Below are 72,089 nucleotides of genomic sequence, written 5' to 3'. Positions count from 1 at the left end.
GTTGATAATAAAATGTAATTTTAAAAACTATTATTTCATTGTAATTGCCTTATTGTACATAATTTTATTCAGTATTAAATTTTCGAGGTTAAGTGGTAGAGAGGACTTTATAGTCCTAACTTCGCCTCTAATAAAGACATTTTCATTTCATTTCATACAGCTGTTAGTAATGATTAAGCTGAATAAAATCATGTAATTTTCAGTCCTAAGTATCATATCCTGGATTTTATAAAGAAAATGTTCAAACTAGTAGGAATGTAATGGCATGAAAAACTTAGTTTTAAACAGCCGTCGACTTCAATGCTTTAGGAAGAAATATGTATAGTTGAAAATAAAACTAGTTTTATTCCACTGCACTAATTAATCACTTTATATTGGTACTGAAAGAATAGGTATTAGTAACAGTGCATTTGTTTTTGAGTGTTGTAGTACAGTTGCCTTTGGATCGCAGAGTTGCAAGCACTGCCATTTTTTGCTGTGGCCGGATTGATCTCCAGGTTAAGATGCTTTTTCTTGTGATGTGAGGGGGAGAGGAGTTCATTGTTTGAGATTCTTGAGTTTCTGGCTTGTGCTTTCCTTTTGGTATTCAGTGGGAAAAAAGTGGTATGTTTTAAGATATTGAAAACGAATTCCTGTTTTGTGCTGATTTGTTTGTCTACACACAACACAGCTACAATGGTAAGGACTGAATCAATGCTAATGTTGACTTCATCATCTAAATTCCATTTCACTTTCTGCTCTGTGATCTGACATTGTCACAGACTTGAGTCCTGGAATCTGGAGAACACATTTGTCTAAAAGGATCTAGCAAGATTGAAACAGTAAAGTACCTTGGCTATACTACGTGGTACGTGCCATGATTTCAGTATACAAAATATACTCTCAGCAACACAATGAGTTCCTAGTTGTTTTCGTGTTCCACCATACTAAACACCTAGGCTACAAAATAGCCTCCTCTGGTTTACCCAGTAGAAATCCAGTGTAATCTAGATAAAGAGGTATTTGTGTTGTCACATCAGGTTCACAGTTGAGTGATCTACTATATTTAGAAATTGCCCTAAAGTACAGTGGAGCAACCGACGTATTTACACATAAAACAGCTTTGGTGAAAAGGATGGATTCAATGAGAGTATTGAGACAGACTTGGACCCCGACTGCAGGAATCAAGTCTTTGACAGCGTCAGATCTCAGATGCTGCTGTACTATGTGGAAGGTGAAATGGAGCTAAACTCATCATTCTAATTTGTTTGTGTTGTTTGTTTTGCCCGCTTTTTGTTTTTACTGTGAGAATGCATGTTGTTAACTCTAAAAGAAAACTATTCTCCACTGTTTTAATACCTTTTTTATCTTACACAATGTCTGCACCCAGGCAAGTCAATTAGCCAGAATATTTGTCTAGAAAACAATTGATGTAGGTCTCATATTTTCGTCATAATATTCTGGCGACCATATTCGATTCCATGGGATGTATTTACCCAATGTTCTAGCACCATATATACAACTGGTATAAGTTTTATACGCTGTCCCAGACTTGACTCTTGGAATGTGGAGTCAGCATTCATATAAAGAAATCTGTAAAAAATCTGTTAGAAGTCTGTAAAGAAGCTCAAATGAACTCTTTGCATTGTTCTGATATCAGAGACACCTAGACTGCAAAATCAAGTGCAAGGTACAAATCTAGATGAATAGGTATTCTCATTGTGCAAAATTTTTGGGATCTCTTCAGACAGACGTTGACTCCAGATTCCAGGAGTCTAGTGTGTGATAGCATCAAATTTCAGAGGCTGCATCAAGTGGAAGTTGAATCGGAACTGAGCTCAACATTCGCATGGTGAAAGTTGTAGTTCTCATGAAGATGGCTGTGGTTCTCAAAGTATTAACGTTTGAAACCATTGAGTACCAGCTATAGGAATTAGACTAGAAATCATCATCATCATCAGACGTTTCCGTTATCATGGGTCGTCGTACACAGCCTCCTCCACTTTTGTCTATCATTTCAGGTCTCCTCTTCCTCCACCTGTATTTTCTGTAGTCCCCTTCTCTCTATGTCTTTCCACACTTGGTCCTCCCATCTTCCTCTCGGTCTTCCTCTTGGTCTTTTTCCTCCTTCTTCCTTCTCCAGTGCTATTCTAGGCATTCTATTATCTCCCATCCTCTTCACATGCCCCATCCACTGTATTCTTCTTCCTTCCATTGTCTCTTGCAGTGAAACTACCTTCAATCTTCTAGACTAGAAATATTCATTATTATTTTAATTCTTGTGTTAGCAATAGAGACAGTGTGGGCAGCTCGAGAGACTCAAGCTGGAAGAACAATGACGGTGATTTTCATAAGAGGAGGAGTGATGGAGACTCCCATCACAGAGGTGGTGGTGGCAGCAATGACGGTGATTTTCACAAGAGGAGGAGTGACGGAGACTTCCATCACAGAGGTGGTGGTGGCAGCAATGATGGTGACTTTCACAAGAGGAGGAGTGATGGAGACTTCCATCACAGAGGTGGTGGTGGCAGTGGTGACAACTTTGATGTGGGGAGGCCTATGCCTGACCTCGTGCCAGGTAACACTTTTTAGTTAATATTTTATTATTCATTTTAAATTTGTGTTAAAAGTGGTGGGGGCTCTTTTTAAACTTAAGACAACCTCACTCACCCGTTTTTTAGACACGATGACCATGGCAAAAGTGTGATATCAGAGATTTTGTGTCAGCTTTTGAATGCGCATTGGAACATGTTATGGTGGAATAGTTACTTTTTCAGTAAGTTACGATCTCAGTTTTTTATGTACGTTACTGTTTCATTTTTGAAAAATAAATTTCTATTTGTACCTTCTGAATCGTTTTATTGTACTAAGTAACCATGAAAATTTAAAATATCCATTGCATAAGATTAGATAATAAAGTTTTAAATAAAATTAACTTTTTTTAAATCATAAATGAAAATACTTCATGGAAAACATCTTCAGCATAGTCATATTACATAACGCCATCAAAAAGTAAACCATGGCATTGTTAGTTCATTTCCTATAAATAACTGTTTCCTTTATATCACAATTCTATATACTGCTTTAACTAAATTCTGGCTTTAACTACTCTGTCACCACATTAGGTGTGTGACAGGTTCTACTGTATTAGTTCAATGGAAATGTATATTTTTTTGCTTGAAACTTAGGGATGGGCCAATTTCGATACTTGATATATCAATTTTTAACTACGGCTGTTTTCACTCGATTCAGATGCCAATTTTTTACACTTTTTACTGATAATTAAAAGCAACAAATCGTCTAAACAGTTACTAATTAAAAAAAAATTATAAATATAATGTAAAATTGTACTAATAATTTTATACAAAAATTTTGTTTTATTACTTTTTAAAATTATTTTAGTACATGTTCCACACAAGAGAATTAATGATGCACAGACAAGAATGTAAATGTAGACTTAACACATATGTTACAGACATGCATAAAATGTTTTGTTTATTCAAATTTCACCGTGGTGTAGGGGCTGAGGGATTGATGTTGAATTCTCTGTTGCAGTTATCAAGAATGAGAACGGAAACTTGGCACCAACACACCAAGTGCTGATCGGAAACTTGCCACACAGAATGAACCAGTGCGATGTGTATGAGTTCTGCCAGCGGTGCAAAACCAGTCCGATCCACGTCGAGATGAAGACTATGAACTACCCACCTAACCCTTTGATGTGAGTAACAATTTATAAGACGTACTTAACTGAGCATCCCCTCAGGACAATATCAGATTCGTTGTGATCGTAGCGAGTGGATCCAGGATGAAACACTTGCCGTTTCTTGGTATTTTTATGCCCTTCACAAGACAATTTTGTTAATGTCTTCGACACCCTTTGTCTTGAATTTGAAACTGTATTGTTTCGACCTCTGCACACGCAGTGGTTACAGAACCAATGCAAAAAAGGTAGACAATTGAACAATGCGAATTGTGCAACTACAACAGTACATGTCCGTTGGAACAGGTCTATAACTGAACATTGAACATCGACAAGAACAGACAGATCGGTCCAACCTCTGTTCTGTCTGGTTGCAGACGAGCTTCAGTAAGTTCTGGAATTCATCATATCACAGATTAAACCTAGTGTTACCCCTGATGCAGTGTATAGGTTGGACAAAATTGTTTCTTAGCTATTGCAAACTTGTTGTTATGGCCCATGACAATAACGACTTGACACACTTTTCCTTTCCACCTCGTTATTTAATTTTTTTACAAAAAGGAATTAAATATTACATACCAAGTCTTTCCCTGGTTACTGATAGTTTATACAAAATGGGATTAGGCAGGAATTATTGGCATTCAAAATTAGTGAAATAACCATATGATTTTGCTTTAGTAAGACAATAATTAAATAATGGTTTTTTATACTCTTTCTTCAAAGTTACACATCTATGTTGTTTATGAACCATTGCATATAAATATAATAATACTTGGTGGCTCACCGCACTCGTCACAGCTGCGACTGGCAGAGAACTGATGATTTTGTAGGCTAACTAGTCATTTTGCGTCATGTGTTTGATATTGATTACCTAAGAAAGCTAAATCAAACTAAAACTTTATTACAATTTGTTGATTACGTTTTTTATAAGCCTATAAATCTTTTGTGAAATGAATATACCACCAAAACACAGTGGTATAATAATGGTGGTGGTGGTTAGTAATAATGTGTTGTATTATTATTATTTTTGTAACATAGTTATTAATCATGATATTGAGTATGATCACTTACTACTTGCATTGTTTACTTTATTCTAGTAGAACACTTTTGCTGTTTAATGTATACAAGACTGAACAGATGTCGGTTAATGCGTACTAGACTGTACTGATTGTAGAGGTTAATTAGTACAAGACTATACTGTTTATACGCTAATGAACAAACGGTACAGTCTTGTATGCATCTGAGCTGATCTCTGACTAGTGTAATGTATAATGAGGTTAATTAGTACAAGACTGTACTGTTTATACGCTAATGAACAAACAGTACAGTCTTGTATACAAGACTGAACAGATGTCAGTTAATGCGTACTAGACTGTACTGATTGTAGAGGTTAATTAGTACAAGACTATACTGTTTATACGCTAATGAACAAACAGTACAGTCTTGTATGCATCTGAGCTGATCTCCGACTAGTGTAATGTATAATGAGGTTAATTAGTACAAGACTATACTGTTTATACGCTAATGAACAAACAGTACAGTCTTGTATGCATCTGAGCTGATCTCTGACTAGTGTAATGTATAATGAGGTTAATTAGTACAAGACTATACTGTTTATACGCTAATGAACAAACAGTACAGTCTTGTATGTATCTGAGCTGATCTCTGACTAGTGTAATGTATAATGAGGTTAATTAGTACAAGACTATACTGTTTATACGCTAATGAACAAACAGTACAGTCTTGTATGCATCTGAGCTGATCTCTGACTAGTGTAATGTATAATGAGGTTAATTAGTACAAGACTATACTGTTTATACGCTAATGAACAAACAGTACAGTCTTGTATGCATCTGAGCTGATCTCTGACTAGTGTAATGTATAATGAGGTTAATTAGTACAAGACTATACTATTTATACGCTAATGAACAAACAGTACATTCTTGTATGCATCTGAGCTGATCTCTGACTAGTGTAATGTATAATGAGGTTAATTAGTACAAGACTGTACTGTTTATACGCTAATGAACAAACAGTACAGTCTTGTATGCATCTGAGCTGATCTCTGACTAGTGTAATGTATAATGAGGTTAATTAGTACAAGACTATACTGTTTATACGCTAATGAACAAACAGTACAGTCTTGTATGCATCTGAGCTGATCTCTGACTAGTGTAATGTATAATAAATTGATGCTGAATGATGATAAGGTTCATGACCTAACACTATCTTAGCAATAAGCAAAATGTGACATCGCTTAAATTTTTGGGTATGATTGTACAATTTAATCTTAGTGGGAACATCACATTGACTTTAAGCTTCCAAAATCTCAAAGGGAATTTTTATGTTAAAATCCTTAAGCAATAGTGTAGACCCTGACATTCTCCATATTATATATTATGCACATATACCTGTACACAGTCATCTAGCCTATGGAGCTGCTCTGTGGGTAAACTTTGGTTACGCTGCCAAAGAATTTATTTTACAAAAGAGATCTATTTGTTATTATGTCCTAATAAACTCGCTGTTCATTAGGTTAGGCATACTTTCTTTACCTTCATTGTATTGTTTTCTGATTTTTTTTTATACTAAGTTAAATGAATCCAAATTTGTTTTAAATACTGATGTACGTAGGTATGCAATGGTTCATAAACTACATAGATATTATATTGTACTAAAATGTCTTAAATTTAATTGATATTTAACTTCAATTTTTTTTGTCCAATGGATTGTATATTGGTCTCCAAAGGGTTAAACGTTTAATGTTAACATAATATGAAGTTATATACTTATTACAGCTTTTTACAATACCACTAAGGTACTTTTCCACTGTAGGAAATGGATTGACCCATATTCTTTGTTAATCTACCACCTCTTAGTAACTTAAATACCTTTTGTATATATTTCAAGATAAATTGTGATAAGGTAATTATAATTCCATACTATGCTGAAGATTACTTGCACTTCAAATACATTTTTAGCATGTTTATGAGGTATGTAACTTTGTAGAAAGGGTATGCATAGTACGAGGGCTGTTCAGAAAGTAACCTCCGGTCGATTGAAAAAAATACACCAAGTTAAGTAAAAATATTTTAATATATACATCTTACAACTACATCTTTGCACTATTTTTCGACATAGTCTCCATCACGATTGAGGCACTTATCGTATCTCTTCACAAGCTTTGAAATTCCTTCTGCATAAAAATCACCCGCCTGTGCCTTGAGCCAGCCTGTGACCGCATCTTTGAGCTCTTCGTCGTCATCAAAACCGCTGGGACCCGAGCCATTTCTTCATATGCATGAAGAGGTGATAGTCGCTTGGCGCCAGATCTGGGCTGTAAGGTGGATGGTTGAAAACGTCCCACTTGAAAGACTTAAGAAGGGCTGTTGTTCTGCAAGCAGAGTGAGGACGGGCGTTATCGTGCAAAAAAACGATACCGGAAGTCAGCATACCACGGCGTTTGTTCTGTATAGCCCGTCGTAATGTTTTTAGTGTTTCACAGTACACGTCTTGATTAATGGTCGTCCCACGTTCCATGAATTCAACCAACAACACCCCTTTGGCATCCCAAAACACCGTTGCCATCAGTTTTCTGGCAGAAAAATCTTGCCGGGCTTTTTTTTGGTTTGGTAGGCGAATCTGAATGTGCCCACATCTTTGATTGTTCTTTTGTCTCAGGGTTTACGTACTTAATCCAGGTTTCGTCACCGGTCACGATTCTGTTTAACAATGGTTCTCCTTCGTCCGCATAACGTGACAGAAAGTCTAATGCAGAGGCCATTCTTTGAGTTTTGTGGTGGTCGGTAAGAATTTTGGGCACCCATCGTGCACATAACTTACGGTAACCCAATCTTGCTGTCACTATCTCGTACAAAAGAGTCTTAGAAATCTGTGGAAAATCAGTAGACAACTCCGCCATTGTGAAACGTCGATTTTCACGAACTTTTGCATCAACTGTCTGAACGAGTTCGTCAGTCACCAAGGATGGTCTACCACTCCTCTCTTCATCATGAACGTTTTCTCGTCCACTTTTAAATAAACGTACCCATTCACGGACAACTCCTTCACTCATAACTTGTGGTCCGTACACGGCACAAAGCTCACGATGAATAGCTGCTGCAGAGTATCCTTTGGCTGTAAAAAACCGTATAACAGCACGCACTTCACATTTGGCGGTATTTTCTATTGCAGCACACATTTCAAACTGCCACAAAAACTAAACTAGCGCAGGTACGATGTTCACTCGACTACAGCTTGATGCCGACTGACCTGCTTAGTGCGTGAATGCACAGATGGCGCGCTACTCCCCTCCACTACCCGCACTGTGACCAACCGGAGGTTACTTTCTGAACAGCCCTCGTATAATAGAGCACAGATTGTAGGTAAATGGATAGAAGACTGCAGAGGTTAATCTGTACAAGACTGTACAGTTTGTAGGTTAATGCATAAAATCATGGTTGTTTCAGACGATATGCTGAAGTGTATGTCAAGACGGAGAGAGACGCCGATAACATAGTGGAAGCACTGAACAACTTGGGGATAAGTGATCACCAACTGGTGGTCTGGCGGCCACAGTGAAAGGGCCAAGAGAGGGAGAAGAACTCGCTGTTACGAAACGTCATTTCATCTGATTTAAGTTTTTGTTTTTGAAACAGTGTTGATTATTTCGTTAATTATATATAGGTAATTAAATTCCATAAAAATATTATCTGAGTTTTTATGAAGGAAAAATATAGAGCAGTAAATGTTTTGTAGCAGAATATTTTATTCGGCAATTTATTTGTTTTTAGAGAGTTTTACATTGATTTTTGTAAGTGTTATCAAATATATTTTAACTTGTAAATCATTATATTACTAATGATTTTGGGCACAACTATAAGTATTGTGTTACTGGATATATTGTATTTTTAGTTTTAACATTATCACAATCTTTGAGTGACGCAATCACCAATTTATTTTCAAATAATGTGACGTCAATAGGTTTTTGCGGTTGATTTTAAGTTTCTTTTTTAGGTTTAGCGTTTCAAGTTATATTGTACTGATGTTCATGTAAACGTTTTCTATATCATTCAGTGGCTTTTGGACAAAAATCTGAACCGAAAGAAAAAAACAACGAAAAAGACGATAATCCTACCCTCTGTCGTAATCGTTATTTGTACCGGTTCATATGTTATGCTTTCTCTGCCACTACTTTTTTTAAAACATAAATTGAACAAATCAATTTAAAATAGTGTGTGAAATGGTGTGTTTCATGTAATATATTGTTACTGCGGAAAGTAAACACATTCTTAGTGTAACGTAATTGAGACTATCAGCTAGCACTGGTATGTTACAACAGGGTTAAGTAATGTTGTAATGGTCCTTTCGTAATGACTTAGTGTTAAGTACTTTTTTTGTTACCTGATGTACGTAGTTAACCATGATCCTTATATCTGTTAAACTGTTGAGTATTTTTGATATCAGTGATAAGCTATTTTGTACAATTAAATACCTTATTTCACTTTGTTTTGCTGTTTCATTTGTATTTCCCTTCTTTACAGGATTTTTCAATTATTGCATTAACTGTTAAATGGAAATTGTACAAGGTGTGTTATTTAAATAAGTAGTTTTGAAATTCCACCACTGCATTGCTGCGATCGGCATCCCGTGCTTGTGCACTCTCTACCTTCATCTATTAGCAAGCCACAGATACGATTACAGCAAAATTCAAGAGTTTTTATATCTGTTAATGCATATTTCAAATTCCCCGTCAATTGAGAATGCCACTGACTATAAAGTATATGCTGTCTCTTTTTTTTATTTTTTTTGGCGCTAAATGCTTGAAAGCACTTGAAATTCACTGTCAGAGTTGTCAAGGGTAAGTAAAAAACATTATGAGTGATAGAATGGCATTCAAATAGGTAAGAGCTCTAAAATGTAAAAGATGGCCAAAAGAGTGTTCGTTATGAGAACCTATGAGATCATTGTCAAGGATCACCAACAATTAGGTGCAGAAAGTGAATGATAGTGAAAATTAACAGTGATTTCACATTTTTTTTTTGTTATCAGATGATTTTCTTTAAGTCTTAAGAAGTGTTCTCTATGACATTTTTATTGAGAAGCATGTTTAGCTATATGGAAATCTCCGTCCGCATCCGACAAAAACAAATTCAAGATCCCATTAGCATTTTGGTAGGAACAATTTGATAACCTACTAAATTACAGGACATATTGCGTTAATATTGATAGCAATTATGTAAAAATGTGAGCATTCATATAAAAATAAAATTGTTGGAAAAAGTTTACTTCATTTATGTGTGAGTGTGCACGCGCACACGCGTGCGCAAGGTACAAGGCATGTTTTAAAATCATGCCTTTTAGATCATTATGTTCATGGATGAGCACATATCTGCAAGTCCAGACTAGTGAGAGTCCAAATTATATCACTGTACATAACACGCATCGCACTCACTAGGTAAGGTGAAAGACAGAAAATCAATATGGTATTTTCTGTGATACTACTGTACGCGCCGTCTGAAATAAAGAGAACAGGAAGGCAATGTTCAGGAGAGGGAGAGGTGAAAGGCAGACTAGATACTTTGTTATAAAATTTAGACTGCAACAAGTTCATTGCCTTACTTTTTAGACTAAGTTTTTGTGTATATTTAACTTAATGTTGGAGTGTTATTTGACACCTGACAGAGAATAAGTTTCAATCCCCATTAAGTAGTACTCTTTTGTAACATATAACAATGGCAAAGGTCCAAAATCCTGTCATAAAGATCATAACAACTTTGGAGAATATGATGCCAATATTAACATTCAGAATTTTGTTGCCTGGACTTTTAATAGATTGCCGTCAATTTTAATGTTCAAGATATTTTTACTATTTGCCCTGTATAGTTACATGATTGTGAATACATTTAGTTTTTATTATGATGCATTAAAAGATTGTTAGTATTACGATGATTATTTGTGATAAACACATACATGGTTACACTTCAAAATTTTCTCTCTTTATTGGATATTGGACACATATCATTAGTGTGTAAATATTGACTGGCCTACAACTCATGGGAACCAATCCAACTATTTCTGTAAGTTATATTTGAAAGAGTAATGGTCCCAGTATGAAGCCTTGTGGAGCACTATACTTTACATTTGTAACCGAACAGTGACTTCTGTATTATAATAATCAAGATGGTTTATCTCAACACTGTTTCCTGTTATCAAGTTGAGACTAAAACCAAGATAAGCATTATATAATTTAGAAAACATTTACCAGAACCTGCAACATTGAATTGTGCAGTATACTATACACAGCCTTGGGTGTGTCCATGGAGGTTCTCTTGTCCTACCCTTATCTGTGTAATCTATAATCAGTTCATTCAATATATGCTATTATTGCTGTAACAACAGATCTATTAGCATGAAGACCTTACTCTCTGCACTTTTATTTTTGGAAGGAGGTTTCACTTAGGCAATTTGTAGCCTGCTAGAAACAGGAATATATTACAGATTCAAATTTACACAGTTCAGAAGAGTCCTCTTCTTTGTATTTACATTGAAACTAGCCTAAAATAGTTTAGAAACTAATAAGTAGACTAGTAACTACTAACTGTAGTAACAGTAGTTACTATTAACTGGTACATTAATAAATCACACTCCAAAATATTGTGTTATAAGCATTATTTAGCTACTTGTAACAGTATAGTTTAAATTATCTTTTACTTTTTTCTTCAGGATCAAATGTGGTCTCAACTTTGAGGGTTAACCCCATAAAGACTTCTGTTGTAATATTATACAATGTATTTATAGCAATGTTACAAAGTTGTGCCACTGATGTAATGCTTTTTTCATTGTATTTGTCAAGTTTTATCTATATTATCAAGTAGTTCATATTATACCTACTTTTCATATTTCCTGCTAGACTCCTAATTTGCTCGGTGAACCCCTAGTTCCATTATTCTTTACTAAATTGTCTTTCTTAACTAATAATTCACCGTCTTCTTCCCCATCACTAAGATCCACCACTAGATGTACTTACTGTGTTAATCTTTAGTTTTCGGTAGACAACTCAAAGATCCTAAGGTTCAGTACGTGTTCACTAAGGTACACACTGTGTATAAGTGTGTTTTAAAAATGTAACCATAAAAAGTCTACTTTTTTATCCACGGTAAATTTTATTCTGTTACCTTAGATGTAACAGACCATAGTTCTGTTAGACCATAGTATCAAGAGTACACATACAAGTACAAGGTAGTGGGTATCTAGAAAAGAAAACTGTTAATCTAAGCGTAATCCCAGTGTCACTTCTAGAAAATATCATTTACCATTGCAACATCCCTGCTGAGGCCAAGGAGGTTAAGGAGAAAAAAAATTGGAAAATAAATATAGCAATTGTGAGCTCTATATGTCAGTGGAAGACCTCGACGGGAGCTTCAAGTGGATGAGTAAACGTTCAGATCTCGGAGATAGCAACTCACATGAGGAAGAAACCCCTCATTGCACTTAGTCCTAAAAAGACCTTTGTGCCCCTTCTGGAGTGACAGGATATTTAGGATGGGGGTAGGCTCCTGTCAAGATCCCATGAAAGATAACAGGCACTATTTCAGTCATGTCATCTTGGAAGAAGGGGAGGCAATTTTATTCCAGTCAAAAGACGAGACATGCCCCCTCATTTTTAGCCTTTAACATTATGGGAACCCCACCCACTCCAGCAGTCCTTCTCCACAGTGAAATGGGCCAAACCTTTTGACCTCAACATCTGCTGTAAATTATGTACCACTCCTAAACGTATATTGGGATGCCCAGATGTAAGTGATATTGGATTTTGCTCTGCCTAGTACAAGTTTTACTGGCAGGTATAAACCAGCTAGAAGTGAACCCTCCTGCAACGAGCAACACTTAAGTAAAACTGATTTTGTTATTGTCACAGTCTACTTCATACATGTAGTTGACTGTTATTACTGTAGGCCTACATATGTCTACATTACACAAATGTACCATTCACTGACTACAAGTACCTGTAGGGTAAGTTGTTTTCCTCTGTAGCTACTAGTAAACTTAAAACATTGATTCCCATAAGTTTTATTTTTTTAAACATAAGTTTGTATAATTCTTTAATTGTTATACCTACAGAAAATTATACCACACATTATTTTCTAACAACTTTTTGTACATGAATATTACCCATATGTAAGTTTAACGCAAGTTTATGAAAATAAAATTGATAAAACAAATTTGTAAACAGTTTTTTGTAAAACCTTAACTTTTAAAACTATTTTAGAAACAAATGAGCATTCACAAAAAGTTACTATTGAGATATAAAATACAAAAATTGATTATTTGCCACAGCCTACTTCATACCTATAGTTGACTGTGGTTGTTGCTAACATATTTTACTGAGTTAACAGCTGTTTTAGAATAAAACTGATTTTGTTATTGTCACTACAAACTAACTTAAATTCTATCACAGTTTGGCTTAAAACTTGGAGAATTAAAGTGAATGAAACTAAATCTGTTCACGTCACATTTACGTTGAAACATGACACCTGTCCACCAGTGTTTTTAAACAACATTCAAATTCCTCAAAGAAATGAAGCTAAGTATCTGGGTGTACATCTCGATAGGAAGCTGACTTGGAAACCACACATATGGAACAAAAGGCTCCAATTAAATTCAAAATTTTCAAAAACTAAATTGGCTTTTTGGGAACAAATCCCATTTATCAATAGAAAGCAAACTGTTGTTGTACAAGACTGTTCTAAAGCCCATCTGGACGTACGGAATTCAACTGTGAGGAGTTGCTTCTACATCAAATATTGAAATTATACAGCGTTTCCAATCTAAAGTTCTCCGAAAGATATTACAGGCCCCATGGTATGTTCGTAATGAAGTCATTCACAGAGACACGAATATCCCTTTTGTTACTGAAGAAATTCCAAAGTTCTGCATCAAGTATCAAAACAAATTAAACTCTCATCCTAACTACTTGGCTATTAATCTGCTGGACAACAGTGACCATCAATTTCGACTAAAAAGACATGATTTCTTAAACTTAGCTGATCGATTTTAAAGATGAACAATCTCTTAAATGTTTATGTTAATTAAGATTAATGAACTTTGATTAACCATGTCCTTAAGATTTATCATCAAATTTACTTATTGTTTGTTGTATATAAACAGATTGTAAAAAAAAAAAAAAAAAAAAAAAAAAAAAAAAAAAAAAAAAAAACAGTCTACTAGACTTCATACATATAGTTGACTGTGGTTGTTGCTTACCTACTTTACTGAGTTAACAGCTGTTTTAGAATCATCAATTCAAATTTAATTTTTAAATCAAGGTATTTTGTTACTATATTAAGTGTTTAAATAGTTTGATGCACAAAGCACGTTTGGCCAATCGGTAATTTGCGTAATGCTATCGTTTTTGTGCACGAATAGACGATGCGTAAAAATAAATATACAAAATACTAATTGTAGCTAAAATATTATTTGTTAAATTACAGTAGTTTGTTACTTTGGTTAATCTATCTACATTTTTCATAGGGAAAGTAAAAAATGTTTTAGCAATCGGTAATTTGCGTACTGCCGATCAGTAGTCGCTCGCGAAAATAATTATTTTTGGATTCTAGATTCAGCTTCCTCATATTTGTAGTATATTTTGAAATCGTGATTTTTTCAAGCGTATTTAAGCACTCCTGTTGGTATCTGAATCGAGTGAAAAGAGCCCCGGTATCAAATATCGGAAACAATCCATCCCTAGTAAAATTCCAGAGACATTATAAAAATTCACGCATGTTTCGCGGGGTCCGAAATTCACGCACAATGCACACTTTTCCAGATTCTCATCGTTGGTGGTAGCCCTAGTTAGAGTCCATCGTAGCCCTCAATATATATCCCACTGACGGACATACATAAAGAATGCATCAGAAATTTGTCTGCTACGGAAGTGAGGTTAGTTCGCGATCTATATAATAAGTACATAGACACCAGTACAGAATAGTACCTTCTACATTTGAACCCAGAATACGGACACAATTAAGTTTATCACTTACTGGCTCCTAAATATTTTGTGTTATCCTTTAGGACAATGCAAGGACAGAATCATCCCATCACAACTACAAAGTCTATAAATGCGCGAAAAGCTGTGGTTCGTCACAATGTATTCGTTAGATTTTAGTCATGGATTGCGAAACAACAAGACTCCTTACACACGTTAGACTGTTTGATTTGGACAGTTTGAATCGTCCAACCTATCGTCACGTGTGCGGAGAAGTCGTTCAGGTAAATAGTTGATCGGAGAACTGACGAGATTTCTAGCCGACGTCCAAACAATCCCGCTCTGACGACGAAAACTTACTGACGTTCGTGGTTGATTCGGTCAGCTGGCCGTCTGTACACTGGCGACAATATAAGCTGCGTTTTGCGTTTACACTGACAAGTAAAGTTACGAGAGAATTTGCACAACTACTGTCGCATAATGTGAACAAGATAAGCAATTTTACTCACGAGAACTATCGCAAGTTCTTGGTACAGTTGTATCGCTGGTTGTTCCGGAAGTCAATACGAAGTCTGTTCACACACGGCTGTGATGTCTCGGCAATGTTTATAATTGAAATTTTAATAACCGACACTGTTCTCTAATTCTTGCAAACAACTGTCCGACACTGGTTGCGGCATTGCTCGCGAGTGCTCTTGCGCCCGTTTAGACTAGCGATTTTTACAGTCGGACACAACACTTGCGCAATTTGTTGCCAGTGTAAACGCAATTCAGTTGAAGTTTGATGTAACCATGGTATCAAAACATAACATCACTTTCTTTGTTTTAACCTATGTTATCTGATGACCAATCGGAAGCGTGTTAGGAGCAAATCGTTCATAGACTAATCGAAGCCTCGGCCGTGATACGAACGGTAAACGGTGGGCGCTGGTTCGAGCGGCGATTTTGTTTATGTTTGTGTTTAAACTCCACTACACTAGTGGAGGCAACCCTCATATGAAGCTCGCGAACATACGTTGATCTTCATTCACAATTTCACGATCCATGTCGCATAAAATACGATGTTTCGAGATTAATCAGTTCTTTGAATCAAGGAGCTGTAAAATGATATCTTGATTTTATAAGATCTTGGAAACGGAAAAATTGTTTGTTTAAATTTCCCCGGTTCTCGGAAAGATTCCCGATCGGGTGGCCACCCTGAGATATATTCCGTACTGAAACCAGTGATTTTCTTTAAAACACTTTAAATAATTATATATAATTATATTCCCTCTTAACATTTGTCCACTTCAGTATTATACAACATGTTCTATTCCCATTAAGTTTGCATATGTTAAAATGAAATACATTTACTATGAAATTCAGTATAAACTGAGCATTTTCAACACACAACTGTATGGTGTTGGAAATGCTCAGTAAAATGTTCTAAAATGTTGTAAATATCAGTAAATGTGTTGTTAAATGTTCATGCCTTACAAAGTTTTACAAGGCATGCACTTACATCTTTGTGAAATTCTCTCTCAGGATCTGTATAAAAATACACTACGATATATTTTTTCAGAATGTTATATTTATACTAAAAGTTTAATAACTTTACCGGCAAAACAGATCATTACACATATTAATACAAAAAATGTATTATTATAAAATACAATACAAACCATACAATACAATAAACTTTACAATACATATAAAGGCATAAATCAGCCTATTTACACAATCTCAAGTTTTATAAAGGCAAGGTCCGTTTCAGATTTAGACTATGTATAGTTCTCTCAACAGGACTACAATATACATACAACTTTAAAAGACATACAGTTATCTATTTGTAAAATTCACTCTCAAGACCTATTAAAAAATACAATACAATATATTTTTTCTACAAATATTTTTTTGTTTTCAAATAAAACAGTCCTAAAATAAATTTGAAAATCTTATTCTGTTGAATTTTATATTCAAACTTTTATTTATAACAAATAATGTACGAATACGTTATTTTTATACTGACAGTTGAATAACTTTACTTGAGTTTGAAGAACTAGGAATTGGACAGCTATGAACTCTAAAAAAGTGGACATTAAAAATGTCGACTGTTATAATATCCTAGAATGTACACCTACAAAACTTCCCGAAAGGACTACAACAAACATACATACAACTTTACAAAACACACAGTTATCTCTTTGTGAAATTCACTTTCAGGATTTGTATCTGTCAAGTTCTAAAGGAGACTTGAATAAATAGGCCAATTTGTACTTTTATAAGTACTGTAAGTTTTAACGTATTGTATTTAATAATAATACATTTTTTATTTTAATGTGTTTAATGACCCGTTTCGCCTGTAAAGTAACTCGTAATAGAATCAACTCAGTCAATATAAAAATAACATATTCTAAGAATATTTGTTATAAAAGTTAGAATATAAAATTCACCAAAATAAGATTTAAGAATAAATTTATTATTTTTGGACAGTTGTATTTGGAACCAAACAATTTTTGTAGAAAAAAAATTATAATGTTTTTTTATTTAAATCCTGAGAGTGAATTTCACAAAGAGATAATTGTATTGTCTTGTAAAGTTTTATGTATGTTGTAGCCCTCTCCAGAAATTTTGGGGTTGTACCTTCAATGATATCACAGTCGTCCATCTTTGATGTCTAATTTTGTAGAATTGGCAGCTGTCCAATCCTAGTTCTCCTGATTTCTGCCTATGAAGATAGAGCCAGATCACAAAACTTTGTACGAGTTGGCCAGAGTATTACTTTAGGTAGGTTACATTATTTGGAGGAGTTCCTTCAATGATATCACTATCAAAAGAATTTTCTAAATGGTCAATAGCATTTTTCATCCCATTAAAATCAAATACACTACCATTCCCATCCTTATTGCGCGCAAGTTTACTACTATCACTGGAGTTGACAAGTTTGGAATCTACCTTAGAACGAGGCAGTTTAGATCTTCCATATGTTTTCAGCCCAACTTTACGATTGCTTTTTCTAACAATATCTTCTTCGCTATTTATTGGAACTGCTAATACCGATTTTAAATTTGAAGACTCTGCATTCGTATTGAACAATCTTTTCTTTGGAGCTTCAACGGATTTGTCCGTCGCTTTTGCTAGTATCTTTTGGGAGGTTTTGGAGACAGTCTTTTTCCCAGAAACACCAACTGCATTCCCATCGTCATCGACTATGACAAAGGGAGTCCTTGAGGATCTTGTCTTATTTAACTGATGAACAGGTTGAGGCGTTTCCTTGACAAATTTAGGCAGTTGCTTCACTTTTCGTTTTGATTTGGCAACACTGACTGGTGGAGTGTTCTCGTCACCACTAGAAGGCAGCCTGAAGGGTCTGACGGGCCTTGTGAAAGGTGTTATTGGAGCTGTGTTGTCGTTCACAACGGCCAAGGGAGACTTCCCGGTAAGAAGAAAGTTCTTCGGAGTCTTCATTAATTGAGGGATTTGCGATTTTAGAGGAGTATTACTGCTCATGATTGTGGTAGAAATTTTCACACCTGAAACAAAATATCAAAATTTAAATACTTAAACACTACTATCATATCTTATCACTTGAGATGTATAAATACCAAACATCTATACAACCACAATATTTTTCTTCCTTGGTTCTTTCTAAACATATTGTTATTTTTACTATGAATTCATCAATAAATGTTCATTATAATAAATTACTATAGGCAAAACTTTTTTGAAAGAATCATAAAATTATCTACATATTGACGAAAGTCCATTAAAAAACCTGCATGTCTTCAAAATTGAATAAGATTAAACACAAATTAAATTGATTAACTGAGTGAAGAACAAACTTTAACATTTGTCACAAGAAGAAGAAAATTAATATTTAAGAACATGAATGGATGGTTTCCTTCTTTGATTTTTATGATTTAAGTACGGATGGCTTTCACTTTGGAGACAACAGCTATAATTCATTGTTAGTTCTAATCTACATGTACAAAGTGTGATAAGTTCAATTAACCAGACTGCTTTAGCTAAGCAGACCAATTCATCTACCTTCTAATAGACACAGAATATAGTTGCAGTTTTTGTAATACACACAATATTATTGATTTTTTCCAAGTTCTGTCATGTTATCAAAGATCCAACTCTGTCGTTATATTGGATTGCATAATCTTGCATTTTTTAATAGCTTTTGATTTTATAAATTGTACTATGTGTATATTTTTACTATAGTAATCAAAATGGTGAATAATTTCAACTTTTCATTTTTAGTCTTATATATAATATTTTATTCAAAAAACCGAATTTTGTAATAATATTTTTGACAGATGTTTTTATAATTTTTTAAAATTCTTATTTATTAATTAGCAGCTATTAGTAAGTTAAATATTTTTGTATTCACCTAATGAACTTCAGTAGTTTAACCAACCCAAACAGCTAAGTTGTATGATTACCGTTGCATTATATTATCATAGCCCTTTTTAAAAATAACAATGATTTAACATAAATATTTTAAATAATAGGCTGGCTGTATCCTATTTATGGCATAGCACAATCTAGCTCACTGCTTTCATAGTTATATACTGCATTTTCCATACTTAACAACTCTGAACGTAATTACCACAATCAGAACTGTTGACATCACAGAGGCATCAAATGTGTGTCCAATACTCGCTCGCATTTGTTTGCGTCAGAGAATCTTTCACTACGGTATGAAATAATGTATCTTAATGCATTGACTGTCATGGATACATGTCACTACTATCCCACCTGTACCAAATTCGATAAATGTCTCATGGCACAGTGAATGTGTTCATTGTTGTTATCAAACTCTTTTGACTTCTGACAGTGACGGAATCCCAACTCAAAGTGACTTTGATTCCCAAAATCTAGTCCAAAAGTATTGTTTTGCCTTGTTCTGAAATCAAGCTGCATGTAAGGAAATACAAAACTAATCGAGATTATCTGAAGAATTGAGACAACCGATAAGAACGATTCTCTACAATGCATAATAAATTGGGACTAATGTGCATCCATCCACTCAATACACAATTTGTGTTTTGTTTATTTCTTACACAGTATACTTTTTGTAAATCTAACAAAAAACTAATGCATCTTACCTATCGGTTGAAGCTGCAACTGCCGCTGGCAGGCCTGCACGGAAATCTTCTGTTCAATGATATGTTGGGAAATGAATGGATCTTTGATGATTGACATCAGATTCAGTGCCTTCTCGTTCGCTTCTGTTGCGCCTTCATATTTCTTTGTGGATGCCAAAACATCCGCATATCGCATCCACATGCGGGCACAGGACCTCAACACTTCTTCGTTACGAGATCTGCTGAGATCCTCCACAACACGGACTGCAACTGGAACAGTGAGGAAACAGTTCAGCATTTATCTAAACATGTTTATTTATTTCAAATTACTATTCCAAATATGTTCAGTAGGAATCCAGACAGCTATCTCATCTCCGCTGATAAAAATCACTGTAAAATAGAATTTGGAGGATTTACTGAGATGTTTGCAATTTTTAATGAACTAACTTCCACATTCAAGCACAATCCAGCCCCTAATCTTCCTACCTAGACAATTCCAGATATTTGTGTATAGAGACTCCATCCTTCAAAGCCTATTTAAAAAAATTGTTGACAGCAAAATATTTAAAAACCACCTTTGTCTATTTCTTGTGCACAATTTCATATAGACCAACATAAATGTAGTCAGTCTCATAAAATATTTTATTTTTTAATAAAGTTTTGCTTCACAGCACCCTTAATTTTTTTCATTTCCAGTTTGAAACAATTTTTCTGAACAGCACGTCCGTTACTGTACTTAAAAAAATATGAACACTCACTTTTGAAACACTGCAGGCTATCTTCAACCTGGCCGAAGTTAGCGCAGAACGTGCCTCTTAGCGTAATGGTCTCCAGTACAAGTCTTCGGTACTCCTCAGTGGTGCAGGGGAGACAGGAGCAGGCAGAGCGGTGGTCTAAGTACTCAGGGGGGGAGAGGACCGCCCGACTAGTGGCGGAGCGGGGCGACCCGGGGGCCCCTTGGTACACAACAGGGGTTCCACATAGCTCCAGCAGATCCTCCAACCCTTCCAACTTCACGGCACAGTCGTCCACATTCCCTGTAGACAGGTCAATCCAGGCCAGCAGCAGCAGCAGCTGGACTGTCCTGCATTACACATAGAACTTATCTTCGTGTCACATCTTTAGGACATCACTCAAGGCTATCATTCAGGTTGTGAGCGGTGAACTCGTCTTACAGATAATGTGTTGATGCTCTTCCTTGAATGACAGAGCTCTAGAGGCAAGGACAGACTTAGGGAGGTGTTAGGACACTAGAGATTCAACCATGGCAACCATACAAAACCCAGTTTTTCTCACTGTGAGGAAAACCGTGAATAAAAGGAGCAGAAAAATAAAGCAAGACTAGCCTAGGATCATACATGCGGGGGTGGAGTAAATTCTCAGTGTACAAGGGGGTTGTCAACAGGTAAAATGAAACAATAGACTAAATGAAACGAAATGGGAAATGATTTTATTAAAGGCAAAGTTAGGACTATAGAGCACTCTCTATATTTTATACTCTCTTTTACTCATAAAAAATCTAACTAACATTTTTACATTAATAACTATACACATATTCCATTAAAATTTGAATAATTAAAAAGCATACATAAAATAAACAGAAAATCATCTATAATTAATTTAATTATATACACATATTTCCACTATTGTTATCAGACACACTTGCTTCCATTCTAGAGTGTAATTAAAAGGTATGCCAAACTTAAGATATAAGGAAGAATTAAGAGGAACAGTAAACCACCAATGATCCTCAGTGCAAAGGATGTTGAGGGAAGAGATAAAGAGATGTTTAGGGATGTGAACAAATATAAAAGATTAACAAATATTGGCTGAATGAATTAAAAAATGTAAAAAAGCCCAGCAAATAATTCTCTGATTGCACCGAGTGGGGGTGGGAACAAGGGTGTCACCTACATCTTCTTTGCACATTACCACACCTGAAGCTGTGGTACCAAGGACAGTTACTGATTCACAATTCACAACCTAGGATCCACATGAAGGCAGCACTGGAAAGGATCGTGTTCCCCCAGATGCTGTCAAATAGATTATAGCCCTCTTAAAAAGTCGTCCAGTAAGAGCAAAGTTCGGAAAGGAATGTGCCACAATTACAACCCAGAAAGGGAGCCCCAAGGAGGGATACTATCTCATCTTTTATGAGAATTGGTGGTGAATGATCTCTTGACTAAACAGAAGGGAGGGGTATAAAACTACATGTTATGATGATCTAGTTCTTATGGTCAGGGGAAGGAAGGAATGCCTCACTCAAGATACTCTTTAGGGTCTGAGGATTAACTCATCAAAAACATTGTATAATAACCTTGAGGAGAGAAAGGATCTTTGAACTAGCTCTACCTGTTCTGGAAGGTCCTAGAATAATGTTTTCCAAAGATAAAAAGCTCACAAGGAATACTCATTTAACTATAGGATAGGGATTGGAGCACAGCCGAAAGAAAACCTCGCACTAGAGATTGATACTGGTAGTTGGCCCACTAGGTTTAAAGTTGGGAGCTTTAAAAATTGAGGAGTAATAACTTGGAATTTTTCACAAGATACTCAACAATAAAACTAACCTGAGGGGCAAAGCCAGTTTTTGAGCAAGTCCCAGAACAGTCTTGAGGTAGCAACGGGCCTCACGAGGTTGTTCCAGAGCCCAGTAGGTCTCCCCCAACAATTGTGACACCACCAGCATCTGCGAGTGTATCTGACACGCTTCAGCCAGGCTGACTAGAACATGCACAGCTGGCTTTAGACAGTTACAATTACAAGTCACTTACAAAATGGAGTTTTTGTTTAAGAAATATGTAGGTTGTAAACATTTCAAATTGAGTTTTTTAATAAGCTCCCTTCCAAATTGTTGCTAATGCAAAATGGAAGTATGTTTCGTGAATTATTCAGTTGCACCATGGCAACAATGGATACAGCACAGCAGAAGAACACATACAGCACAAGTTTTAAATACACAAATCAATTAATATAGTCATTACTATACCACCTTAGTAGTTACTATTTAACTGACCAGTTTATTCAGAGAACCAGGGCCATATTCAATTATTTACTCCGTTTTTACTGTAATTGATCATGAGTACTAACTGACCAGTTTATTCAGGGAACCAGGTCCACATTCAATTATTTACTCCGTTTTTACTGTAATTGATCATGAGTACTAACTGACCAGTTTATTCAGAGAACCAGGGCCATATTCAATTATTTACTCCGTTTTTACTGTAATTGATCATGAGTACTAACTGACCAGTTTATTCAGGGAACCAGGTCCACATTCAATTATTTACTCAGTTTTTACTGTAATTGACCATGAGTAGTAACTGACCAGTTTATTCAGGGAACCAGGTCCACATTCAATTATTTACTCAGTTTTTACTGTAATTGATCATGAGTACTAACTGACCAGTTTATTCAGGGAACCAGGTCCACATTCAATTATTTACTCATTACTAGTTTTTACTGTAATTGATCATGAGTACTAACTGACCAGTTTATTCAGGGAACCAGGTCCACATTCAATTATTTACTCAGTTTTTACTGTAATTGATCATGAGTACTAACTGACCAGTTTATTCAGGGAACCAGGTCCACATTCAATTATTTACTCAGTTTTTACTGTAATTGATCATGAGTACTAACTGACCAGTTTATTCAGGGAACCAGGTCCACATTCAATTATTTACTCAGTTTTTACTGTAATTGATCATGAGTACTAACTGACCAGTTTATTCAGGGAACCAGGTCCCACATTCAATTATTTACTCAGTTTTTACTGTAATTGATCATGAGTACTAACTGACCAGTTTATTCAGGGAACCAGGTCCACATTCAATTATTTACTCAGTTTTTACTGTAATTGATCATGAGTACTAACTGACCAGTTTATTCAGGGAACCAGGTCCACATTCAATTATTTACTCAGTTTTTACTCTACTACTACTATTATTAATTACCCTCCAACTACTACTATCACAGTAGGCACTCATTAATTTGACATTCTTTGGTCTGACACGTTGATATTTCTTGTGAGTGCTAGAAAGTACGCAATATACACAAGATGGGAGTGGTGGGGATGTCTCATCTTTCCTGTCAAAACTTGAATGCATATATACTGCATTTCTCTTGTGTATGTTTAATTTTAATTTTGATTACGCTGTGGTGCATTGATTTATTGATTTGATGATGTACCCTTTATCCTGTGCTCAGAATAGACAAGCAAATGACTGAAAACGTAAGCATGTAATTTTAACTGTAGCTGAAAACTTGGCGATCATTCATGGCAAATATATAGAAAAAGTTACTAGCAATTTTAAGTAGCATTTACAAAATTGCACGACCGAGTAAGAACTGTTATGTACATGTTTCAACCAAAAACAAAAAAGATAGTTTTTTATCCATTGTAACTATTTTAGTTCTACCTCGCTTTAGCCTTAAATAAGAGGGTTAATTTAGCAATTTTATAGTGGTAATATCTTCTTGAGAGTGTACTGTATTACTTTACTATTAGACGTGACTCTGATAACTAACTCTATTAAGACTACCATTAATCTAAATTACAAAGGAAATCCTCCAAAAGGGTCAACTAACCCCATTTCTTTGCTTCGGCCAAAAACAGTAGATGACACAAAGCTTTGTGGAAGCTGAGATGGTACGAAGGAGTACAGCGCAACTCGTGATCATATGTTTTCAGATCAAACCGCTGCTGGTACTGTCCAACACTGAGGAGGAAATGTGTGTAAAGCGTAGAGTGTATCTTCTCCTCAGACTCTGTGTCTCGCAAGAGCTTCAATCCGTCTGGCACCTTCGAAAAGAGAAGAATAGAATAAGATATGTACATTACATTGTATTGCAATAGTCAATATTAATCCATCCTCTTGACTTTCCATATAATTACATGCAGGCACACATTCGTACACATACAAACTGCTGCAGATATCAATCCCGAGTGTGCTCCATGAACTCGCCAACTGAGTAATAGGCACAAACATCAGGTAGTTTTTACTTGGGTTTAAAAGCGTTTGGATTGGTTTATAAATTTGGTGTTCCAGGGAGACTATTAATGACTTTCATCTCAGCCTGAGAAGAGAGGTGTTCAAATGCTGTTGGGCTTGAAGTGCTTCCAAGCTCTTGTCTTGTATCTGTGCATATCACTGCCCTGAGTCAGTATACACTTAAATCAACAGTAAAATGATGTCTCTAAAATATAAAAGCTGGGTAGATTTATCAAGCAGAGCTCCCTGAAGGCACTTCAATATGACTCTATATTGTTTGATTCTGGAACAATTCAAACAAACTTTTCTGCAGTCTGAATACTACTTCTAAGTTTGATATGGTACAACTGCCCACAAAGAAATTTCGTAGGACAGGTCTCAAAATGTTAACCCATTCGTGACTGAATAAATTACTATGATTTTTGGACTACAGAACTGGATATTTTCCATGCTTTCATGTAAGAACAGGTGCACTTTGCATAACACTTACTGTATAACATGCTATGAATATTATAAATTTACCTTAGTTATTCCTTGTTATTGGATGAACACAAAATGTTAGTTTTTTTTTTTTTAATATACATATATTTACAAATTTTGATTATACTTCTTTAGAAGTTGGTTTGGGTGTAAAACACCTCAAAACATGTTTCCAGATAAAGTGGAACATGACACTTTTTACATTGGTACACTGTTTCACTTCTTTTCCCCTGTGAGGCACAAACTTTACATTTTCTTGAGGGCCTGGCTTTGGTGGTTGGAGGTATATTTTCAATAAAATGCCCCCAAAACTTTCCTTGAAGGCGCAGTCTTTAGTCGTTGGGCCACTTGAAAGGAAGGACGGAAACTGCCCGTCCAATGTCTTGAATGGGTTAATCTGTAGTAAGCCATCATTGAAACATCAGAGGTACAAAAGCTTTGATAAATTTCAAAGGATAAAAATTCCAGATTCCAATTTAACACATACAGTTTTAATGTGAATTATCCAGGTTAATCCTTTGAATCTAGGTATATTCTTAGACATTTAGCAGAATCGGTTTCCTCCAGAACAATGTCATCCACCATTACTGTTCGGGTTTCATCAATATTCAACCCATGTATACAGAAGTTGATGTAATTTGCCTTTTCATGATTAGTTTTAAGGTTATTTCCCTGGAAATTTTGAATGCAGGAATTAAGATTGACGAAGGTTTGCATCTCCTTCTAGGCTGATGCATAGATGTTATTCACGTTAATCAAGAAAAGGACAGGATCCAAGATAGATCCCTGTGGGGACTCCATGATATATTCTAATACTACTTGATACTGCATTCTAGACCTAAACACAATGACTTCTACTGTTTAAGTATGAGTGGAGCTACTTGTGTGATATTCACCACACACCATAGCCTACCAGCTTGTGTAGCAGTATACCATGATTAACAGAATCAAATGCTTTTGAGGCATCAAGAAAGACACTGAGTGTTCTTTGACGAGTCTCGAAACTTTCTACAATCAATTTCTCTAACCGTTGATTTCCTGGTCCAATACCAAATTGTTTATCAGAACAAAATTTCTGTTCATCAAGAAAATTAAAAAGTTGGTTCAGGAACAATTTTTAAAATATTTTGCTAAAAAAAATATTTAGATTGGTTGATAGTTACCAGTAATATTTGGATCGCCCTTTTTTTAAAATGGGCATGACTTTTGCTAATTGGAGTACAGATGGGAAGGTGTCAGTTCCAAAACATTGATAATTTTTGTCAATGAACTTAAATGTTCTGATAACATTGTTTTATAATCCACATTGATATGCCATTTATGTCATTGGAAGTTTGAGCTGAAAAACTTCACTTCCTTCAACAAGATTATAGCATAGTACATTATTTTGAATAAATTCACAATGACTGATATATAAAATTCACTTATAAATGACAAGATTGTTTAACGTGAAGTAAAACTAATTTCAAATTAAAAGTACAATAAATATATAAGAAAATGGAAAATGCAGTCAGATTTAGAGATGAGTAACTTTTCCATCATTCACAATCCCATAAAGTTTAATCCACTCTGTTAGCTAAGCAGTGATTAAAAAGTAAGTAACTATGGAGCACTTTCTATTTGACTGTTTTGCTTTTGCCATCTTTAGCACTTTCAACAAGAACAATGAGTTTCTTCAGAAAGACCTGAACTGTTGTTTTCAGCATTTTGTGCGACTGATCAACTTCACAACAAAAAAGGACTGGAAAACATGTAAAAGAGAACTCACATCTTGATGAAGCAGAAATCTGTGGGAGGGAGATGGCACACATTTGCAACACAAAGACAAGAAGAATGTCTTCAACTCACTCTATGGCAATAAAGGATAAAATAAGCAATTATATCATTTAAAACGCCGCTCTAAGGCAGATGTTAGTTTTAACCAAGTACATCTGTCATATATCACTCTAAACTCAGAAAACTAACCAATGTGAATGTTGAGTTTAGCTCCAGTTCACTTTCCTCTTAGTGCAGCATCTGAAATCTGATCTGTCACAGACTTGACGATGTCAAAATCATATAAAGAGTTCATTTGAGTTTTTTCATCACTGACTTCTTTTGGATCTCTTCAGACGAACATGACTCCAGATGTTGTACTAAGAGGAAGGTGAACTGGAGCTAAACTCAACATTCACATTGAATCAAACCTTCCCACCATAGCTACGTTGTGTATAAAACTAACCAACCTCAAAATTAATATTAGGTTAACCTTCAATGAATAATACAGAAAGCGAAAAAGGACAACCAGAACAAGAAACACATCCATTTGAATTATCATCCAATGAGACTGACAGTAAATACTGACAAGTGATGGATAAAGTAACAGCTCGTAACTGAACAACAAACTGTATCAGCAAATAAGCATAGTAGAAACATCAACATGTGCTAAAACATAAAGAAAGGAGAAATTTTAAATCTATTTTCGCTTTTATTAGTCTAACATATCTCACCTTATCATGTGTCATGTAGTATAGCGCAAGATTCAACCGGAACGAATGAGCGACTTTGTACGACAATTCCGGTTGCTGTAGATATTTCTGTGTGTTGTCAATCATATCCCAAGCGATATCCTCTGCCACATTCAACATTTCTCCAACAGCTGCACACAAGGACACATTAAAATTGAAAAATACAAAAATATAACAATATAATCAGATAACAAAGTTTAGCTCTAGTTCACATTTGAGCTCAAACTCTTACATTTGCATTGAATCAACCCTTCTCATCATAGCTTTGTTATGTGTAGAATTCTCGGTTGCTCCACCGTACTTTGGGACTGTGTCAGTTAACATCGTAGTGCACTTAATTGTGCACCTGATGAGACAATGAGATACTTCTTCACCTAAATTGCACTACATTTTGTAGTCTAGGTGTCTCTGATGTCGAAATGATGGAAAGAGTTTGTTTGAGCTTCTTTGTCGCCAACTATTTTTTGATCTAATCAGACGAACATGACTCCAGATTTCAGGAGTCAAGTCTGCGACAACATCAGATTTCAGATGCTGCATGTGAGAGAAAGGTGAACAACACTCTTCTTACTGTTACAGAAAGCTGAACATGGAGAAGAAATAAATTTACAATAAGAAAGCTTTCATATTTTTCATTTGACATTTTTTTGTTAAAATGTTACAGCATAGAATCTAGTTTTTGCGAAATCGATAGATGAATTTTCATTAAGAAAGTAAAGTTTGGTACTGATCTAAAGAATAGATTACATATTTTCAGGAACAGCCAATGTATGTGGCATGGCATGCCACAACCAGTGCATTGTGTATTGTGTTTATCAATAAAAACTAGTATTTTCCACATAATCTTAATTATTTATAACCTAGTCCATTTGGACATATTTTTAATGTTGGACTAGACCTAACTAGGCCTATACATTAACTGAAATATAAATAATAAAAATAAGTTGCTTCCTTAAAACTTATATGTCTTGTAAAGACATTTTATAAAGCCAATAATTTATAATAAAAATGTTTCAAATAATAAATTAAACCAAGAATTGGGAATCCAATGAGATTGAGAAACAAATTGAAATAACCAATTTAACGTTACCAGACGTATATACTCAGTGTGAAAAAAAATCTGTTAAAATTACGTATTCAAAAGAAATTAATTAGCTGGCGATAGGAGAAGAAATTGAGTTTAAAGATCCAAAAGCACATTGTATACATATTAACCCTTTGATTGGAGGGATTTTTCTCTGTAAGAATGCCCTAAAAAGTGAGTTTTTTTTACGTGATTTGGATTTACTGTAGAAGAGGTGTTATGAAAAACACTCAATTTAACATGTTTGTAGTCTTTTTTTTTGTATTTATACAGATATTATAATTATTCTAATTATGCACAAAAGGTATTATATTTACAAAATATAACTAAGTGAAAGTGAGGTTACGTGTATCTAGTAGTGTACATAAACAGAAATAGAATCAGCTGTTTACTTGGTACAATTGATTGAATACCCTAATATGGCAGTAAATTAGGCCAGTAAAAGAAATTGAAAAAGAGTAACTGCGTTCTAGTGAGAACAACGAAAACTACTAGGAAGTGTTTCTTATCTATTGCACTGGATCACATACGTATTCAGGCGAGAGTTTATTCAAAACGAACCATTATTGTGAAAACTGTTTAGCGTCATAGCACTTCCCGCAAGGCTTTTGGAATTACTAGTCAAAGGGTTAATGAATCTTTCTCACCAGTGACAATCATGTTGACATCTTCCTCCAGGGTTGCCAGATCGAAAAGCAGCTTCCAGATTCTCTCCTGTTTCACTTTGTCACAGTACAGGCGCAGAAGGAGGCCCGCACCTTGCACCATGCTCAAGGTCACACTCAAGTTGTAGTCTTTATTCTCCTGCTCTTTCAACTGTCAACATTGTTCAACAATATGAATGATTGTTAACTTTGAGAAATCAGATACTTTAAATGTAATCCGTATACTATCGTTTAGGAACAAAACTCACTTGACAGAATCAATTAATTGAATTGTAGAAAATTCTAATATATTCTTTTAAGTACTTTCCTCTCTGTTGAGTTGTTGAAAACAGCTGCTAGGCTGATAACAGCAAAGATAAAAACAAAACTTAACCCTTGCAGTGAGACAGAGGCATGCATTTCTCATTAAGGGCGAAAACTCGATATATTGAGTTTATTTATGTTAAACCTTCGAGATATATATATATATATATATATATAGAGAGAGAGAGAGAGAGAGAGAGAGAGAGAGAGAGAGGTAAAATTGGCATTGAAGTAAATGGCACATTCAAGTGGACAAAACTTCCACGTATCAAGGAATGCAATATATTGAGGTAGGATATATCAAAGTTCCACTGTGTCTTAATTTATTGTTATTTATTTATAAAAAATAATATAAGAATAAATCTAACCTATTTTACCATTCAACATTACATATAGCAAAACTGAAAAATGTTTTGCTATCTTATTTTTTATTTATATTCTTTTTACTATTAAATCAGCAAATGACACTAAAATTGCAATCTTCACATCTAGCTACTTTTGTGGACAAGTAAAAATGTTAAAGAGCTATCAACAAAAAATAGACGGTTTACTTTAATTTTTATAAGATAAGATAAAATTTCTTAGTTATCTAATACAAACATCGGTATTAGTAAGTCAGACATGGTAAAGAGGTCAATTGCTTTACTACTCACAATAGAGGAAGCAAATGTCCAGTGTCTCATGGCCGTGTCTATTTTGTCTAGTAGTTTCCGCTGCTCCGCCAGACACAGGCTGCTATATTTGGTGGCGACGTCGCATATGTCATTAGGGTCTGGTCGACTCTCGGGCAGCTCAGCGACCAGGGGCTCGGCCGGACTTATCGACAGCCTCATCATCTCACTCTGTTACATCACCACAGCCACGTTACGGTTGTATCACCAGTTGGATATGTTTGTGTACATTTCACATGGAATAGTTTTTACTACATTTCAAACATTAACATTTACTTATTTGCAATTTATTTTCTACTGTTTGTTTTTACATCCACTAAAACTTAGGAGATTAGTTGATGTAATAAATGAACATGTAATAAATGTAATAAACATGTAATAAATGATTCCAGTCATAAATGAACTTTTTCACTACTAAAAATACTCTTCCACTGCTTTGGTGTATCAGAGTGACTAAAGAAATGTTCTGACATGTAAGCTACAATCAATGAGTCATCCATAAGCGCTACAGTTAAAGAATTAAAAGTTAATTTTAGTTACAGTTTATTTTTAAATTTAGTTGCTGATCGCATTGGACTAATTCCAATACTGGTGGAATCAAAGCCTTCCGATTCCTCTCTATATTTCAAAAAATTGTTTAAGGAGATTGATTTCCAGTTTAATGGTTTTAACCTAATTTCAACAGTGTTTGCCTAGGACTGCATATGTTTAGGCGATAATCATAAAAATGACAATACCATCATAGTTAACTGAGAACCAATGATACTAAACAAAAATGGATAAAAAATATGTATTCCATTTCTCTAATTTTCCTTTATTTTAAGATTATGGACTTTATTTCATTTCTTTGTTATTTTTTCAAAGCAAATCACTATCATATTTTTAAAGATCCTAATTTCTCTTATGGTTGCAGTATTAAATACAGTCCATACAAGATATTCAAAATGGTGACGGTGTTGGTTTCGATTCCACAGATATTTAGGAAAGGAACTACAACTGATAAGCTTTCTGAGAGCACTGGGCTGGCTGGATTGTTTAGCTGTTAAACGGGTTAAGTCCAACTAAACAATCACAAACAGTCCTAATTGGGTCCGATTATTGCCAATTTCACAATTATCGCGTAAACGTCTCCAATACTTAGAATAGACAGAACGTAGATTCTAGAATAATTCATCTTCATAAGTATGTCTTTAAAAAGCGTTGGAATCATACCCTACAGAACAGTTTTTCTTTAGGACAAGATGCTTATAAATTGCATCTAGTCTTAAAAGGACCTTTGCACTGCTTCGGAGTGACAAGATATTCAGGATGGGTAAGGTTGGGAGTAGGGACCGCCTCGAGATCCATGAAGAAGAATTTATGGCATTAATCTCAGTCAGGTCCCCTCTGAACCACCACTTTCCCTGAGAAGGGAAAGCCACCTCTGAACCAACCTCTCAGGCAGGGGGTGGCACACCCTTATGTCTACTCTAGCAAGAACCTTTGGATCTTAGGGAATCCCAAAAACTTCAACAGTCATCTCCCGCAGTAGACTAGACCTATCAACCTATCCTCGCACCCCAGAATCTCCACATTTGTAGTTAGTGATGTGCCGCTCCTGGACATCCATAAGGTTGCCCAGATTTAAGTGACACATTGGTTTTTGCTGTGACCAGTCATGGTTTAACTGGAAGATAAACACCAACCAGAAGTATACCCTCCTGGGTAAAGTAATAGAATAGTAAGTTAGTAGTTAATGGTAACACAAATTAGTACACTTTAAATTGTATTCAATTTAAAATATTGCAGTTAATGATTATTTTCTTTAGAGCAACATCAATAATTTTACGTAAGTAGACTAAAATCTTACTTACCTCGCATTCCTTACGCAACTGTCTTATTTCACAAAGCAACTGGACGTAAAGTAAATTGCCCATACAAAAGTTAAACTGAACAGGGTCAATCCGCTTTTTCTGGAAAACAAATCGTTTTGATTAGAATTGACTAAATCTTTAATAGGCCATGCAATGAATGAGAAATATTAGCAATGTTTTGATAACATAACACTGGTTTAATGAAAGAGCACAACAATTTACAAGAATAGCTGAAAAACAGATTTAAAAAACCAACAATAAGATAATTTTTCTTATTAAAACAGCACTTTTTCATTTCCTAAGGATTTTTATATTGTCAAACAACTGAAGCCACAAAGGCCTATCACAATACTATAGCTTACAATTTACATAATAAAACAGTAAAAAGTTTACCTCTTTGCGGAGTAAAGTCATGAAAGACTTGCTATGAGAGTAGTATTGGGAACACTGGTCTGCAAAGTTCTCAGTCGTACTGGCTACATCCATGGCAATGACAATACCCTCAACCTGAGTGATACACTTGGTACTGAGATGCAGCAGGGCATCAGCTGCTGCAACAACAGGCTCACCTCGCAGACTTCTGTGGGAATAAGATAGACCTTGGTAACTTGTCTGTACAGAGAAATCAACCGATGTCTTAATAGTCCTAACCTCGCCAATTGAGTATGTTTTTTGTTGTATTCAATAAAGACATTTTTCATTTCATTTTTAGGGATGATCTGCTCTATGAATTATATAATGAACCAGAAGAAACTGTTAAGCATTAAATTAAATTGAATGCATTGTACATGAAAATAAAATAAAATTCAAACAAATAAATACTGAAATAACTCATCATCTGAACTTACGTATTTTTAAAATAGGCTTTCAATTCTTCCACAACCAGTTCCCCAATCTCATTGCTGTTTAGTTGACACTTGAACCAATTCTGCTCAAATATAGGCTTATTGACTATCGAGTCCACGGTGACTTTCTGGAACAGAATTTACCCAAATTAAAAGCACTAAAAATAAAATATTAAAACTTGTTACAAACTTTCTTGTTATACTGTTCATACTACAAAGTATTGTAAAGGCATTAGAGTTATGGTCAATTTCCAGTTTATCCAAAATAACATATCTTTTAAATTAAATTAAATGTATAAAACTTTTTAATAACACTTTAGGGAGAATTGTGTCTTTTAAACAATGCATATGGTATAAGTAGTGAAAAAAAATAAAATTGTTTAAAATACTGGAGCACTAAAAAGTTTAATTTATTATCTATTTTAAAGAAATTAAAAACTCAAAAGCGAAAGATGGGAACTCAAAGAATGATTACTTACTCAAGTGCATTAAATACTCCAAAACACATATTTATGAAATGGGTTTCATCTTGGTATAGAAATAAAAGATCCTGATTCTAATCTCTCCCCAAGGCGCAAGATTAAGCATAAGGCAAAAATATAATGAGCTGATAAGCCAAAAAGTAGGAGAGAACTGTTATCAACAAAAATATTCCGATAGCACCATGACACCAAACAAGTACAACAAGGTAAACTCACCAAATGTTCCAACTTGCCATCACACACAGCGTTGTGCTTGATGTTGCCCCACAGCTTGAAGACTTTCTTCGAGTCTTGAGGACACCTGAGCAGCCAAGCCACCAAGGCTTCTAGGGCATCGTCCAATCTCTCTGTTCCCAAAGCGCTCACCAGAAGCGTGAACATCACCTCCACAGCACGCTGAAACAATGTTCACTGTAGAGACCGTCCCGGCCTTAATAATCAGGCAAGATTATTATTTACTCAAATAATATGGCCAAACAATTTTGTTAAAAAAGGATTCCTTTGGATGGAAATATTTCTCAAACACAAATGTTTCATTCGTCAATTAAAATTCTTACATATTTTTGACATCTCTATTTCCCAATTCTCGACAAATCGGAATTGAGAATCAATTGGTAACAGTTACATTCTCATTACTGTACCAACTCTTGTCAGTTATCTTGGTACAATGCTTAAAAAAAAAACACGATGCCAATGAAAGACACACTGAATTGCAGTGAGGAACAAAAATCAATGCAACAAAGATTCAAAGCACCTGCGTATAAACACAATTTTATGAAGCATGATATACTGAATCACAACTTACCAAAATACATCCAAATAAAGAACCTGTTTCTCAGTCGTATATAAATGTGCAATAAAGATATATTCTATCCTAATTACAGTATATTTTACAGCTATTAATTGCAATAATATAATTAAAGACACTCAGATTAAGAATATTATTTGTTGGTGCATATAATAACATTGGTACATATAATAACTTAACATTTGACATTATATACTGAAGTTGTTGATGATATGAAAAGCATTATTTGTTTAAAGTTCGTCATTGACGATGGAAGGTTTGAAAGGATAATAGAATTTCAGGCATTTGCCATCATAATACGTTACAAAACGTATAACACTTTGTTTCACACGTAAGCAGTCCATTGCCACATATTGTATCTTTTAAGTACATGTATTATCTAATTGCCTTCTCATCTGACAAAGATGATAGATTTCAGTCCTCGAAACACAGTGTACGAGGGTCGTCCACAAAGTAACCTTCGTTTTGAAATAAAAAATAAACCAGTTGAGATACAAAAAGTTTATAATATAAATGTTAAAAACTACAGCTTTTCTCTACTTTTTTACATATTCACCATACAAATTCAAGCACTTATCATATCTTTTAAAAGTTTTTGAAATTCCGTCTTTAAAAAAATCTGCCGCCTGAAAACGTAGCCAACCTGTCACAGCGTTTTGAAGCTCTTCATCACTCGCAAACCTCTGAGATGCAAGCCACCGCTTCATGTACGGGAAAGATGGAAATCACTGGGAGCCAAGTCCGGGCTGTAGGGAGGGTGGTCAGAAACGTCCCATTTGAACTTTTCCAAAAGTTCTGTTGTTCTTTGAGCTGTATGAGGGCGGGCGTTGTCATGGAAAAACACAACACCAGATGTCAGAAGACCACGACGCTTGTTTTGAATCGCTCGTCGTAGCCGTTTTAAGGTTTCACAGTAAGCTGCAACTGTAATGGTCGTACCACACTCCATAAATTCAACGAGCAAGATGCCCTTAGCATCCCAAAAAAACTGTAGCCATAAATTTTCTCGCTGAAAAAAGATTGGCGAGCTTTCTTAGGCTTGCTTGGTGAAGCGGTAGACTCCATTGCATTGACTGTTGTTTTGTTTCGGCATTCACATAGGCTACAAAAGTCTCATCTCCTGTAACAATCCTGTTCAAAAATGTTTCTCCTTCAACGTCATACCGAGTAAGAAAGTCTATGGCAGAACTCATTCTTTTCATTTTGTGATCATCGGTGAGCACTTTTGAAATCCAACGAGCACAAAACTTGTGATAGCCTAGTTTTTCTGTCACTATCTCATGCACAAGACTTCGAGAAATTTCAGGAAAATGATCTGAAAGTTCCGAGATTGTGAAGCGACGGTTCTCGCTAATTTTCTCATCCACTTTGTTCACCAAGTCATCACTGACGAGAGATGGCCTACCACTCCGGTCTTCATCATGAACGATCGTTCTTCCATTTTTAAAAAAGCGAACCCATTGACAGAATACATCTTCGCTCATAATGTTTGGGCCATACACCGCACTCAATTCACGATGAATTTCAGCTGCTGTGTAAATTTTCGACCACAGAAATCTTATTACACCACGCACTTCACACTTGGCGGGATTTTCTATCATGGCGCTCATGATTTTACGTTGTAACAAAAGAACGCGCGATCGCACGATGCTCTCCGTTGCATAGCTAGAAGCATACTGAACGGCTGCGCACGCCGATGTGAGAATGGCGGTGCTACCCCCACTACTTATCGCGCCACGCCCAAACGGCGGTTACTTTATGGACGACCCTTGTATATTCATGGTTTCACCAGGATGTTTGAATTGTACCACTCTGTTGATAGACATTTAGCTTATGGAGTTTTTAAGCAATTTTGCTGCCAGTGAATTTCAGTAGGACAAAATGTTCAAAATTAAAAATCATTAACAGAATGCACTGCACTATCTGAGGGATTATTAATCAAATGACGACGAGGAAAGCAGTATGACCATGCAACAAACACTGGCAGAGACGTGATATGTAAGTAGCAGCTGGGAATTGTTCAATACTGACTAACCAATTATGTGGTGGCCTTAGTGGAATTGATGTGCAATAGGTTCTTATTTTAAAAATTACCTTTTTGTGACAGGAAATAAGAAGAGATACAAAGTAGTTTTGTTATTACCTGATTTCCAGGGTCCTTAAGCACTTCCAAAGACAAGGTGCATATAAATCTGCAAAGCGGCTTTCCCAAAATTATGATTTCTTCAGGAAGATTTTGTGCTTTGTAAACTTGAATTAGAATTGCAAAGCAATTCACTAAAAAAAAAATCACAAAATCAATCAATTAGTTGTACTTTAGATTAATTATTACAGATAAAGTCTGGATATAGTACCTTCACACAACTGAACAAGGTCAAGTAAGTAATTTAGTCTTATAATACAAAATTGTCTAACCTGGTAGAATGAAATCTAAAGAGATCTAATTTCTAATTTATTAAAAAGGCCAAAAAGTCAACTGATTTGAAAAAAAATTATCTTCAATGTAAAACAGCGCTGTACTGTATAAATTTTACAGTTTCCTAAACCACTATGAATATGTAAAAATATAAATAAGTGCGATCAATTACTAGACTAAAATGTTGGTAGAACTGTATAAGTGACAGTAAAATTAACAAAAAAACAACAGCTGTGTGTAGCGTATTATTGGCTGCTTTACATTTTTATTATAGAGCATATATGATTATGAAGTATTTTATTCTTTATTTGCTTCATTATCTTATGGCCAATAAATAAACATTTTAGTGTAGCTCTGTTTCTAGTTCTTTGTACGCTTTACAGTGTAACATCTAAGGTTGAATTTGTTTTTAACAATCAATAAAAGTGCACATTTTCTAATTCGAGATTATTATACAGAAACTATCTAACACAAGGTACAGTGTTTTAACTATTTAAAAATATCTCAATGCAAAATAAACAAATATTAAATTTTGTATTGTTACAAAAATGCCATTAATGTTGTAGCCTTATTATTAAAACTAATTTAATGACAATTAGTGTTCCTTTTAAAACTTTTAAATTTGGAAAACTAACAATTTTATGAAGGAAACAGGATTTTTCCGGACATTTGCCATCGTTAAGTGAAACAAGAAAACAGTAACACTACGTTTCGAGATCTGCGATCTGATCTCTTCTTCAGGTAAAGAACTAACCTAATACATAATTACAAACTAGGTTAAAATAAACAAATCTTTTTTTAAGTGCATGTCTTTAGTGTTAGTGAAGTTGACATACAACATGTAGGTTGTGATTCATGACTCAGGCGTGCCACAACGCTTTAGTAAGATTTGTTTATTTTAACCTAGTTTGTAATTATGTATTAGGTTAGTTCTTTACCTGAAGAAGAGATCAGATCGCAGATCTCGAAACGTAGTGTTACTGTTTTCTTGTTTCACTTAACGATGGCAAATGTCCGGAAAAATCCTGTTTCCTTCACAATCCTTCCATCGTCAAAAATAACCTTCAAACAAAGAACAATTTTATGTGTTACTAAATAAAAAAATGTACTTAATTTCTTTGCTATCTGTGATGTATTTAATAAAATACTTACATATAGGCGGTACGATCTTTTGCTCAGCTGTCTGCTGATCTGTTGATATCATACTTTTGACAGCTGTGATCAGTTGAATTCTCGCCTGAACCAAAACGTCCACACACTGTTTCAACTCATCCCTATCACGTTGAGTCTCTTCCATGTTAATCACAAACCGGAAAATGTCCGTTAGACACTTCATGTGATCCGTTCTGCCTCCCCCTGAATCGTCGAAAACACCGTACAAGAGCAACAACATCTGCAAGAACGGTTTCAAACTGCCCTTGGACAGCACTGAGGATTCCTTTCTCGGAGATCTGTGCATGTTCATCAACATCAGCTCCATCAGCGAGCATGCAGCGTTCACACTATCATTCTTCGACAGCCCCTGGAAGGAGGTGAGTACGTCTATGTTGTCCTGAACCTTCTTCGTGAATGCGGGTTCTTCATAGTCCCACATGAAAAGTTTAGTTGCGTTGCACAAAATCATGAAACACTCCGCGTGAACCTTCTGTTGGCTGCACTTCCACTTCACCAAGTCCAAGTGTGACCTTACAGCCAAGAGAGCCGAGTGATGTCCGCTTATTTTAAACTGGAGGTTGTACAGATTAGAGTACACTTTAAATAGTTGTGGCAGACACGTCTCTAAATCTTCCACGGTCTCTATATCGTAGAGAGGTTTCAGTCCAGCTGAAATAAGACGAACAGCAGCCTTCTGGTTCTGTTTGCCCAGGACCTGAGCGCCTTGTCGGATTGTACTCAGGTACACTGTTCCATTCCTGACCGTCTTCTTTACTACCAACAATTTCCACATTATCGCCAACAGTGATAAAATTACGGCTAGGTTCTCTGCTGAACTGTCTTTACACACGAGTTTCTTTAGAGCCTTGACAAAGATGTTGATGAAATGATCGTGAAGGGGCTTCCCCTCAGTCTCGTACAGCTTCAGTTTGTCGTTTTTGAATTCCACGACAATATCAAGTAGTTTGGCCATTTGATCCATATCATTCTAAATAGAAACATATTAAGACAATTACAACAGAGTAGTAAATAAGCATGATAACAAATGGATTAAAATTGGCTACACAGCATGTTAGCTGAATATATGCCACCCTCCTTGACTGAAGAAGAGGGTGGACTTCAATCTTTGAAACGTTGTGTTATATTTTTTTGTAATTTATGTAATTAAAATTTTTGGATAGTACACTGAGCTAGTGTTTTAATCTTTAGAAAACGATTATACAAATAAATGACCAAAGTAACTAAGTACAATATTGAATATTATCAAAATACAAATTGTCAACATAATCAACGCCTTGGCACTCAAATGGTCAGATACTGTTTTTGAGCAAGCTATCTAAAAGTGCACAAAATCAACACTTTTGGTGTATACAAAACACAAATTATTTTTACTCTTTACTAAATTTTCAATATGAGGAAGACAAATTAAGAGATTAGAAACATTGAAAATATTTGTGACCAAAAACACACAACATCTCACTTTCAGGATGTCAGACATTAACCCTTTGGCTGTTCACAACAAAACTACTTTTCACAATAATGTGATTTTATTAACATACGTGATACCCAAGATATACAGTTCAAAGTGACGCTTTTGCAATGTTTAGAGTTTAAAATTTTTTTATACGTCATGATACTTGCTTGGTTTTCTTCTTCAGCTAATAATATATTTTTTATATTATTATGTTTTTTTTATATGTATTACCTGAGACCTTTACTAACAAGGAAGCTGAACAGCTCATTGATATTTCTACAGATTCATTTTTAAAAGTCAGGTTCCAGTCAAAGTCTTTATTTGAATTTTGGTGCAACAGCGAAGATGGGTATCCAGTAGTAAGCAAGAAGGCACTTCAAACATTGATACCATTTGCCAATTCTTACCTATACGAGTATGCATTTTTAGCATTTCTAGCTACAAAGTCTAAATATAGAGCTAACCTTGAGATTGAAAAAGAAATTTGTGTTGTTCTATTAAAAATAACACCAAGATTTGATGAAATAATTAAACAGTAACAAGTATTATCAGACATGTATTTATTGTTATTTATCCAATAATTAAATAATAAATCCTTCAATATTTTTCTTAAAAAAAGTGTTTAGGTTCTATACTTCTTTATGATCACCTCTTCCTTTTTCACCGTATTAATTAAAAAAAATATAATATTTACAAATAAACATTGGTAATGCATATGCAAATTGTAGTCTCATAAAATAATAAATAAAACTCGATGTAATGTTTTAGTGTATTCTAGCATATAGTGAAGGTACTGTTTTAGTTTGTATTCAGGGTGTTGCCAGTAATAAAATATAATAATATATTAAGAAACCGCAGGTCTAACAAGTTTGGGGATCCCTGCTATATGGAAACATATAAGAAAACTATAAAACAATATTTTTATTGTAAATGGAATTTAGTTCTGTAATCACTGGTGTATATATGCTAGATTAACGTAAAAATAACGCGTTTTTTCTATCTCTTCAGACGAACATGTCTCTCGATTCCAGACACTGCATTAAGAGGAAGGTGAACTGGAGCTAAACTCATATGAAATCAACCCTTTCCGTCACGGCTACATTGTATTTAGAAAACTTGGATGCTCCACTGTGCTTAGAGATCGTGTCAGTAACATCGTAGTGCACTCAACTGTGTACCTGATAAGAATGAGAATGCATATTCACTGAAATTACACTATATTTTATAATCTAGGTGTATCTGATGTGAAAATAATGTAGATTGTTTGTTTTGTACTTCACTTTTTTCTATCTCTTCAGACGAACATTGCTCGATTCCAGGAGTCAAAACCTGTAACAGCTTTCAGACTCCAGACACTGCGTTAAGAGGAAGGTGAACTGGAGTTAAAGTTAAAATTCATAATCAACAAAATATCGCAAAATAGTTTAAAAAAAAAGACGCATAAAGATATATTGTTGTAAAGCAGCCAAAGGGTTTAAACCATGTCTGATAATATTCAGCTAACCCTTGAACCAACAAAAGTACACTTAAGAATCTAATTCAATTTAACTCTGCCTGCACACAAGACTAAAATACTCCTTACCTTTTCACACAAAAAATTTATGATGTGATATAAACTTGTTAGATATCTGTATGTGTTGCTTTTGTCTGGTTCGAAGTTGGTGGAAAATCTCTTTGTCAAATATACAGCATCATTTGTTGAAGTGATTTTATTAGTGCCTTTCGTAGCATCATAATAAAATTGAGACAGAGCCACAATGCATCCAAGAGCTTGCCTTCCATCAATTTTCTTTGCCTGAGCAGAAAGAAGCATATTTAATCATTGCTTTGTAGATTTCATCTTCTTCACACAAGAAAAGGAAATCTTAAAACGCATACATAAAATTATAATTCAAATCTCTAGTTTATTTTTACTATGTAACATATAACAATTTCTGTTACAACTACTTACCAACCGAAAATAAAGTAACCCTCCCTTCAACCTCCACTAAATTACTTTAATATTTCATAAAAATAAAATGTAAGTATTACAAATATTAGTGGAACAAATTGTCTATATTTGTTATAAATTTCTTTTTAAGTTTACATTAAAGTAGTTTTTATTTTGTTTCCTTTTCCAAAACTAGGGGTAGAGGACCAATTCAAATGGGGATACAAATTTTTATTTGCATATTTCGGTTATTTTCATTAAAAATAAGTACCATATGATTGAAATTGTGTAAATTTTGAACAAACAAAAAAATTTCTCAAAGGTTTTGATTAAGTATTGTCCTTAAATTTTTTTATGTTTTTCTTTATTATAGAATTCTTATCCTTCTGCACTTTTGGAATTCATATAAATCATATACATTTACAAGGTGTATCAAAAAGTATAGAACCTTTTTTTGTCTTACTTAACCCAGGAGCACTCGTGCTATTAGATTGAATCTAACATATTTTTTGTCTTATATAACATTTTTTTAGTTGTTATCTTACAACACTGAACCAAAAAATGTATGCTTCTACGGGTATGTCTGCTGTGTATTGCATCATGTTTAGACAGTAGAAGTCGCTGGGGTGGGGCATCATGGTGGGGGGGGCGGACGCTCCTCGCGGGTTATTAGTTTCAACCTAACAGTGCGAGTGATAACGTCAGCCCAGTGTTAGGAGTGATCTAACGGCGCGAGTGATCGTGTAACTGCCAGTTTAAATCCATCAGTTTAGTGATTTTTCTTGTTTTTCAGTTTGCTTTTGAGTTATATTACGTAGATTGCACTTTTATGACTTTACAATTATTGCGATGAATGAAGACCATGAAAAAGCCGTTCTTAATTGGTTGGGGGATGTTAGATTCGATCTAACAACGAAGTTCTTGCGTAACTTCTTGTAGCGCGAGTTCTCGTGGGTTAAACTGTGAGGCTTCCTTTATTTAAATATGGAGGGGACAGTCGTCCACTGTTTCCCACCAGTAGAAAGCATCAGCTGGCAGTTTGCCTAAGAGTAAGGAAATGTTAGCCCTCATGAGATTTCAACAATATGAAAGCCAAGAAGCTTGAGTGGCACCATTGCAAACAATTTTGTACAGATCTAAAACACTATTTGAATAACCAAGAGAAAAAATTCACTACATTCAGCAGGAATTTGGGAATAATGCAATCAGCAAGCAGCTCATGGATAAAGGAGTGGTACAATCACTTTAAAGATGGCCACATATTAGTGGAGAGTGAACCATTTTCAGGCAGACCATCAAACAACTGAAATGAGCATAACATTGAGTAAGTGTGAACTTCACAGTCAAGGAGGATAGCAAAGTTACAGATAAGAAATTCAAAGATGAAATAGGGATGGAATCGGATTGGTACATAATTTTCAGTGGGTTTTCGACATGTGGAGTATCCGCAAACTTTATGCTGAAACTGTTAAAAACTGTTTGGAGATTGTATAGGAGATGCAGGATAGTGCAAACTGTGACCCCAACCTTTTGAAAATGATGATCACCACATCAAAAATCAAGATACAATCACCACTTCCATCATCCCTGAGACCAAAAAAGCATGATAAGTTTACAACCAACTCAAGGTCATGTTGACCATTGATTTAGACAGGTGTGGAGTTATGAGTACACACCTGGAAGGTTTTCGTTGCCTACGTAATGATATATGGTGCAAACAACAGATCTGTGAACATCAATCACTTAACACTCTAATGACCTTCACCTTAGCGTAGGTGTAAGGCTGCGGCTCTCTAACCAAGAGGTCATGGATTCAATTCCCGGGGAAGTTAATAAATATATTAAATTTGTTTGTGGGTTTGGACTGTTTTCCCCTTAACAACGATTAGTATTCACAATTAAAATGCCATTGGCACAGAAATAACCCCCTTCCAATAAACACACTCCACCTACTCTCTTGACAAGGTTTCCTATGATTATGATTATTTTCCAAACTGAAAATACCTCTGAAAAGAACCTGATTAAAATCAACAGAAGACATCATGTAGAACACAACAATCCATCTGTTTGAAACACAATTCCAAAAGACACATTCAAAATGGTTTACAATAATGATAGCAGCATTGGAAGAAATGTGTGCACTACGAAGGAAAATATTTTTAAGGCGATAAGGGTGTTTAAATTCTAGATCAATATTTTTTCTGACAAAAGATTTGATATTTTTCAAATAGTCCACAAAATGAGGTAATACAAATTTTAGAACTTGGAAGAAATCTAATCAAGCAAGTTCAAAATGATTTTGTATTATCATAAGTACATTATTATTCCTTGAAGATTTGTGAGAGCTATGTTATATAATGTCATATATTTGTTGAAATTACAATGATGTATGAAGGTTTTTAGATTTTAGAGGTATCAGATTGCAACATTGATACTAGTGCAGAAGTGAATGAAAACAGATTGCTTGGGTTAACGCAATAAATCTAATCCACAAAAATATTGGTATCTTTAGTGGTTATTTCCAAAATAAAGGGTCCTATCCTTTACCTTCATACGTTTTGAAAACAAGGTCATTTCACGTAACCATAGTTCACAGCAAGATCATATTGTTTTAATATATTTGCCATTGATTAATATTTGCAAATTAGGTCATGTACAATTTTCTTGATTACTGTTCATCAAGGCCATTTTGAGAGCACAAATCGTTGTTTTAAAATCAATGAATTTAGAAGAATTGTTATACATACCTCAACTTCTTTGTTCACGGTTTGGAAGTTACCCGCTCTAAGCAACTGTATCCACCTGGGATAAAAATCCGTTTCTTTTTTTGCCATTATTCTGCTTTTAAGTTTGGTAAATCTGTCCCTCCTGTTCTTCCTAGAAAAGATTAAAGTATTGAGTTACACGACTGATTAATTACAGCAACACAAATAGGAATGAATAAAATTTATTCCAGCAATTCATACACACACGCACACACAAGCGTGTGCGCACACACACACTTTTAGGTGGAATAACCATAGTTAAATATACAACAGCCTTATATCTAGAAAAAGCTTAAGGCCAATTTTTAAGAGTAATACAATAAAGCACAATATTACTAGAAAGCCTACATCAGCAATCGGTTCTTTTCCGTTAATTCACTACCATTAGTTTTATGGTCTGGAATTCCGTTAATTCCAAAAAAAAGAAACATTGCCGGAAATTTCCCCTGGTGTATATAAATAATATCTCTATTACTTTAGTAACAAAAGACCCTAGCTTGCCTATTCAAAACTCAGATCACACGATGCTTGCCCGCTGCTTGCTCTTTTAGAAAAACATTAACTCGAGCTTGCAAAGTCCAAGCCCAGATCAATAACGCCATGACTGATTACACACAAAAAACTCAGACAGAACTAACGCAGGTTTCATTACAGGCAATAGTTTTGGATTATTTGTATCCTTTTGAATTATAAATAAAACATATGACGGCGTGTAAAATGTTTTTTAGATGCTATTTAAATCACTTCATTCCAGGTATTTACTATTATTAACTAACACAATTGGCTAAAGAAAACCAAAATTTAATCTAATTTAAGTACAAACATCATTGGTAGTGAATTAACGGAATTCCAGACCATAAAACTAATGGTAGTGAATTAACGGAAAAGAACCCAGCAATCTGCCTGTACATACGCCTTGTTGCATCTTGGGCCAACATAAACTCCACAGAAAATTATGAATAAATTATGTTATAGGTATTTCAAATTACAGTATAGTTCAACTGTTTTATATCTAAACCAGTAATAATTTAAAGATGGATAAAAAACTATGTCGGCTATGTGTATTATTTATAAAATGTAACAAAAAAAAAAACAATGTAACATTAAGGTAGTTTCTTTTTACTATGTTCAGGGATAAACATGTCTGGCAGCTAGTGATACAAATAGCATATGTCATGTACATCACGATTGTACTTGCAACCATTACTCAAATACCATAAAAACAATTTTACTTTATTTGAATTAATTTTGAACAATAATGTTCTTCAATACATTAAAATAGAGCTGGTAATCATTAATTGTAAATAACTATAATTTAAATGTTTTAGTATTCGACAATTAAAGCAATTCTAATCGATAATTTGGTATCCTGATTCGATTGTAGTGGTGGGCACGTATTATACTGCAGCCCGGCAGTGCTTTGTATTGAATCAGACGTAACAAACAGTTTTGATGAAGTAGATGACCATTTTGCCTATTATAGGCAAGCTATAAGAAAACCACTTACCTAAGTAAGTTTAAGTTATTTTTTTCTTTAATTCAGAGGCTTTTTAAGTGCAACAATTTTTTGTAATTCCTAACTGTAATTAAATTGTTATTGTTGTATATAATCTTATGGAAATAAATAGGCCTAACTTTAAAAAGTGGTGATTTTTATTTTATTTAATGTGTAATTATGCAAACTTAATAACTAACAGTAGATTATTTTTAAAATGTCATTAAGATTTATAGAAAATTGCAAAGTAAAAGAAATACGTCAAGTATAGGCAACATTAAATCTTAGCTTGGTCCCTTATGTTTCATGTGTTTAGAAGTGATTTGATAGATGATGTGAAGAAGTAGATAGGAATGGGAGAGAGGTGGTGAATGACAGTTCCTAAATACAAGGACGGTCCTATCAGGTGTCCTATGACGGGAAATTCTGAAAAAATGGAGTGAAGATGTGAGCAGATAAGAAATAAAAGAGAATTTATACATAGCTGACAAAATGTAAGGACTGAAAAGTTTTGAAATAGAGTGTTAGTACAGTAACGTCCATTTTTGTGAAAAGCAAACTTTAAACAACTGTTTCTGGCATAAAAACAAAGTGTTAAGAATTATTTTATCTTCTTCACAAAATATTTCCAAATGAAAGCACACTTAATGTAAGGATAATATGCCAGCTTTATCTCGCTTGCATTGATATTATACATATCACTCAGTTGTCTAAACGCAAAAATAAATTGATGTAACTTCTTAACTAAGTAATCTATATGACATTGCTTATGTCCTGATTTGATTATGGTGATGGTCGCTTACCATACTGCAGCCAGATTGATAGTTAACGAACTTATTGCTTTCAACAGCCATTTGGGTAGGGTACGATAAGCGGACCCGGTTATTTATATCGAAGAATGTAATCATCGATACCTAATATTCGCATCACAAATCCTTGACTATCAATCGATATAGAAGTATCTGTAGTCCACAACAACAAACATTTTATGTTTTAAATTAAAATGTGAATTTAATATTAACAGTGATCAAACAAATTATTATAACCAAAATTAGGAAAACTGAAGACGACCATATTTACTCCTCTCACAGTTTCATTTGTTTCTTTCCCACAAATTTCACATAATGGGTTTTTCGGTACGAGTCCTACATGTTGAAGCCACGAAAAACATGTCTTATCATCTTTCAAAGCAATGTTGTGTAGTTTTCTAAAATTGACTGCCATTTTTAATAATCACATGTTACTTATATAACATTGAAATATTACCTTACGTGTATTATTTGAAAGTGATTACAACTGTTGATATAGATCATTTAAGTGAATTGTTCAAAATAATTCATTAGTATCGATTGATTATATCGATGGTTATGATTGAGTAATATCGTTTGCCAATTTCGATATAAAAAACCGGGTCCGCTTATCGTACCCTACCCAGCCATTTTACAGCCAAGTAAACAGATACGAAATTAAATTTGTCTGTTTCTTTAATAAAGTAAGATAAAATCGATCCCAGGAGGGTTCACTTCTGGCTGTTCTCCACAAGTATTCTAACAGATAGGAAAACAATATTTTTATTAAGTTTACTAAATATTCAAGATTTCTTAAAAGATATATAAAGAATCTGCCTACAAACAAGTATAAATTAAGATTGAACCATTTTCTTATTGCCAACCCTCTCTGCAGCATTACAGAATTCTTTGACTTAAACTTGGTGCATGTGTAATCCTGTTTGTTCTTGAATGGCTTTATAGATTACTCACTACAGGATTTACCTTGTTCTATTTTTTGTTAAATGAATATTTTATTGTATCTTGAACCTTTATCAATTGTTTATTTTGTTAATTATAGTTCTGTGACGAGACTATTGGCATGTTTATATTTGTATGGTATATAAATCTTGATTCACAGGTTCTTCTTACTGCCAATAACTGATTGGTTAAAATATAGAATTGTAACTCTCTGGGGCTCTTAAAATAGTCTGAAGGATTACAATAACGTATTTATTACACAGTAAAATCGTCGCTACTCGCTTGGAACCTACAGGATTATCAAGTCTGACTTAGTCTAATAAATAGCCTAGAGAATTAAGCAAATCCAAATACTTCAAGCATAATAAACCAAAACATCAGGATTTAAATTATTTACCCGAATCATTAAGGCGTTCACGCAACCAAAGTCACTCTCACAATTTTAATATGGAACAATTCATAAAAATAATAGAGAAAAGGAACAAATTAGTGAAATAAGTTAACTGAACCTTGAATGTATTCAAACACGCATCAGACGAAACCGTATTATCTTGTATTCCCTCGTCGACCGTTCGTCAACCTTTTTTCGTGTCAGCTCAGTTAGTGAGCTAATCTTTCCGCCAGTACCAGGGCAAAATCATACCTGTGGCCACTAACTAAAAGCAAGGCTGCAATCTAGCTTTACTCCTAACATCGTTTACTTGTATTCTATGTAGTACAATTAATGGCAATGGTCTACTCTACCTAAAAGATATTCTACAACAGTTTTAAAACTGTTTACTAATAATTAAAATTCAATTAAAAGATTGGAGCTATTATAACATACTGTGAAAGCCTGTTATAAACGGTAAATCAGGAACCACCACTTCACTTAATTACACTTAACTACTACAAAAGTTTCCGAGTTATGAATTTTCAAAGTTGCTGTTTGTTGAAAAGCACCAAAACTAGTAACTAATTTCATTATTATCGAAAAGAGAATTAATTGTTTCTACGTTATTTGCTTGATATGTCTAACTGCAGAAATAAGAAAGCTAAATTTAAATGTAACACCAGTTGATGTAGTTCTATTAGTATGTGCCTAACTTTCACTCTAGGGATATAAACAGTTGGATCCGAAAGTAGTTCTTCATATTGTACAACGCATACATGAATTTTATATAGAAAAATAGCTCAATAAAATAAGTTGAAACAAATGGTTTGAGCTCTTTTATAGTACAGGCGTTCGAACAAGCAGGCGCCGACCATTATAAATTACTTTGATTTTTCAAATTAATGTTTTAAGTAGGGGCTTCCAACATTTGCTTTTTATAATGACTTTATAAGTCCCGTAATGAACACTGAAGTTTTTTGTATTCAAATTTAGTTGATCAGATTACAAGTTTCATGTTAATTTATAAATAATCCACGTTGTATTTTGGATGACGCCCAAAAATCTTGTACTCATTTTCGTTGTTATCGACAAAAAACTGGAAGTTATTGTTGGTAAATTACTTTACATTTCTACACGCAGAAATAAACAATAAAACATTTAATGCAACTACCTTTCTTGTAGCGCTACTGTTTGAATTGGGGTTAATTTTAAAACTCATGTTTCTCGACTTTTTGATCTGAGAGTAGTAGTATGTAACTCATTCGTTTTTCAAGTATAAATATGATGTAAATATACCATACGGTTAAGTATTAATTTACAATATTTTATTCTTCGCTAATTCGTGTTGTTTTAATTTTATTAGAGTCGTTAGATGGAGACCTGAAGATTCCACTGTACCGGCAAAACATATTGTCAGCCTAACGTGGTTGGGGGAAGTCAGAAGGTACAAAAACTAATAGTGATAACATTTTTGTAACATTGCCGACGTAAATGAACAATACACTGTTTTTATTTTAAATTATCCACTATCAATAGTAACTACAAACACGAAAACTTTTTAGTTTTTGTCATAGGAATATGTTTTCAACCTGCCACCACTCAAACAATTACAGCTATCACGGTCCTATTGCTCGACTTCATAGGCGTGGAAACAGCATTCCTTCCGATGGTGATATGTTTTATGACAGCATCGCACACCTTAAAAAGAGACTGCAACAGTAATGAGTGATAGAGTTTTTTCCCCTTAATATCAGTTGGAGATGATGTTTGTGATTTTTCACTATTGTAACATTATTTCACAAATCTTAATACTTATTTATTATTTCACTGCATAATCACTACTTTCTGTAATTTAATTAGTTGTTATTTATTTTGTTGATGTTATATTTAAGTTGCATGAAAATGTTGTGAAATTATTGTATATTGGCGGATGCCGTTGAAATAATAATAAATAAATAAATTGCTAGTAACCGTGTTTTATGTAAAATTTGTAATGTTATTTGTTCAACTCTTCAATAGATTGCAAACAACAACATTTTCTGAAATGGCTATAGTACAGTATATGTTATAATACCGTGACCTAGCAACCAAGACTCAGAATTTCACACGTATCTGTGGGATTTGGTAAAAATCTTTTGTGTATGTCTTTGGAAATGGTTAAAATTGGCGCCATTAGTCAGCTGTTCGTATACTACTTGAATGGAATTCTACTAAAATGTAATCTACTCCTTTCTGCTGTCTTTTACTATGGTTATATTATTTATTGCTTTGTTTAGATGGGAAGAATAGATTTTTTCCATCAAATGCATTGATTTCCAAATGTGTTGCATGATTTTTAAACTCAATTAATTATACTAGGCTAGTGATTTACAATTTTTAATAATTTTTATTGTTTTGTTGATACTTAAAGGTTTCATCAAGGATGGATAAGGTATGTCTAATTCTACATTAATTAGCATAATTTCATTTAAGTCAAAATTTCAGAATTTGAGTTTAAATAAAACCAAAGTTAAACCTTAGATGGGGCTTTATATGTCCAGTATGTATGTATGAAATTGGCCATCTGGTAATCATATGGACCTATACCACAATTATTTTTGTGATCGGCCATAGCCTATTTTTCCTTTTTTTAAAATTAATATATACCTATCTAGTTTAAAAACTGTAAACTAACAAGTTAAAGATTGACGTGAAGAAGCTGCTGTAACTCACACCTTGTGTAGGTTATGATAAGCAGACCCGGTTTTTTATATCGAAATTCGCAAACGATATTACTTAATCATAACCATCGATATAACCAATCGATACTGAATCAACAGCTGTAAACACTCAAATAATACATGTAATCGTATTATTATTATTATATTACATGTACATACGATTACATGTATATATAACAATAATAATTATTATTATACATACACATAGTAATATATAATTAGGTGTGTATAATTATAAACAATTCAATAATTATGACAAACAATATGAATCGTGACTCATAATATATTTATGACTTTTCCTATTTGATCGTTCTCGTTCTGGTTCATTTATTATTTATGTACTTTCTTAATTATTTATGAGTTTTCCTATATTCCTATATATATTCATATTTTAATTTAAAACGATTGTTATTTAGGACTATTGATACTTTTATATCAATTAATAGTCTAGGATTCAAGATGTGAATATTATGTATCGATGATTATATTCTTCTATATTAAAAAAAACCGGGTCCGCTTATTGTATCCGACCCCCACACCTTATCCACTCTCACCTTTTCAGCCGCACTTCAAATTGATTTAAGGTTATATGAACAAAAACTTTCCTCACCAGTAAATTGTAGAAATTTTATTACTCTATGTATTTAAAAAAATTAGGAGGGGCCAATCTCCATTTAAGCCTGATTCTGCCCGTCCTCTGGGTTGTGCGAGGATCGTATTAAACAGAATAAGGGAGAGAGTTGATACAGTACATGGTCGATGGTACTGATAAAAAGTACAACATTCACAGATAGGATTTGAATCTGCGCTACCTCTAGCTCCAGACGCAACGTCCTAGATCGCTCGGCCATCGGTACTCCCAAATATTGGATTGTGGTACACCTTTGATAAGGATCTAAAATCACCTAAATCTTGACAATGTAAACTTTCATTAACTCTTCAAATTTGAACCTGGAAAAATTCGGGCCACCCAGAGATAAAATCCAATTCTTACAATCCAATTTAAAAAAATTTTGCTGCTGTATTCTCATGAGTGATACCATTACCCTTTTTTAATAAAATTGTCCGATTTTTATCAAATCTTTCTAAAACAAATTATTTAATTTCTTTTTTTTTTGGCAAAACCAACCAAATAGGGTCGGTCGGGGTAAAATGGGTACAAAAACATGCTCTTTTTAACTTTAAGGGCCTTTTAAAAAAAGTTTCTTGAAATAATTACAAAATAATTACAGGTTCCAGCTTATCATTGTGACCTCTTAGAATAGTTTAATATGTAAAAAAGTTAATAAACTATTTAGTATAAAAGTAATTATTTTTTTTTATAGTATACCTATTTTTTACCCCATGGTTTGGGGGAAAACGGGTATAGTAATGTTTTCATAGTAAAACACAATAATTACAAGTGCTGTACTTTATTTTACCCCAGTATTTGTGTAAAGTAGGCACAGTAAAAATAACTAATGAAATATTTTGGTCACAAAAAATTTATTATTACTAAAAATATCAGTTAGACAAGTAATTTATTTAAAAAATTAAAACATAGAAACAGTTCGTTGAGAGGGGCACTTCACACAAACTTGAAAAATCTTCCATTATAATCTGGTACAGAAAAAACATTAGAAATTTGTCCTAAATCAACCCACTCAATGTCCTTCTTTATCAGGAAAAAAAATGTAACGCTCTCCTTCACCTTTGCATTTTGTCAAAAACTTTACGGATATCGCTCCTTGTTGCGAAGATCTTGTGCAGTAATTTGTCCCCTGTACTCCTTCACAACCGTGCCACATTCACTTTGGTAGTTTATACCTACCCATGATCCTACAGTGGGTTCAGTAGGTTTTACGTTTTTATTTTAGGTAGGCTGCTTTCATCGTCACTTTCTGCCGTATCAAATAAGCGTTTAGTAGCTCTAGGTTTTTTTTTGCGGCTTTGCTTGGACCAATCCAGGCTCTTGTTTTATTGTTTTTCCTAAGGCTGTAATGGGTTTAGGCCTATTAGTTTTACTTTTTTATTTTCTCTTTTCTGGCATCTTCTTCTTCTTTCAGTCTGTCCATTACTTCATTTGTTGTCATTACTTCACCACAACTTCCTTGAACTCGTCGCCTTTTTGTCTTAGAATTTTTCAATGCATCTTTTACACTTGATGACTGTTCAGGTGACAATGTACTTAAAATTGCTTCTCTCAGTTTCTTCATTGGTGAAGGAGAAATTTCAGGTAGGCCTGCTACAGAACTTGATGGGCCGGGTAAATCTTGTACAGGATTAGCTAACTTTAATCCAGTGGGTTCTGGTCGGCCAATGGGTGCCTCTGCGATGTCTTTGGGTGTTTCGATGGAGTTTTGCTTAGGTTTGTGCTCCACTTTGTAAGTCCATTGGCCTAGTTGGTTGTACTGAAACAATCCTTTTTTTCTAAAACAGACTTATTCACAGGATAGATCCCAGAGCCCTTAAAACCACCAATAATGTGCTCAGATTTGAATGAAAAGTCGATACCAGTTTACTTAGAAGACTTGGAAAAACAGCCTTGTCAACATTTTTAAGCCGCGATTCACGATACCAGTTCTTCAAAATTTCTCTCCACGCACTTTTCATAGGAGCAAATACCCCAACATCCAATGGCTGAAGTGCATGGATGTATTTGGGGGCAAACACAGAAGAATAATGTCATTGTCTCTTGCCACTCGGGTTACGTTATAGGTTCAAGTGACTTCCATGTCCGTCAAACAAGACAAGAACTGGTTTTTCAAGATTTTTTTGTCTGATTTGCAAAATTAATGAGCCATTTCTCAAAAATGAAATCTTGCATCCAGCCAGACTGTGTGACTCCATAGAGTGCACCTGGCGGTCCTCCTTGAACCCAAGTACTTTGCAAATCTCCCTGTCCTTTAAAAACAACACAAGGTGGGTAGCGTTCACCGGATGCACTGGCTACAAAAAGAACACTGTATTGCAGTCTGCCAGCTCCTCCTGATCTTGAATAGGACACTTTTGCACTTTTAGGGACAAAGACCTTACCCTTAGTGGGAATCTGTGCCTAGGCCAGTTTCGTCCAAGTTGAAAATACGTTCTGGGTGATTTTCTAACCCATTTTCCACAAGAACTTGCTCATAAATTTTAAAAAACTCATCTACCACAAACTGAGACAGTCCTTCAGCCCTTTGCTTTTGTTAATATTTCGGGTTTCCGTTTTGATAGTTCATGTGCCCACCTTTTTTCAAACCCTCTTAAAAAGTCATACCCTGGCATATCGTCCTTGAATGGCGTTCTTTCTACCCACTGATTTTACATAGCTACACACCATATATTGCAAGTCTTTTCTATCTAGTGGATAACCACATTTTGCTGCATACAATAAAGCCTCCACAATATAGTTCTCCTCTTCTTTTGATAGCACTGTTGCCTTTCCAGAACCAGGAGTTTTAGGAGGATTTTTCAACTCCACCGCCGAAGGGTTTCATAAGGAATGTTATATTTTTCTTGCTGCAGCATATACTGAGCTTCCATTGTCAACTTCCTTTACTGCTTCCTTCAAAGAATCTACATCATATTTTTGGGTTTTTTTTCTTTATGTATGTGCGTGGCATGATCTAAAACAAAAAAGTGAGGTTAGTTTTCAGTTTTTTTAAAATATTATACCTATTTTACCCCATGTTAAACAAATTATGAATAGCATAAAACCTATTAAACTTTAAAACATTAAACAAGTTAAAAGTTAAAGTATATATGTGTAATGTATACATACCTGAATTTGAAACTTCTATTGATTAGGTTAACTTTTAACAATGTCATCAGTTAGGTTGTCTTGGTTACACTGACTCCTGTGAACATATGTTTTTTTCATTTTAAGAAGCTACCAGCAGTTTAGCCAACTCACTTTCAGTATAATATCATATAAGATGATGTTATACATTTATGGTATTTTTTTCTGATCCAAAAACATCAATAACTCAAGTTTTATATAATATAAAATAATGTTTATACCCGTTTCACCCCAGTATACCCATTTTACCCGACCGACCCTATTGGGTACTTTCTGATTAAACAGAGGCCACTTATTCAAAGCACGCTGCGGCTGTTGTGGTTAGGCGATTTAGGTTTCTAACTCGCCTAACCTAACCGTTAGTATTTATTGTGTAACTGCACACCCAAAGTTGCTAAATCACGTTTATTATCGTAGGTCTCCATTTAATTAGAAAGTACCAAAAAACGGTACTTTGGGATTATACCGACCACACCAGTATGAAGAACACAAAAATAGAAATTTATAGAAACAAACATGATAGAACGAAAAAACAACTCTTCAATTACAAAATTACAAACTTACAAGCATTTCCAGGTATTGTGATCGGTATTGTTGTCGCTGTTATCTTATCTTTCTCGAGAATCCTGATTACGGCAGGCCGCGCGGCATCACGTGATTTGCACGGTACATAATTGCCTTTCCATTTCAATTCAATTTATATTTCTGATTAGCCCCTCTAGAATTTGATATTTTACTGATAGGTACTATCTCGAGGGATGTTTTTCTTTCGTCGACATCAGCGCGGGGCAGCACCGAAGGTGCTGTCGAAGCCCGCGCTGATGGCCGGAGGCACTCGCATTTTGGGTGGCGGAATGTGATCAAGAATAAAAACAAGTTTTGAGTGTTTTTTTAATAAAGAGTTTAGTTTGGTAAATGTTTGTTTTTGTTAAATTTTTGTGTTTGGAGAAATGTAGAGGTAAAACACGAAAGTACAACAAAGCGATGCACCAGCTGAACGGGCGGCGAGGCTCTGCAATCACGTTATCTACTAGACGCTCGACTTTGACCTCTGTCTGAGGATGGGGAGGGGTTTGCGATAAGACAATTCCTGTTTTATACTGACGAAATATTGTTCTACGCTAATCTAGTAATCAGTAGAAACGAAATGTGAAATAACGATTCATGTCTGGGTGTGGTCGGTATAATCCCAAAGTACCATTTATTTAATTATAGTACAAGACATTTTACGTAAACAATGAAAACAACAATTGATATAAAGAAATGAAAACGCAGAAGACGTATCTGGATGTCATGAAGCTCCAGGCCATGTCCAACTAGACAACAACTGAATATGTTCCAGCATAGGTCGCATGAATGCTACGTATACAGAGTTGTGGTCCATACAAATGATCCAGAAGAATCCTTTTTTAAATTAAAACATTATCTTAATATAAAAGATTTTTTATGTATATAAAAAAATTTTAAAATAAGAGGCCTACCTAGGAATTCAATTTTTTGTCATTATGTAAAATGCCAATTGTTTTAATATTGTATGTCTTGGTATTTTCTATTTTTTTATTCTATATTTCTACTTGTAGAATACATAATAGTATTGGTATCCATATCTGTCACATTTAATTTTATTATTTTTTTATTATTGCATAATTAATAATAGAGCCCTAATAGGCAATTACGAGACAATAATCGGACCCCTCTTGTATTACGCTTGTAAATAAGAGAATTGGGTCCACAAACATTTTTGCTATTCTCTGTCTATAGTAACTTCAGATTTTTATATGAGATTTTGTTTCAGATCGTTGAAGAACAAACAAAGAGGACAGAGCTTCTTATAAAGGCTTTGGAAGTAGTAAAAATTTCCGATAATCCTATTGTAGAACATCTTTGTAGTGATATCAGGGATTCTATGTTCCGTATGGAAGCTCTTTTGGAGAAACGAAAGGATCTTTTAAGTCAGAAGAAGAAGCTCAATGAGGAATTTGTGGTAAGGTATTTTGAATGGTTAATGATGCTTTTAATTCTATATTATTGACAGCAAAATAGTCATGACAGGCCTTTGCTTCTTTTCGGAATCATTTCTCTTCTTCTGTTTTGAAATGCACTCTGTTACATTCCATTTTCTGTTTAAATGTCTGATTATAAATTTTGGCTTACGTAGCATTTCATGTTGTAAAATACAATACAATTTTCTTTATTGCACATTTGTTAGGAATTACAATGGTGTCATAATTACATAAAAGTATATTTTATTTTTCAGTATTTTCAAAAAATTCCTTTAATGAGTAGACCGGTCTTTCAATCGACCACTTCTTTAGCTCCTGGTGCAGCTTATTGCCAGTCAGGTCTCTCAGGCAGTTTAGCAGGTGGTTCCTCAGTTTACAGCCTGCTGTAAAATTGGGTAACAATAAATCTTACTGCTTTAGTGTTCATCAATTGCTTACAATGTTGTTATGATTACAATACACAAAAATCACAAACCAAATCATTTGGCAGGATAACAGGATTTCAGACGTTTGCCATCGTTATATATCACAAAATGTTTTGAGGCTTGGAATCTACCCTCTTCGTCAGGTGGGGTTTCCAATTCTGTACTAAATAGAACCGTTATCCTGTCAAACCTTCCATTGTCAATAACAAACCCTAATCAGTTGTTTTGGTATCAGTGAAAAGACATTCAGTGAAACTAGTCCAAATGCATAGAACAACTGAGCTGTGGTGATTTCAAAAGAAAACAGTACTTTCCATTTTCAGCCACAAAAAAAAAAAGAAATCACACATTGTACATACTTTGTACATTGTTATTTCATTGTAGATGTATATTGTATCTACAGTATAACACGTTTCAATATAGTCATTTTGCCTCAAAAGACCGTCTGATTAATACAGAGTTACGGATTCGAACAGGGTAACCGATCTCTACGAATTACAGATCCCTAAAGGGTAAACGATGTCTTAATTATTCTAATCTTGATAAAGTCTCAGATTTTCAAAATGCTGTATTTAGGCAAGGTAATGTTATTTTGTAACATCCACATGTTCTCCTAATTTATTTTTTTAATTTTAGCAATTTATTATCAGAAAAGTAATTTAGATATATATGTACATTCATTAAACTTGTATAAGTGGCAATAGCCTAATTTAATTTCAATAAACATTGAATCACAAAAAGTACTTGCTCCGCCAGGACTCGAACCCGGATCTCTCACTTGCCGGGTGAATGTGCTACCATTATACCACAGAGCCCTCACTTTTTACAATTCAATTATTTTGTATTTGGCCGTATCTGTCACATATGTGTTTAAATAACCAAACTAACATATGATCGGAAGACCAAATACCTGTCAAATGACTTTTATTTATATTTATTAAATTTGTATAAGTGGCAATAACCTATTTAATTTCAATAAACATTAAATTAGGTTTATATATATACCGGGTGTTCCTAAAGTCCCACCCCCCTTCTAACTTTCTAATGGAATTAAACAAACTAATATACTTTGGGGGTAGTTATATAATGACAAATTATGATTTTTTCGCTACATGAGAACTAAGCCCCTCAACCCAAAATGGGGGGTTGGGGGGTGAAGTCAAAATTTTAAAATGCAAACCCCCATCAAATGACACTTCATTTTAAAGGTCTTTATAAAAGAAGAACAATGCCACAGACTAGAGGTCTCTATCTCAATCCAGTACGAAACAACGGCTTGTCAAAGTTTTATTGAAAAGTTACGCTAAAAAACACTATTTTTCTTAACTCATCTGTTCAAACTTATTCTTATTACTAAGTAGTGCTAAATTAAACTTAAAATTATTAAACTTAATGTTGAAATCTTACCTCAACCTTTTTTAAGCTCAAAGTAAATGCTCAAAAGTTGAACTTTATCAGGAGTTGAATGAAGATGACCGAAGAAGTAAATGGGAGCCATTTTAAGGTTAAGGTAGGTAAGATCATGCAGCTCAAAAATCATAATTTGTCATTATATAATTACCCCCAAAGGATATTGGTTTGTTTAATTCTGTTTGAAAGTTAGAAGGGTGGGTGGGACTTTTGGGACATACACATATATATATATATATATATATATATATATATATATATAAAATTAGGCTACTGCCATTTATTTAAATATAATTAAAGTAAATAAACATCGCTTGACAGGTATTTTTGTCTTCCGTTTGGGTATTTTAACACATATGTAACAGAAACGGCCAAATACAAAATCATTGAATTGTAAAAAGTAAGTCTCTGTGGTGTAGTGGTAGCACATTCACCTGGCAAGTGAGAGATCCGGGTTTGAATCCCCCTCACTACAGGACATTACAAATTTCTTTAAAAAAAAGTAGCCAGTGTTTGCAGTTAATTTTCATTATGTACAGCTTTAAGCCTTCATAAAGTACATACTTTTCTTTGTTTAAAGGATATTTGGACAGTTTATTCTCAAGCAAATAAATACTATTACATTACTGTATTACAATAACCCAGCATTTTCACAAACTCGACCACCCGTTGGTCTACATTAGGCCGTTTTTGGGACTCTAGAAGTATGTATTGACTTTATTACATCTCACATATTATAGTATGGTGTGTTTTCTTGCAGGAGCTCAACAAGAAGTGCAATGCACTTGCAGACAGGTCGGAAGAGATAAATCAGGGCCTTTTTCCAGAACAATCGTATCAGTCAGTTCAAGCTGAGAGTGTTGAAGCAGTAAGTAGTAGTTTTGAACGCAATACATAATTTTGACACACAATAGTTTTGACTTGAATACTTGCATTCACTACTTTAAAATGTTTCATATGATGAAAATTTACAAAAAAATATCTAGGATATTATTATTTGAAAGATAAAAAATTTTAATTTTAAATATACGAGGGCTGTTCAGAAAGTAACCTCCGGTTGGTCACAGTGCGGGTAGTGGAGGGGAGTAGGGGATCTGTGCATTCACGCACTAAGCAGGTCAGTCGGCATCAAGCTGTAGTCGAGTGAACATCGTACCTGCGCTAGTTTAGTTTTTGTGGCAGTTTGAAATGTGTGCTGCAATAGAAAATACCGCCAAATGTGAAGTGCGTGCTGTTATACGGTTTTTTACAGCCAAAGGATACTCTGCAGCAGCTATTCATCGTGAGCTTTGTGCCGTGTACGGACCACAAGTTATGAGTGAAGGAGTTGTCCGTGAATGGGTACGTTTATTTAAAAGTGGACGAGAAAACGTTCATGATGAAGAGAGGAGTGGTAGACCATCCTTGGTGACTGACGAACTCGTTCAGACAGTTGATGCAAAAGTTCGTGAAAATCGACGTTTCACAATGGCGGAGTTGTCTACTGATTTTCCACAGATTTCTAAGACTCTTTTGTACGAGATAGTGACAGCAAGATTGGGTTACCGTAAGTTATGTGCACGATGGGTGCCCAAAATTCTTACCGACCACCACAAAACTCAAAGAATGGCCTCTGCATTAGACTTTCTGTCACGTTATGCGGACGAAGGAGAACCATTGTTAAACAGAATCGTGACCGGTGACGAAACCTGGATTAAGTACGTAAACCCTGAGACAAAAGAACAATCAAAGATGTGGGCACATTCAGATTCGCCTACCAAACCAAAAAAAGCCCGGCAAGATTTTTCTGCCAGAAAACTGATGGCAACGGTGTTTTGGGATGCCAAAGGGGTGTTGTTGGTTGAATTCATGGAACGTGGGACGACCATTAATCAAGACGTGTACTGTGAAACACTAAAAACATTACGACGGGCTATACAGAACAAACGCCGTGGTATGCTGACTTCCGGTATCGTTTTTTTTGCACAATAACGCCCGTCCTCACTCTGCTTGCAGAACAACAGCCCTTCTTAAGTCCTTCAAATGGGACGTTTTCAACCATCCACCTTACAGCCCAGATCTGGCGCCAAGCGACTATCACCTCTTCATGCATATGAAGAAATGGCTCGGGTCCCAGCGGTTTGATGACGACGAAGAGCTCAAAGATGCGGTCACAGGCTGGCTCAAGGCACAGGCGGGTGATTTTTATGCAGAAGGAATTTCAAAGCTTGTGAAGAGATACGATAAGTGCCTCAATCGTGATGGAGACTATGTCGAAAAATAGTGCAAAGATGTAGTTGTAAGATGTATATATTAAAATATTTTTACTTAACTTGGTGTATTTTTTTCAATCGACCGGAGGTTACTTTCTGAACAGCCCTCTTACTAGCATCAACTGTTGTAAGAAAATATTGTCTGTCAAAAATATAAATCCAATGCCTTAAGCCAGTGAAAAATGTATGATTAATCAAATTTTTGTTATTCCTGCAGAAAAGGACAATATGTTTTTAACTTATTACAATAGAATTACAAACTGGTATATAATCAATAACTAAAAGTAATTAAAATTGTATCAATAAAAAAAAAAATGTTAAGTCACTACACAATATATTAAATTTAAAATTATTTTCAACATTAAAAAAAAATTACTTTGTGGTACCTATGCGGCTTCACCCACAATTTTACAAATCAAAGTCCTTATGCCACTTAGTAAAAACACTTACGATGTAATATGATGGAGTTTTATGACATTTTTCAAACATGAGTAGGCATACATCAGGTACATATTATTTCAGTGTTTATGGTTTAGAACTTTAGAGTTTAACTTGACATATTATGTTCTGCACATATAGGAGTATTTTTGGTTCAAATTAATTATATTTCTATTGCCATAGCTGAGTCTGCCTTGTTGCCTCGGATCAAAAATACAAACACATAGGTCTCGGAAACCTACTTTGGTCAAAAAGTGTTTATTTCTAGCTCCTGCTATATGCTTCCGGTCTAAAATATTTCTAGTGTTATAGAAGAGCTTGCCTTTTTGTCTCGACAAGGAGAAAATATATGACTTATATACTCGTACATAGGACTGAGAAGTTTACTTCAATGGAAAAAACATTTTTTCTACTTCCACATTAAATTTATTTAAATAATAAATTTTATGTGGAAGTAGAAAAAATGTCTTTTCCATTAAAACCTACACACTTCCACCAAGAATACAAAGCAGAGAAAGTTTACTTCAGTTAAAAATACTTCCAGCCGTTTGCGGTGCCACAGTTGTTTTGGTCAGTGCCTTATTGTCCCTATCAAAACTCTATATATCTATGTAGCTCTTGGAAATCCACCTTGGTCAAAAAGCATCCTGTTTTTGCAATCTACTTTCGTTCTAAGATATTTCCGATGTCATAGTTGAGTTTGCCTTGTTATCCTGATAAGAAAGCTTACATACATATGTAGGACTGAGAAGCCTATTATGGCCTAGAGGGAAATTCTACCTAACTCCTCTCTATTTCCGTTATACGTTGGAAATCCTTTTTAAGTTCATGCAACATTTCAAAATAATTGTTTATAAGGTTTTGCGTCATAGAAGTCTTGTTGTTTTTTGTACTGTAATTTGGGAATAATGTATTATTTGTTAAGCATGGCTGGGGTGTACTCTAAACGTCAGGATAGCAAATACTGGGCAAACCTTAAGTACTTGAGTATTGAATATATATTTATTCAACCAAAACATTCCCAGACGCTCCGTAATGCTCTGAGAAGAAGTGTTAAGAAGACCAAAGCCCTAAAGCCTCTTAGGTGTCTGTCTACTTTCTAAACTGGCTTCCAAGTTGGAGTAGAATGATTTATAACATATTGAAGAATGTTATAGTTAATTTCACTGTTTTCCTTAAGCCACTGGTTAAAATTGCCATGTCATAATGTCAAGGAAGCTAGTTTGGACTACCTTCTGTGAAAACCCCCTTAGTTACACCACCCCAGTCTGGGATGAGACTGTAGTGTTGTAGAAGAAACACGACAATGTTTACAATTCATTCAAACTTTGTTAACACTTTACCATTTATATAAGGAAGAAGAAAGGGATTAATTTATAATTGTGTAACGTTACTAAATCCAAATTTAATTAATATCAGTATAAAAGTAATTTCCAGCTGTGATTAATAAAACATAGGGTGATAATTATATTTTGTAAAGTGATGGGAGTTGGGAAGGATTAAAGAAATTGTTAAGTATTATTTATTCATTAAGTTAATAAATAATATTTCTCTATACTTTTGTCCATCACAGACACAGGCCAATGGCCAGAACTTCAACAGTTTTGAAGTATCTCCATGTCCCTCAGCTTGGGCCAATGGAGCCTTAAATACACCGATGCTAAGAGGACAAAACTTTCGTCAGCCATTCACGTCTGAAGAAACCCAACAATCGTACATCAGACCACTCCATCCAAGCGAAATGGAGTCCGTTCCTACGTAAGTCAACCATTTGATTATATTTTGCAACATAAAGTAAGTGAACTAAATAAGATGAATTTGCATTAACATGCTTGCTGAACACACTTAAAATATTGGTTATCATAAAAATAATTATTTTATTTTCCAGTGCAGTTAAAGCCCAAGTTTAAATTTCACCCATTTTGAAGAAATTTGCATCATTAGCTTAAAAACATAAAGAGGAATTGTTAACAACATGCTTTTGATGTAGCACAAAAATAACATTGGCCCTAAAATAGAACCTTGTTGTACACCAAATTTTACTTGAAGGACAATTGACAATATTCTTTATTTTCATGTTCATTAAGAACAAATCAATACATTATTTACAATTAAAAGTTAAAAAATTCATAGAAACTTCTATAAGTCGTTGATGATGGTATTAAACTCTTCCAGACTATAAACAGTTTTTTTCCACTAGCCACTGGAACATTCTCTTCTTCAAAACATGAGGACCAAGATTCTTCAATTCTACTGGTAGCATGTTTTCAAGCCTAGCAACGTATTCTATTATTATTTAACTGTTTTAATTTTTTAGTAATAAATAATTAACATTTACTTAAGAAAGATTATGATCTGAAAAGTCATAAAGTGTAGGTTGAGACTAGATAACACGTCCTGAGGTATATCACTAACAATATTATCTAAATAAGATCCAACATTTTTGCTATCTCTTGTAGGTTTATTTATAATTAATTAATTAATTATAAATAAATAAACCTAAAATTTATTTAGCTAAGATTCATAATGTTTTTTTTTAATGTTCACTCAGATGAGTGACATACTCCTGGAATTCACTCTCACGGTGACTGAAGCAAGCTGCTTGTTTGTTACAGGTATATGAAAGGGAGATTGACCTGTGAGAATATTAACTCTCTCGTAGCTGTATTCAATTCAGTGCTGAAACAGAAATACTCAATCGTAAAGCTGAGACGGAAAGATGTGAAGCGGAAAGATTTGATACAGTACTCCACTTGGAAGTCACAAGAGGAGGAATATAAAATGACAGGTATTTTTTTATGAACACAAACTGTTATGGCGGTCAAATGTGACCTACAGGAAATGAACTTTAACCATTGTGACCATCTGCCCCACCAACTCCTGCCATGACAAGTAATTTGAAAACATAACCTTTATGCTACGTTTGTACGTTTCATGTTCATGTGTATATCTATGTAATAAGATTGTGGAATAGTGAAAAATGTAATAAATTTACTCACTGAATAAGGTTTTGATTGTAAGAAAGTATAATATAACATTCCACTGAAATTTTATCTGAAAATTAGACAAAGTATTGATTTTAGCTGCATTTAGTCGCCTTTAACTCTGGAACTTTTAGTCAAATTCCTCTTAGTTGCAGTGTGTTTTTGTATCTCGGATTTTGCCTTATATTTATTTTTGCTATCATGTGTTTAATATAAAATAATCGCATAATATTATATTTCATCTTATTGAGGAACATTCGAGAAACGTTTTCCTTATAATTTTACTTTAGCTAGTATGAAATATTAAGATAGAGTTACAGTGTATTTTTTTATAAATTAAAATTAGAGTAAAATTAAAGTTTTCATTATTTATATTTTTTTGTTGATGATGTTCAAGATCTTTATTGGTCATTAAATAACATTTTCAAATGCCATAGACTTGACATGAAAACTAATTTATGAATATGTCTAAGTAGTTATACATTTATGTAATAACCTAGTTGTACATTAACGAGATGTTTTGTGTAACAGATCAAACATGGTACACTTCATGTACTTGTCTACAGAGCAAAAAGCTTTTGTCAAGCCAAGCTGAAATCCTTTGTTTAAACTTATTAATTGGCAGTTCTCTTATAACTAATGGTAGTTTGCTGAATATTCTAGTTTGTGGGAATTGTAACTAGTCTTACTTGAGGTACTACAAGATGATATCGAAACCTAGTGTTGCAGACATGTCCTAACTTATGATAGATAAGGGTATTGATATTTACTCTGATGTACATATATAGTCTTATTCTTTTGAGTCTTATTTTTATTTATAACTAGTATATATATTTACTATGATGTACATATATAGTCTTATTCTTTTGAGTCTTATTTTTATTTATAACTAGGTGTTTCGCGCAGCTTCGCACGCTTTTTGTAAGCTTTGCTTGTGTATGAGCAGTTCTGGTTCAAGTGAATTATATTGTCAACGCCGATGTAGAGTTTACCTTGTTGACACTATCAAGAAAATCTGCCAAAAGTGTATGTTTATAGCCATTGTACACGTACATGTACTTAATAATAAAGTGGTCTAACAGTCAAGCTATAAGGCCAAACAGAAATTCATTTCAAAGACAAATATCCATAAAACCTTAGCACCTTCACATAATGTGTGGTTATTATACACAACTATCTCGTAATTGTAGTTTACAATGTGCAGGCGCTTTGATAACTTATATATTTTGCAGCGCCTCCTGGTGGCGAGTTACATCAATGGGGATAGCATATAAACCTTCTACGTGGAAAAATACATATACATACAAATTTTCATAATGATTGGTCAAATGGTTTCTGAGTCTATAAAGGACAAACACACAAACGTTCATTTATTTATATATATATATATATATATATATACAGGGTGTATATTATGTCTGGAAACACCCAAATATATCCTTTAATAATTTAAATATAAATTTGAAACCTCTTACAATCGTGATAGAGATTGGGCATCTACTTTTTGGAACAATGTTTTTGTTATGTCACACCAACGGGGGACGTCCTGCCGAGGGTATCGTGAATATTCTTAATGGAAGCCTATACCCTTGTGATACATAATTTTAAAGGTAAATAGCTTACTGAATTGAATGCCACAAACCGCATCTCAAGGCAATTATTCTATCAGAAAATAGAGCATTTTTAGTATTGAAAATTTACTGATGTTCAACAATGTAATTTTAACATGGTTCTTGCCACAAAATGTGTTACACTAATTTTTTTAGCATTTTTTTAAATGTTCAATTAAATAAAACAAAAAATTTCATTTAAGCTGGTTCTATTAGCACAAATTTGCCAGTTTTTATTACAGTACAATTATGGAAATACTTATGTATTTGATTTCTTATTACAAATAAAAAATAATGTATGCTGTTAGAAAAGTCTTACAACAAACGTTTTACCTGCATTTGGTGTCAAAGCAATTGTTTCGAACTGTGTTCCTTCTACGGTTTGACAATGAGCCAATCTTTGTGTAAAATGATTCGACAGAGTTGCCTAACATTTCTTCAGTTATCAAAGCAATCTTCCTCTATAATCCTGTTTCTTAGGTCTTCCAAATTATGAGGCTTTCTTCTATAAACATTGGATTTTAAATGACCCCATAGGAAATAATCGATTGGTGACAAATCCGGAGATCTTGGAGGCCATTCGATTTCTCCTCTTCGGCCAATCCCATTTATGAGGAAACCTTAAATCCAAATACTCTCTTACCTGGTCTCCCATAATGGGGTGGAGCACCATCCTGCTGAAACCATACATTATCAAAGTATTCTCCTGATGCAATTTGAATAGCTGGGATTATTTCATTTTGGAGCATATTGTAGTAAAGTTCGGCATTTAAATTTCCATTGATGAAAAAGGGTCCAACAATTTTTGTTACCTAAAAATTCCACACCATACGTTCAGTTTTTGTGGTTGCTGTGAATGGGACTCAGTAATCCAATGTGGGTTTTTTCACTAGCCCAGTAACGGCAATTGTGCCTGTTAACATTGCCATTTAGGAAAAAAGTTGCTTCATCAGAAAGAAGTCAGAAGTCAGAAGTCAGCATGCTTTATTCATGAACTTTAAGTACAGAATTTGCGTCATAAATTAATAAAAAAACAACATATACTATCAATAACAATAGTAAATAGAATGGTGAAAAATGTTTCTTCTAGAGGATCAAAATTCCTGTGATTGTCGCCATCCGTAAAACTCAGTCATGGAGTAAAATGGGTGGTCAAGAAGCCAGTTCTTCAGCAAGTGACGAAACTGTTGAATGCTTGCAGTCTTCAGCTCTGGGAGGAAGGACATTCCACATTCTGGCACCCGCATAGCTGGGTTTCTTCTCAGTCATTGTGCGATGGTGTGTAGGAAGGCTGTAATTGGCTGACTGTCTTGTGCTGTAGTCATGAATCTGAGCTGCGGTTCTTATGGGGCTTAATGATTTTAGATGTGAGTATGTTACAACTTCCAAGATATACAGATTTACTACAGTCAGGATTTTTAGGTCTTTGTATTTGCTTCTGCAAGTTTCTCTTGACTGGAGATCTCCAAGTATTCTTTATAGCACGTTTTTGGAGCAAGAGCACTCGTTCTAGGATTACCCCTTGTAGTTGCTCCCCATACTTCAATACCATAGCGTAAATGGGTCTCGAACAGGCTGTAATAGGCGATCTTGGCTGTATCCACGTCACAGATGTTTCTTAATCCTGCGAATTACAAACAGGCTTACACTTAGCTTGTTGCACAGGAGATCGATGTGGGGGGTGTCCAGGAGAGGCTTTCATCAATTGTTACTCCCAAGTATTTGGGCAACAGTAACTTCTTCAAGGTCAGGTAACTTGCCTACAGCCTCTCTGTGCTTGCCTAAAATAAGTTGCTTAGTTTTTGTCTCATTTACAACGAGGTCGTTCCTATGGCAATACTGAATTGCCATGTTAAGAGCAATATAAGAGGTCACTTCAAGATGTTTTGGATTATTGTTGCCCAAAAGCAATACAGTGGTCATCTGCATACATTAGTGATCTGCAATAGTCTTTTAGATATCTTGGAAAAGTCATTGGTAAATAAAATGAAAAGTACTGGACCCAGTACAGACCCTTGAGGAACTCCCCGTGTGATGCTTTTTGGTTCAGATTTGATTTGTTGCATAATCCCCTTGCTATTATGCATAAGTTCAACCATTTGGCACCGCCCTGTCAGGTAACTGTGAAACCAGTTATAGGCAGTCCCTGTTACACCTATCGCACTAAGCTTAGCCATGAGGTGTTCGTGGCTGAGGCAATCGAAAGCCTTGCTATAATCTAGTAGAATAGCAGTGGTGGTGTTGCCATCTTCAAGTTCATCAATAAGGAATTCTACTAGACAGATTAGGGCGGTGGTTGTTGACTTGCCTTTCATCAAAATCCATGTTGCTGGGTTTGTAAGGAGTTTCATTTGTCGTTACATGGTCTATGAGTCTGGTTAGTGTCAGTTTTTTCAATTATTTTAGAGAATGTTGGAACTAGAGAAATCGGTCGATAATTTGAGGCTTGGGTTGGGGATCCCTGTTTGAACAATGGGTAGACTTTGGCCATTTTTAGAGCAGATGGGAAGTTTCCAGACAAAAAAGATTTGTTTACTATGTCTACTATGGGGTCAATTAGCTCTTCTTTACAAGTTTTTTAAAAGCTTTGCTGAGGATTCCATCATAGCCTGATGAAGTTTTTGGTTTCAGACTATCCATAACTCGAGACACCTCCTGTCTGGTTGTTTGGTAGAGGTCTAATACAGGAATATCTGGATTTTCAACTGGTAGTAACATTGCTTGGCCAGTAGTTTGTCCATTGTTATGGATTGTGTCATCAGCTATGTTGACAAAAAAGTTGTTCATATAGTCTGCCATCTTTATTGGGTCAGATGAGAGTGTACCTTGTATGTCAAGTTCAGTCGGGAGGTTTATTTTTTCTTTAGGTTTTCTTTCCGAGTTGATTACCCTCCATAAAGCTTTTGTATTATTATCAGCTTCGGCCACAGCGTTTTTTGGTGGCCTGTTGTCTAAGTAGTCTTAATCTCAAGTCAATATTTCCTTTTTTTATCGCTGATGCATTTCTCTTATGCTCTTCACTACCTGTTGCATTGTATTGGTCTTGGGCCCTTAACCAGCATTCCTTTTAGGTGAATTGTTGTAGGGTCATTTAACATTAATTTACTTCGCTTTGGGCATTGTTCTTGATTTAACCATCGGACAAGCCTCGTTCATTACATCAGTCAGTATCTGAAGAAATCTGTTTGTAGGCATCATTAACCTCCAGAGAACTGTAGACTTCTGTCCAGTCTTGTTGGCCGAGACATGTTTTGAGCTTATAAAGATTTTCTGTTGTTTATGTGCCTACGCTCCATGGTAGAAGGTGCCTGGGAGTTTTGTGCTGTTCAGCTTTAGTGTGCATAGTTGGCCTGTGTGATCGGAAATTCCTGTGTTAATGACATGAACATCAAGCTCCTCCTCTTGTGGGAGGTTTGTGCAAACACAGTCAATGGAGGTTCTTGAAGTTGGTGTAATCCTTGTGGGTGGTAAATCGAGTCTCTCCATATCATGGCTTTTTTAGGATGTCTTGCATTAGGATGTAGTCATGCTTTTTATCTAGTGAATCTATGTAATGTCGCCCATGAAGATGACACGATGAAAATAGTATGTTGGTCAGAAAATCTCTATTGTCATCACATTTGCGCATCACAAGTTCACAAAACTCAACTCTTCTGTCGTAATCATTCCTCACTTAACTGTTGGGACTAAATGAACTTTAAATGGTTTGTATTTATTAATTTTCAAAATCTTACTCACAGACATAGGGTGCATATCATGTTTGCTGTGCAGCTTTTCTGAGCGATGTATGTGGGTCTTCAATAAATGTTTGCAAAACATCTAGTGCATGTTCTTCATCTGTTGCAGATTGTATCCTACCCGACTTTGGCCGATTACGTACACTCCCTGTCATTTCAAAACGCTCAATAGTTTTTGATATTGTTGAAACACTTATGGGATTCCTTTCTGGGAAAGTGTCATTAAAAACAAATTACAAACTTCCCGATAAGATCTTTTGACGATCGCCATATCCTCGCATCATCAACAGAGTAATTCGTTCTCTTTCAGACAATTCCATTAAAATGCCAAATAAAAACTGAACTACTGTAATTAGATAACTTGTTGACAGCAATGCTTCAGAGACACTGATTAACTCGACAGGAATGATATGACCTTTGTCCATTTGTAAATTCCCAAGCTTAGACCTGTCTAGTGAAAGCTCCATGCTCAACAAACTGAAACCTGTAGACCAGATTGATTAATAACACAATAATGTTTTCTCATAGGCTAGTGACCTTTGTCTCTTTAAACCTTCCTGCTGACTGGAAAACACCAAGTACAGATTCATAAGTAATCAGAGAAAGTGACTCATAAGTTTTATTCATTGTAATAAAAACTGGTAAATTTGTACTAATGAAACCAGCTTAAAAATAAATTGTTTTTTTATTTTAATTGAACATTTAAAAAATGCTAAAAAAATTAGTGTAACACATTTTGTGGCAAGAACCATGTTTAAAATTACATTGTTGAACATCAGTAAATTTTCAATACTAAAAATGCTCTATTTTCTGATAGAAATAATTCCTTTGAGATGCGGATTGTGGCATTCAATTCAGTAAGCTATTACCTTTAAAATTATGTATCACAAGGTATAGGCTTTCCATTAAGAATATTCACGATACCCTCGGCAGGACGTCCCCCGTTGGTGTGACATAACAAAACATTGTTCCAAAAAGTAGATGCCCAATCTCTATCACGATTGTAAGAGGTTTTCAAATTTATATTTAAATTATTAAAGGATATATTTGGGTGTTTCCAGACATAATATACACCCTGTATATATATATATATTATATATATATATATATATATGTGTGTGTGTGTGTGTGTGTAGATAAAGTTTTTGGCTGAATACCAATCTTTAGGTTGTTGAAGAGCATTAATTAATTGTACATTAAGTTGCCACACATTCACATTACAACAAAGAAGAGTTGTATTGTCTACATAAAGTACAGACATGGATGAAACATTAACATGAAAATCATTTATAAAGACTAAAAACAAAAAAGGTCCAAGTACAGAGCCTTGGGGAACACCTGCTACCATTTTCTGATACTGTGACGAACATTGTTTACAGTAACAATTTTAATTTTATTTGTTAGATAACTTACAATCAATATTATTAGTTCTTTGTTTCTTACCACTATAAAAATCAGGTTGTTCAAAAAGAATAGAGTGAGTTATAACATCAGAAGTCTTTTTTAGGTCCATAAGGGTAGAAGCAATTACCAGTTTGTCTTCTAAACCCCTTAGAATTGAATTTACTAGATATCCAATCAAACCTTACCAGCAGTACCTTAACTTAGCAGTAATGATTTGGCTTAAATCCAAATTGGCTTTTGTACAGTTAATAGTAAATGTTTTCCATAAAATACCTATATAATTGCTTAAACATGCAGGTTTATCCGGCACATACAGGATAGACAATACATAAATTTCACATTATTTTCATTCTCTAGCTCATGGATTTTTCTATTGTTTCTTTTACACTTATTTATAACAGACTGAGTATCCATTTTTAAAAGATCGGATTCAACTTGTTTACTTCTTGTAACCCCTCTTTGTCTGAGCACAAGCCTTTTGCTCTATGAAACAATAAGTATGCTATTCCTTCTTTAACAGATTTTTATGGTTTGATTGAAAATGTATTTTCTTACGATGCACTTTTCTCTTAAGGACATCTCTGTCTCTTACTACACACACATCCAGAAAGGGGAGTTTGTTTTGGACTTCTAACTCCATAAATGTGTTATATATATTTTGTAACATAAAATGATGGTAAATGTTCGAAATCCTATTAACTTGAATTATTCTTACAGGCCAGATATTCCTCACCCCCGAAGACTTAAAGAATCTTGCCAACTACAAGATGGACAAATCAGCGGACAAGATAACTCAGATTCTTCGTCACACAAAGAGATTACGACAGTCCCGCGTTTTGGGAAAAGTGATACTTTATATAGTCATATAATAACTGTGTATTCATTATCAATGCCATTAACAGAATAGATAGTGAATTTTTATATAATAATTAATTAGTTTTATCATCTGACCTAATGTTAACTTATTTTTAAGACATGTGCCTTTGAACACTTTTTACATTCCTTTTTAAACTGTAACATTTTTAATTAGTATCTGTGTATATGTATTGTTCTGAGAAATTAAAATGATTGCTATGTTTTTATGATAGTGTTTTTTATTAAATTCTATTATTTTAAAAATCGGAAATAAATATGGAAGTTTTTTTTCCCCCTTGGGGCGGCCTACTGCCATGCACTTAAGCCTCAAGGGCTTTTTGCGCACCCCGGAAACACACCATGAAGCCCACCAGTCTACAACTTCAGCAGTTCAACAAACTGCCGAAAACAACCTATCAAGTCCTACTGGGAAAATACACCACCCCTGTCCAAACTACCAAAGATGGCATACCGCTCTCTTGCTATTGCAGGGCAATCAAAGAGCAGGTGCTCAGCAGTCTCCTCCTGCTCATTACACCTTCCACAGAGCGGATCCTCCTGAAGGATGCAAACTCTGTGAAGATGCTTCCTCAGGTGACCATGCCCCGTAATGAGACCAATGACCTTAGAAGACATTGATCTGTTTAATGAGAGAAGGTCCGAAGCCACCTTGGAGGAAGGTGACTGTAATACCATTCTACT

The 72,089-nt window shown here is 34.6% G+C and overlaps 3 protein-coding genes across 7 annotated transcripts in view; 2 read left to right on the top strand and 1 right to left on the bottom strand.

The window, feature by feature from the left end:
- Window positions 1–9,189, top strand: part of LOC124365710 — a 19,019-nt gene extending 9,830 nt beyond the window's left edge. For all 4 annotated transcript variants that reach the window (XM_046821654.1, XM_046821653.1, XM_046821655.1 and 1 more), the window contains 3 exons: window positions 2,268–2,557; window positions 3,535–3,700; window positions 8,152–9,189. In XM_046821654.1, coding sequence (XP_046677610.1) covers window positions 2,268–2,557; window positions 3,535–3,700; window positions 8,152–8,263 — 568 coding nt within the window. In that variant the 3' untranslated portion in view covers window positions 8,264–9,189. The remainder of the gene's footprint in view (window positions 1–2,267; window positions 2,558–3,534; window positions 3,701–8,151) is intronic.
- A 7,030-nt stretch (window positions 9,190–16,219) lies between these two features.
- LOC124365708 lies at window positions 16,220–47,994 on the bottom strand. Of its 2 annotated transcripts, none has more exons than XM_046821650.1 (17): window positions 47,814–47,994; window positions 44,156–44,285; window positions 41,061–41,273; window positions 38,002–38,992; window positions 36,577–36,710; window positions 33,842–34,021; window positions 33,147–33,271; window positions 32,692–32,878; window positions 32,299–32,397; window positions 30,428–30,616; window positions 29,454–29,622; window positions 27,705–27,853; window positions 24,332–24,545; window positions 22,312–22,465; window positions 20,500–20,825; window positions 19,763–20,011; window positions 16,220–18,181 (listed from the first exon to the last, which is right to left on the bottom strand). In XM_046821650.1, exons 2-17 carry the CDS (start codon window positions 44,240–44,242, stop codon window positions 17,427–17,429), a joined length of 4,221 nt encoding a protein of 1,406 aa, XP_046677606.1. In that variant the 5' UTR covers window positions 44,243–44,285; window positions 47,814–47,994; the 3' UTR covers window positions 16,220–17,426. The 2 variants fall into 2 exon arrangements, with proteins under 2 accessions (XP_046677606.1, XP_046677607.1); XM_046821651.1 differs by having other exon boundaries at window positions 47,926–47,944.
- Window positions 47,995–49,983: 1,989 nt separating this feature from the next.
- On the top strand, window positions 49,984–71,614 carry LOC124365707 (spindle and kinetochore-associated protein 1-like). The gene is made up of 6 exons (XM_046821649.1): window positions 49,984–50,220; window positions 56,065–56,253; window positions 58,868–58,975; window positions 62,371–62,555; window positions 63,413–63,585; window positions 71,250–71,614. Exons 1-6 carry the CDS (start codon window positions 50,212–50,214, stop codon window positions 71,399–71,401), a joined length of 816 nt encoding a protein of 271 aa, XP_046677605.1. The 5' UTR covers window positions 49,984–50,211; the 3' UTR covers window positions 71,402–71,614.
- The last annotated feature ends 475 nt before the right edge of the window (window positions 71,615–72,089 follow it).

Source organism: Homalodisca vitripennis, chromosome 7 (genome assembly GCF_021130785.1).
Source record: "Homalodisca vitripennis isolate AUS2020 chromosome 7, UT_GWSS_2.1, whole genome shotgun sequence".
In the NCBI taxonomy this organism is placed as follows: Eukaryota; Metazoa; Arthropoda; class Insecta; order Hemiptera; family Cicadellidae; genus Homalodisca; species Homalodisca vitripennis.
The sequence above is the reverse complement of the archived record's forward strand: the minus strand, read 5'-3'. Positions and strand labels throughout refer to the sequence as shown.

Bases quoted from the DNA above. Each gene is read 5' to 3' on its own strand.
- LOC124365708 (XM_046821650.1), bottom strand. From the start codon at position 44,242: ATGGCAAAAAAAGAAACGGATTTTTATCCCAGGTGGATACAGTTGCTT. The intron at 30,617-32,298 runs GTAAGTAAGATT...GTGATGTAACAG, and splicing joins AGTTGCGTAAGGAATGCGAG to AGTGAGATGATGAGGCTGTC. The intron at 20,826-22,311 runs GTTAGTTTTATT...TGTGTAATGCAG, and splicing joins AAACTGGCTTTGCCCCTCAG to GACAGTCCAGCTGCTGCTGC.
- LOC124365707 (XM_046821649.1), top strand. The intron at 56,254-58,867 runs GTAAGGTATTTT...GTTTTCTTGCAG, and splicing joins AGCTCAATGAGGAATTTGTG to GAGCTCAACAAGAAGTGCAA. The intron at 63,586-71,249 runs GTATTTTTTTAT...TTATTCTTACAG, and splicing joins GGAGGAATATAAAATGACAG to GCCAGATATTCCTCACCCCC.